Source organism: Mesocricetus auratus, unplaced genomic scaffold, assembly GCF_017639785.1.
Source record: "Mesocricetus auratus isolate SY011 unplaced genomic scaffold, BCM_Maur_2.0 Super-Scaffold_100676, whole genome shotgun sequence".
NCBI lineage: Eukaryota > Metazoa > Chordata > Mammalia > Rodentia > Cricetidae > Mesocricetus > Mesocricetus auratus.
This window is the reverse complement of record NW_024429266.1, coordinates 114,734,258-114,806,346: the sequence shown is the minus strand read 5'-3', so window position 1 is coordinate 114,806,346 and position 72,089 is coordinate 114,734,258. Positions and strand designations below refer to the sequence as shown.

Sequence of the window (72,089 nt, the reverse complement as noted above, 5' to 3'; positions counted from 1 at the left end):
CCATGCTCCTGGTACAAACCTCTCTCGGCTGTGATATAATATCCTTTTGGTGTCGTATTGGATTAAATTGCAGGGTAATATTGAACTCAGAATGAGCTATGGAGCATTCTGATTCAATTTTTAAAATGAAGCTTTGTATAAAAATAGCATTGTTTCCTCCTTAAACGTTTTATTTAAATGTTTGATTACTTTGAAGCCCTCTGGGCAAGGGATTTTCTTTGTGAGAAATTTTTTAAAATATAGTATTTAATTACTGTTGTGAGAATTTCCTGCGTGTGTACATTTTGATAATATCCATTCCCTTTTCTCCCCCTAGCTCCTCCCAGCTCCTCTCCTACCTCTCTCCTGATTGTGGTCCACTGACTTCAATGTGCGCTGCTGATGTATTCACGGGTGTGGGGCTATCCCCCAGAACACGACCCAACCACCAGGAGCCACACCCTTAAAGGAAGCCGACTATAAGGCTGGAGAGTACTCAATACTTAAAAGCACTTGTTGATTTTGCAGAGAAACCAGATTCAGTTCCCAGCACCCCCTTTGGCAGCTCAGAACCTCCTGTAACTCCAGTTCTAGGGGGACCCAACCTGTCTTCCACAGGCTTTCAAATGCACACAATGCTTGTATAGATAATCAAACATGCACACACAGTTTTTAAAGCTTTTTTTTAAAACTATACTCCCCCTTTGCCTTGGAGTCATTAACTATCAATAGCTCTTCATGTAGGAGGCACACTGTTATGCTGTTACAGTTATACCGTACTCAATTGCGCTAATACAGAAATAGCTGGATGTGTAATAACACTGTAATTCATGCTACACAGACATTTTTAGTGACCACCTCTGACAAATAGGTGAGTGTGCTACTTGACCAAACGCCGTGCTGGTTATTCACGGTGTAAGGCAGTAAAGTGCTTAGAGAAGCAGGGCAGGCTGTCTTACAAGAGACCTGTTGAGTTTCAGCTTTCAATAGTGACTCTATCCTGGGGCCTTCGCTGTCTCGGTTCTTCCCTCCTAGAAAAATGAATATGTGGCTTATTTTCTATGTCGAGGGAGCCTGCAGTTGAGAGACTTTGGACTTCTAAAGAGATGTTGAAACTTTTAAAGCGTTTGAATTCTTTAAAGATTGTGGGACTGTGTTTTAAGACATGACAGTAAGATGAGATTTGGGGGATAAACGAAAAGGGAAAGGTTATAGATTTAATAGTGATGTGTTTGTTTGTCAAGTTGGTACGGGGTTAACTGTGCTGTTTAGTGTTGGTCAGTTTGACACAAACTAGAGTCACCTGGGAAGAGGGACCCTTCACTGAGGAGTTGCCTCCCTTGATTGCCATGTGGGCGTGTCTGCGGGGCTTCTTTTCTTTTCTTTTTTTGACTAATGACTGATTTTGGAAGTACTAGCTATGGATGGTCCCACCCTGGCAGATAGCTCTGGGTTATTTAAGAAAGCAAGCTGAGCAATTCATAGGGAGCAGGGCAGTCAACGGTGTTCCTCCATGGTCTCTGTGTCAGTTCTGCCTCCAGGTTCCTGTTCCAGGTCCTGGCTTCCCTCAGCGATGGATTGCGGTGGGGAAATGTAAGTGAAGTAAGCCCTTGTGTTTTATCACAATAGAAAACAAACTAAGTTAGTAATGCTCAGAATGGAGCAGGGACACGTCAGGGTTAGGTCTAGAGAAATATGCAGACCTGGAATGCAGCCAGGAAAACCGGGTGTGGGGCAGAGGTTGAACAAAGCTTCTGGAGTGAGAAGTGAACTCGAACATCTCAACACCCATTTTACAGAAAGGAAACTGAGATGCATGTGATGACTTCCCTGTTTATACAGTGAGGTTAAAAAACTTGGCTCTTCTGGCGACACAGCCTTCGGTTGAGCTCAAGCTTCAGCAGATGAAGACCCCAAGGGCACCAGAGATGCAGGAGAGCCAAGAGAACTCAAAGTGCATAATCTAGAAAGTTCAGACACAGGTCAAGGAGACAGCCATATTTTACGGTTGAAATGGGAGAGGAAATTTGGAATACTGAGACCTTTTAACCCAGAAAGTTTGTACAATAGATGCAAGATAACCACATCGAGCTCAGCGCTGCAGCACGCACTATGGAACCAGAGGCCAGCCTGGACCACCAGGAACCAAGATTAGAGCGGGAGTTGACCCACATCTGCAGAAAGCCCGGCAGAAGATGGCCAATCAATCCTTCCGCTGTGTCAAAAGCAAAGCAAGTTCTGTGCTAGTGGGGCGGGAGGCAGCAAATGTCTTCTGTCCTGTCGAGTTGCCAGACAAAATATATGATTCCTGGTTAAACTCTAATTCCACATGAACACAAACAACATATGTCCTGTGTAACTTTCATAAAGTACTATGTAACACAACAAAATACAAATCACTAGACATCACTTGTGGCATATCTGAAATTCATATTCAACTGGGTGTCTTGTTTTATTTCCTAAGTCCTGCAGGTCTGCTGTCACAGAGTGGTAAGAAACATGATCTCTCCCTGGGGTGGGGAAACTTCAGAGGTATGTTGCAGCCACGAGGAAGCTCTCTGGCATCCCCACCCTCCTGATGGCCCTCACACTAACGTTCCGCTAGAATCTTACCTCCCAGTTGAATACACAGGATGTAGTTTTACAGCAGACTCCATTCTAAAGATGGTTGGAAGTTCAGGCTCTGTGTGTTTACAGAGAAGTACAAGTTCACACAGCGGCTGTGGAGTCTGCAGATGAGAAAGGACTGTTCCCAGCATGGAAGAGCTACAGGCGATCAAAGGCTGAGGGCCCGATACTTCCTGCCTCCAGCAAAGAGCAACTGCCTCACTAGCTAAAGAAAGGGTTAGTAGGTACGGTCCATGTAAACATACACACATACACACACACCACACACACACACACACACAGAGGGGGGGGGAGACTTCTGCAAGAGATTTTGATTAAGTTAATTCGCTCACTGAAGAAGAAAAGTGGCCTGTAAATCCTAAGCTTACAAGGGGGCAGAGCACAGAGCTGGTGCTGCTGCGGAATGGAGCTCCAGCATAATCTTCTTGCTACATGGGCTGTAGCAGAGAACAAAGAGAAGGGAAAACAGACTGTCCAGCCCAGGGCACGTGGAGACTGTCCAGCCCAGGGCACGTGGCTGAATGGACTGTAAGTTACACGAGGGGATATTTGATAACAGCAGCTCTTATGAAGCACGGGCACCAGAAGGCAGAACCGGAGGCACTAATTTGGGGGTGTTTGTGTCATATTGCCGCATCCTGTCCCCACATCATATCACTCAGTGAGAAAACAAAAACAAAAACAAAACCCGAGCACAGTAAAATTGTTAAAAAAAAAAAAAGAGCGTAAATAGGATCTGGGATGCCAGCAAACTTCAGGAAATACATGTGTATACTTGTGTACACCTGGCTGAGAAGCGGGTGAAAGGGTCAGTATCAGACTGTCCAACCACCTACGGTGAGGGCGGGGTTGTGGAAAGACAACTGACTCCTTGGTACTTCTCTGAATTCTTTAACAAGCATGCATTACAGTTATAGAGTTAAAATAGAGCACAGCAAATGAAATATAAATAGTTTTATTACATGTAGGTTAATTTTATCAGACTTTTTTTTCCTTTTGAAAACTCTTTGCTTACTGAGACCTTAATAACTATTTTGGAACGCATGGATTCTCTGTGGAGCCCAAAGACGCTGGAATGCAGAATCTTCCAAGTGTCTGTTGAAGCCTCAGAGGCCCCGTGCCCCTGGCCAGCTAAGCACACACTCTACTGAGGTTGGAGAACTTTTAGAACAGTAAAATCTCAACCCAGAGAAGGAGGAGTGGGCACAAATCCCACTATTAACGAAAAAGTTATTTGCCATTGATAGCTCCTGGGATAGGGCAAGCCAGTTATCTCCAATGGAGTGGCACTGGGTAGGCATAGTAACCACACTCCAGGGCAGACCTCACACTCAGCAACGGTTGGCCAACATGCAGCAGACTCCGTGGTATTTTGTGTGACATTTTTGTGTGTTATTGTTTGGTATTCCTTATCTTTTTGTTTTGAGAGAATGAGAACATGTAGTTGGATAGGCAGGGGGGCGTGGATGATCTGGGAGGACTTGAAGGAGAGGAAAGAATAAGATCAAAATATATTACACAAAAATTAAAAACAATTAAAAATGAAATAAGTAAAAACAAATTTTAAAAAAGCCAGTAGACTACCGAACAAACTCCTTTCTCACTTCATACCCTATACATTTAAAACATGGATCGCATTACATAACTTTACTTGATAATTTTTCTAGGAGTGTATTTTATTTAACCCTGTGGCAGGGAAGCTGCAAAAGCACGATTTTAACTGCTGGGGGAAATGCTAGATGTTGTGACAAAGTGGAGCCCAGTCAATGGTGACAACTGAGAGTTCCCGGAACCCCATTTCCGAAGCACAGGTTCAAGCTTCAGGAAAGTTACTGAGAAATCACACCTGCTGTTCTCACGCTTGCCAGATTGTCAGTCTTATTCTCAGTAAAGACTCCGCTTGCATCATTCATCCAGTCAGGACCCAAAAGTCCAGTCTGGGGTTCCTATTGCCAGTACTGAGCATTATGACTGTCTTAGTTAGGGTTACTGTTGCTCTGATGAAACACCATGACCATAGGCAAGTTGGCTTGCATTCCACATTAAGGTTCATCATAAAAGGAAATCAGGACAGGAACTCAAGCAGGGCAGGAACCTGGAGGCAGGAGCTGATGCAGAGGCCATGGAGGAGAGCTGCTTCCTGGCTTGCTCCCCATGGCTTGCTCAGTTTACTTTCTTATAGAACCCAGGGCCACCAGCCCAGGGATGCCAACACCCACAATGGGCTGGGCCCTCCGCCATCAATCACTAGATAAGAAAATGCCTGCAGCCGGATCTCATGGAGGTGTTTCTCAGCTGAGGCTCCCTCCTCTCAGATGACTTCAGTCTGTGTCAAGTTGACATAAAACTAGCCAGCACACTGCTAATTTAATGTCTAAAAATCACCATAAGATAAGCAAATATTAGCCAAGCGTTGGTGGCACACGCCTTTAATCCCAGCACTCGGGAGGCAGAGGCAGGCAGATGTCTGTGAGTTCCAGGCCAGCCTGGTCTACCAAGCGAGTTCTAGGATAGGCTCCAAAATAATATAGAGAAACCCTGTCTCGAACCCCCCCAAAAAAGATATGCAAATATTGCATTTCAATGAAAAGAAAAAAGAAGAATCAGCCAGATGAGTGGCGTAAATGAAACCAAGAGCAGACAGCTGGTTGCTCAAGGGGACTTACAGAGGTTTACCCTGAACAGAGACAGCCATTGCGGGAGCTGGAAGGGGAGGGACACAAACAGCAGGCAAGAGTGGGGTCAGGTATTGCGGGAGTTTGAATGTAGCTGGCTCTCATAATTTCATAGGGAGTGCCACTATTAGGAGCTGTGGCCTTTTTGGAGTAGGTGTGGTCTTGTTGGAGAAGGTGGGTCACTGTGGAGGCAGGCTTGGAGGCTCATCTATGCTCAAGATACCGCCCAGTGTGCCAGACAGCTTCCAGCTTTCTTCTAAGCAAGATGTACGTGGTACTGTGTCTGCCTGCACAACACCATGCTCCTCACCATGATGGTAATGGACTGAGCCTCTGAACTGTAAGCCAGCCACCTCAGTTCAATGTTCCCTTTGTAAGGGTTGGCATGGTCATGGTGTCTCTTCACTAAGGTAGATATCAAAGAATCTGAAGAAGGCCAGACGGCTTCTGGGGAGCAAATAGTGACACTCAAAATTCAGGAGGATCTGGGCACTGAATCACAAGGTGGTATTGGTGCTGATAGCCTCCATGGTTATCTGATTTGCGTTTTCAGAATATAATTTAGGGGCTGGGAAGCTAGTTCAGTCAATAACGTGCCAGCTGTGCAATCACGACGTCCTGAATCTGGGTCCCTAGCAGCCAGGTAAAAATTGAAGCATGGCAGCATGTATCTGTAACCCCCGCACATGGAAGGCAGAGGCGGGTGGCTCTTTGGAGCTCATGTCATCAGTGTGACTGTCATGGTAGGCTCCAGGTTCATTGAGAGACTCTGACTCACAAAGGGGGGAGTAATTGAGGAAGATATCCACCTCGGGGTGGTCTTCTAAGCATACTGGGTCTCCACCTCAGCTCCTCCATCTTCAGTGTGGCACTCCATGTGGGAGGGTGCGAATGTGCCCTGCTCCCCGTTTCCCCAGGGGACAGCACCATTACAGGGGATACTTCCGAAGTTCCCAGGGAAGGTCAAGAGTGGTATCGTTCCTTGTACTCTAACTTGTGGTAGTTGTCGGGTTGTTATTCCAATCGAGACATGATTCTTGCCATTTCCTAGGTCTGGGTGAGAAAGAATGATAAATGCCTTCAGGATAATAACAGAGGGACGGAGGAGGGAGGACTGCTTGGCTCCAGCCCATCACTTTGTGCTGAACAGGAGGGACTGGACCAAAGAGTTCACAGGCCCAGTGCTCTGCCCGTCATGTCTCCTCGCCGCTCTCCTCCCTGCTCTCAGCTCACGGGCCCAGTGCTCTGCCCCTCGCGACTCCTCGCTCAGTTCACCTGCCCAGTGCTCTGCCCCTCGTGTCTCCTCGCTCTCCTCCCTGCTCGCAGCTCACCGGCCCGGTGCCACACTGCGCTGGCCGATTTTCTTTCCTGCTCCTCTCATCTCTCTTACAAGCCTGAGCACGGAGCGGAGTCCTCAGTGCTTCTGACATCTGATGCTGGCTGTTTATTCTGCTCAGACCTTGAGAGGACAGATAAGAAAGCAGTTGGTTGTGAGTCAAAGTCAGGGACACTGAAAACTTCATAGTGGTATATAGCTAGGTATCTCAGAGAAGATCTGTGACACGGCCATTTTGAACACTAGTTCTATAAATCCAGCACATTGTGATTATCACACCAAAACCCCTTCTCCGTGAAGCCACAGAGCTGCTTGCAAAGACAATGACAACTGAGCTTGGCATAGTTTGGACTCTGTCAGGGACCCAGAGCAATGGCTCCTCCCCGCAGTTGGCAGATATCTAGAGTTCTGAGCACAAGTTGCTACAGAAGTAAACCACTCCACTACTACCCGGGGCTAATCTGTGGTGGAGAGTTTTATGTCAATGCCACACAGGCTGGAGGCATCTGAGAGGAAGAAACTCAGATAAGACAATGCTTCCATAGGATTGGGCTGTGCACAAGCCTGTAGGGCATTTTCTTGATTGGTGATTGGAGGGGAGGGCCCAGTCCATTGTGGGTGGTGCCATCCCTGGGCTGGTGATCCTGGGTTCTATAAGAAAGCAGGCTGAGCACGCCATGATGAGCAAGTCAGCAAACAGCACTCTTCCTCTGCCTCAACTCCTGCCTCCAGGAAGCTGCTCTGTTTGAGTTCCTGTCCTGATTTCCTTCTGTGATGGAGTGTGATATAAAAGCATAGGCCAAATAAACCCTGTCCTCCCCAGCTTTTCAGTCCTGGTGCTTCCTCGTAGCCACAGAAACCCTAACTAAGACAAACCCTTACTGCAGGTCTGGAAAGTAGAGTTCATCAAGAACTACCCTGTCAGCTTCAGCCCCAGGGACTGAATGGTGGCATTTTAGACTAGATCACACACACAAAAAATGACTCAAATATTGTTTTATTTCTGCTTTTTCCCCCTCCAGAGGAATGTTTCAGTATTAACAAAGTAGAGAAATCAGATATTATGCTCTCAACACCAATGTCAAAGATGGACCGACATCTTGTCTACAGGACCAGGAAATATAGTTAATTCAGCTTTAGGATGTCTTTACTTACCACAGAAACTTTTTAGCATGAATATCCTGTCCATGAACTTATGGGTCTCCAATTCAGAGATCCCCCTGCCTCCGAAGTGGGACTAAAGCTGTGGCCACCACACCCAGGCTCTGACAGTTTCTCTTGACTTCTGCTCCTTCCTCCTGCCCCTTCTCCTCTTCCTCTGTGTCCCTTCCCTCTCCCCCTCTCCCCTCCTCTCCCTTCTCATTTCCTCCTGCCTCTGCCTGCCTTCCAACAGCTCTTAGGTGTGAGACACCGCACCTGCTTATTTTCTTAAGAGAGCTCTTCTCAGTGTCTCAAAATGGCTGCCACTGCTCCAGACGGTGCATTGATGGCAACATGAGTGGCAGAAAAGGGAATGCCTCTTTTTTGTCTTATGCTCGCTTTGAAGAGAAAGGAGAGCTCTCCTGGAAACCTTGCTGTCAAGTCTCCATTCTCATTGGTCAGATCGACACCATGCACATACACTTATCTAAACCCATCACTTGCTAATGGGATGGGACCACCATGCTTGGATTAGACCCCTGCTCTGTGGCCGACATATCATCTATGCTACATCATTTAAAACCTTCTAGCAGAGCCGGGCATTGGTGGCACACACCTTTAATCCCAGCACTCGGGAGGCAGAGGCAGGTGGATCTCTGTGAGTTTGAGGCCAGCCTGGTCTACAGAGAGAGTTCCAGAACAGCCTCCAAAGCTACAGAGAAACCCTGTCTCGAAAATAAAAAATAAAAAACCCTTCTAACAGTCATATTTTTAAAACTAAGAAGGTACAGGTGATACTAGTCCTACTAGACATTGTACTGAACCCGATAATTAAGAATAACATTTCAATATAGTGAATGCAGATAGTAGAATGAATTGTTGTTGCCTTTGCATTCCTTCTTCACATGCTGTGCGACCCAGAGCATATTTCACACTTGCAGCACACCTCAATTACAAATAGTCACATTTCAGGTGAGCATTGCCTTCTGTGCTGGCAGTACATGCCGGCCTACAGGCTTGATTGCTCTGTTCTGTGTGTGTGTGGAAGGGGCCCTCAACCTCCATTTTCAGAGGGCAGTAGACAAAATCAAGGTTCTGCCAGCAGAGGAGGACAGTGGCTGCTCCATGACTATTAGCCTTACCTTCCTTCCAGCCTGCATCTCTTCTCATAATAGGGGAAAGGCGCTGTCCACAGCGTCACCAAGAGAAGCATGAGTGATCCCACTTCCTCCCTCGCCCCTAACATTATCATTCTCCAAGTGCCTTCTGTGTTGTCCCCGTGCTCAGGACTTGGGCTCTGTCAGAATCCCACCTGGATCTCGTTATATCTTTGGCTTCTAGGAAGTTCTTCAGTAGCTCTCAGAGAGCTGGGGCTATGGTCCAGACCTTGTGGTTCAGGGCATGGCAGCATCCTCTGCTTCATTCCCTGCATGCTTGGCTCTGGCCAAGGAGAACCATCTTCAGATCTGGGGGTGTTCTCCGATGTCTCCTCCTTCTCTCGCAAGTCTCTTCTCCTTCCTCTCTCTTTCCCATGGCCTTATTCTCGGGAGGCTTCTTGCCCTGCTCACCCAGGGTTGAATTAAATGCATCTCCTCTGGGCACTATGTCCTTAATATCCTCTGCTCTACTGCTCTTGTGCTTGGACTCCCTTTTGTCGGGGGAAGGGGGGATGCTCTGATTCTCGATGGTGAGACACTGAGGGATGTGTAACCCTACAGCCTGACACCAGCGTGTGTGTCAAAGAACAAGCACCTGGCACCATCCTTGCAGAGGAAAGACTCCACCTTAACTAGGTGTCTAAGGCTCGGGTGGATGGATAGATTCTCTTTTCCTTCCAGGCTTTTCTTTGGTTGGAAAGTGGCCTTCTCCAGCTTCCCTGCCTAGTTCCTATGGAGGCCATAACCAAGGAATCATCAAGATGGCTTAACAAGCAGTTCTGCAGCCAGAAGTCCAAAATCAAGAGGTGGCAGGCTGTCTGAAAGCTCTGAGAAGGTTCCGAGACAGTCCTCTCTGCTGTATCTGGCTGTTCAGATGGCCCCCAGTTTGTCAATGCTCCTGCCTGTGTCTTCTTATCTTCCCTCTGCACGCACCTGACCCTGTGTTCAAGTTTCCAATTCATACAAGGACACTGGACTAATTGAATGGAGGCCCTCCAGGCTGTGTCTTCACTTGATCATCTGTAGTTAGATGGCCTAATTTTCAAATAAAGCACAGTTCGCAGGCACTGCATAAGATCTTTGAGTGTGAACTCAATTCAGCCCCCAGCATAACTGAGAGGAAGTGCATCTGTTTCTTTTGCTACAGTATCCTTCCATGCACATTGGTCACCTGTGGCTCTGAGAGGTCCCTCTACATCCTCTCCAGACTGCAGTCAGAGGGCCTGAAAAGGCCTAGAGAGGAATCTACTTCTAAACCCTGCAGGTCATTAGCACAGTACATGTCCGTGTCACAGGATGGAAGGCCCTGGTTTTCATGGGCTGCCAGAGGGAGGCTTCCACGGTCTTGCCATAGCTGTTCACAATTTGGAAGTTCAACTTAGGATAGAGCTGCTTGCTTTTTCTTCTACTCTTCTTCTCTTTCTAGTTATGGGACTGATATATATATATATATATATATATATATATATATATATAGAGAGAGAGAGAGAGAGAGAGAGAGAGTCAGGAATCCCTCCCACTGTGGAGAGGAGAGGATTACTCAACGGTGTGGTCCATTGGGAGGGTCACCACAGGGTCTGTGTGCCTGGATGGGTGTGTGTCTTTATCAGCCTTCCAGCCGCCTCAGAACAGCTGTGCGTCTTTCGGTCTACAGAATTTGCCACAGGAAGGGGTGAGGAGTCATGATCCATTCTCAAGAGCCTCAACAGCCCCAAAGAACATAAGTTTAAAAGAGAGGTGGTTAAGAGCACTTGGTACTCTTTGAGTGGATGTCAGTCAGCTCAAACTGCAGCTCCAGGTGATCCAGCACCCTCTTCTGGCTTCCACAGGACCCACATGCATCACACACACACACACACACACACACACACACACACAATCTTAAAGTTGGAACTAATGGTACATGCCTGTAACCCCCAGCTACTGTTAAGGCAGAAGGATGATAATGCAAGACCTGCTTGTCTGGGCCAGTTTACATGACCATGCAAATGACTGTGACAGTAAGCTTAAAGTGTCAACCAGACACAATGTTAAATCACCCAGAAAGACTCTCAGCAAGGAATCGTCTAGGCCAGGTTGGCCCACGGGCATGCCTGTGGGGGACTGTCTAGACCAGGTTGACCCATGGCACACTGTGGGGACTGTCTAGACCAGGTTGGCCCATGGGCATGCCTGTGGGGGACTGTCTAGACCAGGTTGACCCATGGTCCTGTCTGTGTGGGGACTGTCTAGACCAGGTTGGCCCACAGGCATGTCTGTAGGGAGGTTCTCTAAATCAGGTTGACCCATAGACATGTCTGTGAAGGACTGTTTAGATCAGGTTAGCCCATGGATGATTCTGAGGGGGAATTGTCTTGATTACATTAATTGATGAGGGAAGACCCACCATTCTCTGGGTGCCAATCCTGAACCACAGAAAGGAAGAGAAAGCAAACTTAGTGTAAGCACACACACATTCGCTCTGCTGCAGTGATTTCCCTGCCGTGATGGACTGTGACTCACAAATGTGAGCTAAAATAAACTTTCTCCCCTATGTTGCTTTTGTCAGGATACTTTCTCATAGCAACAGGAAACAAAATTAAGACAGATTAAGTAAAGTAATCAATAAATTACAAAGATAGACGGGATATAGTTTAGTGGTAGAGCACTTTCTGGGGGTGAGGAAAATCCTGGGCTCATTCTTACTACAGAGAAACAGAAAGGGGGAACCTCTTATGAATTTTAGTTTAATATGGTGAGGTATTTGCTGTGTAAGCCTGAGGTTCTGAATTTGGATCCCTTCCATCCATATAAAAAGCCAGGCATGAGAGTTTCTATACTCTCAGAACCAAAGCGGTGAGACAAGAGGATTCTGGAGACTCGCTGGCCAGCAGTTCAGCCAATTGTTGAACTCCAGATTCAGTAAGAGACCCTGCCTCAAAACTAAAAGTGATGGGGGAGATGTCTGTTGTCTACTCTGGTCTCCAGGGCACACACGCATGTGCACATATATACACACATTCCACACAGCAAGCAGCAACATTTGGGGCAAAACCAAATTCATAGAAGAGATAATAGTAATGGCTGATGCAATGACATTTTTGGGTGCTGGCCACATGCTAGGTACTGGTCCCTCTCACCTGGTATTCGGTACCTCTCTCAGTGTCCAGCACTACCCCCGTGGTGAGAACACCATCATGTTCATTCTATACATGTGGATACTGAGGTATACAGAGGCCAATGGAATGGTCCTAGGTGGTAGGCAGGAGGCCCAAATCAGCTCTCTGGATGACACTGGATGGCAGAAGTACATGCATAGTCACTGTCCTGGGTGGCAGCTACTTGGAGGTTGGGACAGGCGGGCAGATTGCCTCTTCCATCCTCTTTTCCTCATCCCTGCCTTCTGAACGATCTGTTCTTCATGGTCAATTTTATGTCCCATCAAATAATAGGAAAAGCAATAAACTCAACTTACAAGACAAAGGGGACTCATCTGTACAGGTGTTTCTGAGCTGGTGGCTCTCAGTGTCCCCCTGGTCACTAGGCAGTCTAAATACCTGTGAACACTGAAGAAGACTTTATTTTATATTTGAAACAGCATGACGCTAAGCAAGAACTGGGAGTCACAATTTCTACAGGAATGCTGTGGAGACAGATTTGGAGAGCCTCTGGCAGTCTGTGATCTCAATCACATAGCATGATTTGTGGATGCTCAGAGCCTGGAGGCAGGAAGCACAGCCAGCCACCCAGTGGGGACGACACTCCAGACGACACCCCAGAAGATCTGTGTTGTCTCAGATGTTAGCTTTCAGACTGTAGATTCTCAGTGAGCAAGAACCAATAATTACAATTCTGCGAAATTTTAGTCTTTTTATCACTATATACATTTTTTTTGGGAGATGAAGTTTGATTATGCATTCCTCAATCTCTTGCCTAAGTGTTAACAATCGTGTGATTCAGGATATACTTTAGAACATGGAGCTTTTGCAAGACAAAACAAAAATTTTATAGTTACTTTTCATTTAATGTAAAATGAGTCTTTTCCTGAATGTGTATTTGTGTACCATGTGCATATCTAGTGCTGGAAGAGGCCAAAAGAAGGCAATGGATTCCCTACAACAGGAGTTACAGATGGTTATTAGGTGCCATGTGGGTGTCTGGTTTTTATATCCTAGTACCAAACACAACTTGAACAATACAACTGTACAACATTGTATTTGCACATTCATCCATCTCAAGAAAGATGGTACTATATTAGCTACTTGTCTCATACGAAACAAAACACGAAACAAAAGCAACTTCAGGAAGGAGGGTGTATCCCAGCTCTAGGTTAGAGGGTAGAGTGCATCATGACAGGGATGTATGGCAGAGGAGGAGGTCACAGTGTCTGCTGTCAGGAAACATAGATCTGGAATGCTTTGCTCAACTTGCATGCTCTTCTGTGTAGCCCAGGGCTCCAGTCCATGGAATGGTACCTCCCTCCTTTAAGGCATGTAGTCTGATCTCATCTGAATCCAGATAATCCTTCACAACCAAGCCCAGAGATATGCCCCTCTCAAGACTCTAAACCCCATCAAGTTGTCATCATAGTCACCTAAAGAGAAAGGTCTTTGACTACTGAGCTTGTATCTTGATATCTAGTCTTCTGAGTTCTTTATATTCTTTGAGTATTAGCCCTCCCTCTGTCAGATGTGGAGATGGTAAAAATCTTTTCCCATTCTGTAGGCTGCCTCTTGGCCTGAATGATGGTGTCCTTTGCTGTGCAGAAGCTTCTCAGTTTCATGACGTCTCTTCCTGTGCCAATGAGTTCAGGCTATTCCTCACTTTCTCTCTATCAGGTTGAGTGTATCTTGTTTGCTTTTTGAGACAGGGTTTCTCCATGTAGGCCTGGAACTATCTGTGTAGACCAGGTTGGCCTTGAACCTGCAGAGATCTACCTGCCTCTGCCTCCTGAGTGCTGGGACTAAAAGTATGTGCCACCACTGCCCTGAAAATATATCTGATTTTATGTTGAGGTGCTTGATCCATTTGGATTTGAGTTTTGTGTATGGATCTATCAATTTTGACCAGCATCATTTATTGAAGATTCTGTCCTCACCAATGCCCCCCAAATCAGGTGTTTTTAGGTATGTGGATTTGTGTTTGTGTCTTCAATTCAATTCTGTTTATTAATAGGTTCATTTTTTGTGCCAAGCCATTCTATTTTTATAGCTCTGTAATACAACTTGAAATTGGGGATGGTGATGCCTCCAGCAGTTCTTTCATTGTTCAGGATTGTTTTAACTATCATTGAGTTTTTGTGTTTCCAGATGAAGCTGAAGATTGTCCTTTCAAGATCTGTGGAGGAATTAATTTGTGTTGGAATTTTGATGGGAATTGCATTGAATCTATAGATTGATTTTGGGAAGGTGGTATTTTTACTACATTAATCCTAATGATCTATGAGCATGGGAGACCTCTTCTGATATGTTCTTCCATTTCTTTTTCAAAGACTTGAAGTTTTTATTGTACAGGTCTTTCACTTGCTTGGTTAGTGTTACCCCAAGATATTTTATATTATTTAAGGCTATTATTGTATGTTTTTTTTTGAGACAGGGTTTCTCTGTATTGTTTTGGAGGCTGTCCTGGAACTCACTCTGTAGACCAGACTGGCCTCGAACTCACAGAGATCCACCTGCCTCTGCCTCCCGAGTGCTGGGATTAAAGGTGTGCACCACCAACGCCCGGCCTATTTAAGGCTATTATGAAAGGTGTTGTTTTCCTGATTTCTTTCTCAGTATGTTTGTTGTCATTTGAATATAGGAAGGCTACTGATATTTGTATTTTTGTATCCAGTTACTTGGCTGATAGTGTTTATCAGCAGTAGTAGTTTCTCAGAGAATTTTTAGGGTCACATGTATACTATGATATTACCTGCAAATACCGACACTTTGACTTCTCCCTTTCTGATTTGTATCCCCTTGATCTCCTTAAGTTGTCTTACCGCTCTAGCTAAGACTTCCAATACTGTATTGAATAGGTGTGGAGAGAGTGGACAACCTTGCCTTGTTCCTGATTTTAGTGAACTTTTTTTGAGTTTCTCTCCATTTAAGTTGTTGTTTACTATGGGCTTGCTATAAACTATCTTTATTATGTATCTTTATTCTCTCCAGGACTGTCTCATTATGGGTGCTGGATTTTCGTTAAAGACCTTCCTGCATCTAATGAGATGATCATATGGTTTTTATCTTTCAGTTTGCTGTATGGTGGATCACATTTACCATTTTACAAATGTTGCATTTGTTGATACTTGCTTTGTGTCTGAGTATGTGTTCAATTTTGGAGAAAGTTCCATAAATTGCAGAGAAGAAGGTATATGTTTTTTGTGTTTGGGTGAAATGTTCTGTAAATATCTGCTAGGTCCATTTGGTTTATAACATCTGTTAGCTCCAGCATTTCTCTGTTTAGTTTTTGTCTAGATGACCTGTCTATAAGTGAGAGTGGGGTATTGAAGTCTCCCCCTATCAGTGTGTGAGGGTCAATATGTAATTTAAGTTGTAGTAGGGTTTCTTTTATGAGCTTGGGTGAGCTTGTATTTGGTGTACAGATGTTAAGAATTGACATGCTCTCTGGGTCCTTTGATTAATATGTAGTGTTCTTCCCTGACTCTTCAAATCAGTTACTGTTTTAGATCTATTTTGTTAAATAGTAAAATGTCTACACCAGATTGCTTCTTAGGTTCATTTAGTTAGAACATATTTTTCCATCTTATTACCCTGAGATGACATCTATCCTTGATGCTAAGGTCTTTTCCTTGGATGTGGCAGAAGTATGGATCCTACTTTTGAATCCATTCTGTTAGTCTGTGTCTTAAGATTTGTATTGCTGTGAAGAAACACTGTGACCACAGCAACTCTGTTTTTGTTGTTGTTGTTGTTGTTTGTTTGTTTGTTTTTTGAGATAGATTTTCTCTGTATAGCTCTGTCTGTCCTGGAACTAGCTCTTGTAGACCAGGCTGGCCTTGAACTCACAGAGATCAGCCTGCCTCACCCCCCACCCCCAGTGCTGGGATTAAAGGTGTGTAACACCACCACCCAGTCCCACAGCAACTCTTTTAAAGGAAAACATTTAATTGGGGCTGGCTTACAATTCAGAGGTTCAGTCCATTATCATCATGGCAGGAAACGAGGCAGACATGGTACTGGAGAAGGAGCTAAGGGTTCTTACATCTTGAACCTCAGGCAACAGGAAGTAGTCTGAGACACTGGGCATGGCTTGAGCATACATGAGACTTTAAAGCCTGCTTCCACAGTCACACACTTCCAACAAGGCCATACCTATTCCAACAAAGTCACACCTCTTAATAGTGTCACTCTCTTTGGGGGCCATTTTCTTTCAAAATACCAGCCTGTGTCTTTTTGTTGGGGGAACTGAGACCATTTTTGTTGAGAGGTATCAATGAACAGTGTTTGTTGATTCTTGCTATTTTGTTGTTGTTGTTGTGTGTGTGTTTCCCCTCTTTTGATTTTCTGGTCTGGGATTATTTATTCCTTGTATTTGCTTGGGTGTGATTGTGATTAACCTCTTCAGGTTGGAGTTTTCCTTCTAGCATCTTTAGTAGGGCTGGATTTGTAGATAGATATTGTTTAAATTTGGTTTTGTCTTGGAATGCTTGTCTTTCTCCATCTATGGTGATTGAAAGTTTTGTGGTTATTGTAGTCTGGGATGGACCAGCATCTGTGGTCTTTTAGAGTTTGTAGACTGTCTCCACTGAGAAGTCAGGTGTCATTCTAATAGGTCTGTCTTCATATTACTTGGTATTTTCCCCTTGCAGCTTTTAATATTCTTTCTTTGTTCTGTATATTTAGTGTTCTGATGATTATGGGCTGAGGGAACTCTTTTCTGGTCCAGTCTATTTGGTATTCTGTATGGGTCTTGTGCTTTGATAGGCATCTCCTTAAGTTTAGGGTGATTTTCTTCTATGATGTTTTTGAAATACTTCCTGTGCCTTTGACCTGGGTTTCTTCTCCTTCCTGTATTCCTATTATTCTTGGATTTGGCCTTTTCATAGTGTCCCAGATTTACTATGTATTTTTTGCCAGGGTTTCTTTTTTTTTTTTTTAGATTTAACTTTTTTTTTGACAAAGGTATCCATTTCCTATATCTTGTCTGAGATTCTCTCTTCCATCTCTTGTATTTTGTTAGTGTGGTCACTGGGGGTTCCAGGTCAAATGTGGTTCTAGGTATTAGGAATTGACACTTAGGAATGGGGATGGGCTTATGTGATGGTGGACTCAGGGGGCCTGTGGGAGGGAGGAAAGCAGGGTGTTCTGCCAGGATCTGCTTGGTTCTCTGGGAATGGAAGCAGGGAGTGAGGAGAGGCCCAAGCAGATCCCCTACAGAGCTGGGGATGAGGCTCGGGAATTTTACTTGGAGAAATGGTGTGGGAGTGGCGATCTGAACTTGCTGGCTGGAGTGGCTGTGGGTCAGCAGGGAGTGCCCTCGGGAGTTGGGCACTGGGATAAAGCAATGCAATGGGGTAAGAAAGTTTAGACAGATCTGTGCAATCCACTGGAAAAGGGGCAGGGAGGGGAGGGAGGCTGCAGCAGGTGATCTGTTAGAGATCTGGGGTTAAGCCTGGGGATTGGTTTGGGAGGAACCGAGGAAGAGTTGAAAATCTGCAGCTAGCCTACCTCCCTCTCTGGCCAGAGTCCACAGTTTATTTCAAAAGTTTTCTTTTCTAACATTTGGATGCTTCCTTCTGCTTTCTAAAGGATTTTTTCGTCTTTATTGCTGAATGCTCTGGGTGGGTTCTGTGTTCACGGTCTCAGTGGAGAGGATGCCTCTCCTGCTCCTCCGTTCTCTCCTCATTAGAATCTGTTCTTTCCTATCTCACAGAGGACACTGATTATAACATTAAAGGGCGTTCTTTGCAGTTTTGTCTTTGTTTGTTTGTGTTCTCTAGGTCCCTTTGTCAGCCTAGTCTTTAGGGCCCCAGGGCCTGGGCTTATCCTAGTGCTTGGTTGTCCTTTTATCTATAAGAGTGAGAGGTTGGACCCTCACTCTATGTTCTGGAAACAGAACAGTGTAGAATAAGGAGATGGTAACCAGCCTTCTTTGGGGACCATGGATATCAGTTGGACAGGCTATTCCCCGTGCTGTTTAGAGCTCTAGTGTAGCTCTCCCCTCCACCTGGCTTTGTACTTCCTGTTGCTGGTGTTCTGAGCCCAAGCAGATGAAGAGGGCTCCTCAGCCCCTAACCCAGAGCTTTCAGTTCATGATCCTGACTCATATGTGTCCAGCCTCGGCAGGTATTGGTGCCGAGAACAACTTTGGGCGCTGTTCCTCAGACGCAGTCCATCTTTCCCCTGAGACAGGGTCTCTCACAGGCCTTGATCACACTAAGCTGGCTGGCTGGCCAGTGAGCCTCGGGGGATCTCCCTGTCTCTACCTCCACAGCACTGGGGTTACAAGTGTGTGTTACAGTACCTGGCTTTTTCACGTGGACTCTGGAGATCCAAACTCAGGTCCTTATGCTCGTGTGACGAGTGCTGTAGCAGCCATGCTGTCTCCACAGCCTTACGCTGTTGTTTCACAAAAGTTTAGGAGAATAGATCATATGTGTGCTCAGTTTCCATGCACCATCCTCCTGTCTCCTTCAAAACTATTTATTTTATGTTATGTGTATGTGCGTGTGCCTGAGCGCATCAGGGGCGTGAAGAGGTCGGAGAGGTCGGAAGAGGTCTCAGATCCCCTAGAGCTAGAGTTACAGACAGTCGTGAGTGGACCCTGACCAAATCTTTGTCTTGGCTCCCTGCCTCCAGAACCATGACAACAAGTATGTTTATAAGCCTCCCAACCCTGTCATGGCAACTCTAGTAAACTATGCTTTTTATAAATCATATTTTGATGGAGGATATATTTCTGAAAGTCACCTCCATTCTTTTTTGAAGAAAAAAATAGAGAATAGATGAATAAAATGCGGCTGAGGTTTGGATTACAGCTAACCAACGTCTCCTAAGTGTGGCTTGTGAATTGTCACTGGGTGCAGCGGGGGAGCAAAGCGATGCATTGTAACTTCCAGGGTCTCTAGAACTCACCTAGGACTTACTTCCCACTGGACCACTTTTTAGTAGTAATTGTTGTAACTGTTGCCATTGTTATTGTAGCTAAGTATGAGCTGTACTTTAAAGTTTACTTTAAAGTATCTGAGTTAGAGAACTGTCACAGCTTTCTAATGGGATCATTGCATTTGACAGATATTTGAATGTGTGCGTCAGGCAGTGCTGAACTAGATTCTTGGCAACAGGAAAGGAAACTTGAGATAACTACGAGTGAGGTGCTCCTCCCCCATCCTCCTCCCCTCTCTCCTCCCTCTCTTGTCCTCCCCTCTCTCCTTCTCCTCCCCTCCTCCTCCCCTTCTCCCTCCTCCTTTTACCTTCTCCTCCCCACCCTCCTCCTCTTCTCAGAATACTAAAAAGCAGCTAAGTCTTCTCACTGGACTTGTTAAGGATTCATCTTTGTCTTGGCCCTGGTTAGAGGCTTTAAGACGCTAACACTGTAGGTGGTTGTTTTCCCTGCTAGCACACCCATATGAAGGAGGTTTTATGTGCTTAATTACTGAGGGTCCTGCTAAAAATTTCCCAAATTAAAGATGTTGTACTGACAACCCTTTTCACTGCCGTGAAATAAATACCCAGCAGTGGCAACTGGAGGGAGGTTTGTGGTTGGTCTTCTTTGGCGCACAGCTTAAGGGAAGATATCGTCCTTTATGATGGGGCAGGAAGGTGGAGGAAAGGCCTGCAAAGCAGGTCGTGGCACTATGTTTGCAGCCTGGTTGTAGAAAGATGGACACCGGTGTTCTGCTGGCTGGCCTGAATTATTTTCCCTTTACATTTGCTTGCCGTCCCCCAGCCCAAAGGATGGTGCCACCCACATTGGGGGGGTGTCTTCCCTCCTCAGCTAAGCCTTGCTGGACATACCTTCACAGACGCCTGGGAGTGGGTCTCATAGGGGACTTCAAATTCAGTTAAGCTGGAAGTGAAGATTAAGTAACACAGATGTCACGTGCGACCTGATGATTTTACGCAGGGGTCATTTTGCAATGGCATCATCCCATAAATTGGGACACTGCCACTAGGCAAATAGCATTTGAGGCTTAAAGCATCCTTACGCAGGACGTGGTCTAATGAAAAGCTGCTCTGTGCAGTGGCTGTCCTCGATGTGGCAGCCTACTTGGCTGCAGGAGGGTGCTCACTGGAAGAGCCGAGTGGGCCGGAAAGTGTTCTGAGCAGAGTACACATTCCAGCCCTCTGCAGACCTATGCAGCTGTGGTAATTTGCATAGGTCTAAGCTATTTATGACTCTGCACATTTGCCCTAAAAGAACCATCTCATTTTCGGGTGGCAGCTGCCCACACGGTTCTGGCTGCTGCTGGGGTTTTCCAGAGGGCCACCACGCTGCCACATCACCTCAGAGCATCTTCTCAAAGTTCTGGGTGCTTCTGCTTCTCTAATATGCTGAGGTTTCATGTTGGCCGATTCACTAACTTAGCAGCTGTTCATGAAGCACCTCTATGGGCCAGATTTTTTCCAAGGCTCTTCAGTGTGAGGACATGTGTGTCACAAGTTCCTACCTCTAGGGGTTTGCAGACTGACGGAGGACCATCACGGTTCAGATTCTTGGCCTCGACAGTGCCACTATTCTCTCATTGCCCTGTTTTCAAACCAGGTTCTTGCCACCTTGTAGGCTTGAGTTTTGTCTTCCCATTCGTTGTTGAACTTAACAGTATTGCATGTGGTCAGGAAACACCCTGTGGTCTGGCTTCTGACCCAGAGGAGCCCTCCAAGGTCAACAGTCACTCACATCTGCTACCTTCCCCCACAAAAGGGGGTGTGGTTTCCTTAGGTTTCTTTTTTTTTTTTTTTTAACTGTGATGGTGGCGGTGGTGTTGGAGTTGTGTGTGTGTGTGTCTCCCAAATACCTGCATATGCCTGAAGGTGGTGCTTGGCCTGGTTTTCCCCAGGTCTTCAATATGACCTGTTCTGTTTCTTTTAATACTTCAAATATGGCTTCAGTCCCCAACTCTCCCTTCTTCATTTAGGCTCCAGAAACCCCAATTAACCCTGACTCTCCTTCTTTCTAGTTCCCAACCCAACAGATTCTAGGTCAGTGCGGACTGTCCCATCTCTGGATCCTTGAGGTGTCTCTCCATCTCTGGACCAGAGGCTTGGTAGGTGGTGTCATGCACGTGGTGCTGTTGACCAGGAGTGTTGTTCTGTTGTAATATAGTTTAGTTTTTTTCATGGAACCCCAGCTAGGCCCTGTGCTCAGAGGTAGTAGGCAGCTCCTTCCTGTTGTATCTGTGAATATTTAGCTTAGATTTTATTCTTTCTTTTTTTTTGCTAGCTGGCTATTGTGCATGGAGTGGCTGGGAGCTTGGCCCTATATTTCTTGTCCCCCCAGCTCTCCTTTGTTTTGAAGGAGGCTGAGTCCAGAGGGTTGCGCTCCCTAGGATCCTGCATCAGCTGGTTTGGGGACAGGTTTGGCCAGAGTAGTAGCTAAACAGGGGCTGTAGGGAGAAGAGAGAACCCTCAGTCTTCTTGTCTTCTCTTGACCTTGACTTTCTTGTCTCCCCTTGATCTTGGCCTTGTTGTCTTAACACCTGTGTCAGTGCCCATAGTTCCAGACCCCAGGCAAAGGTCCCTCTGTCCAGCTTTCACAGCCTCTGGCCACACCCTCAAGTCTCCCTGTCTCTCCACATTTGGATAGCACCTTCCCACTCCTGCTGACTCCTGGGTGGCCTCGACATCTTCCAGCAGCAGCTACATTTTGCTGAGTCCTGAAAACCGTGTTTTGCTTCTTGACTGGAGGAAAACTGAAATGACCCAGGGCTGAACCAAAGCTGCCTTTAATGCCTGGCCTTGGATGAAGCAGTGTCCTGTCACGTCTCAGGAATTCCATGGGTTAGAAATGAGATAATGGTATGTCCACCTCATGCTCCAAAAGTGAGCCCTGGGATGTGAACATCAGCAAGTACTGATTACTGAAGGCCACCTCATCTCCCTTTCCTTCCCCTCCCCACTTCCCCGTCCTTCCCTCTTCCTCCCTCTCCTGCCTTCTGTCCTTTGTTGCATCTTTCTGGATTGATTGACAGGAGGCTGTTTTGATTTCAGATGGATTTCCCGGGTCCAATTCCTTCTCTGTGACTCTTGCATATGCCGCCTCTCTTGTCACCATCAGTAAGCTACACACCTAGATATCTATGAGTTTGTGTGGGAACCAAGGATGCATATGGATGGCAAACTCGACACTCTATATTCTAGACATGCAAGTGAATTTTGAGCATACTCCATCAGTGAAGGCTGAGGTAACCACAGTCACAAGTCATTACAGAGACTATTAAAACCAGCATGGTGGGCTGGAGAGATGGCTCAGAGGTTAAGAGCACTGACTGCTCATGAGTTCAATTCCCAGCAACCACATGGTGGCTCACAACCATCTGTAATGAGATCTGGTGCCCTCTTCTGTTGTGTACATGGAGGCAGGGTGTTGTATTCGTAATAAATAAATAAAACTTTAAAAAAAACCAGCATGGCTCGTGTTCCTCCTGGTGGCTTTCATTTGGACATTGATACTAAAGAAAGTATTTTGTTCACGTTTCTGTCCTGGGTTCTTTAGTGTGTCAGTCTTCTGGGGATGAACTGGATCGTGAAGAGAGAGACAAAAGGAGACAGTATGACTTCCTCAAAGATCATATTTTGGAAATAACTCAGAGACCACCCCCAACCCCATTTTTCAATGTCATTTGAACTGCTTGATGTCAGCAGGAGATCCAACTTATGGGCCACTCCCCACCATGATGACTATCTTCCTCCAAAACACCACATTGCGCTGTGGGGTGTTACATTGCATCACTTGAGGAGGAGAGAAGGAATGAAGCAGAGGTTGCATAGTGCGTCTTTCTCCCCAGATGTGACAGTTGCTACCCCCCCCCCAGGAATGAACGTCTATTCTCTATTTCATGGCGATTTCTACGCCAGTCTTTGGGGGGGAAAGTGCAACAAGAGAAAAGACGAGGGAATGAGGCTTTGTGACTGCTGATTTCTCTGTAGGCACAGGGGTCAATGCACACTGTATTTGTCAGAAGTATGCACACTATGGATACCTGCCCATTGCAAGAGTTGCCCATGTGTCTGCCAAAATAAGCACGGTTCTGCCCTGTATTGTATCTTTTGACAGTATGAAGAGATGCCAATTTTTTTTTTTTGGTTTTTTACGAGACAGGGTTTCTCTGTATTGTTTTGGAGGCTGTCGGTCCATCCTGGCCTCGAACTCACAGAGATCTGCCTGCCTCTGCCTCCCGAGTGCTGGGATTAAAGGCTTGCGCCACCACCACCCGACAAGATGCCAATTTTTAAAACTGAGTTTTAAATGTTACAATCACACTCTTTGGCCTGTCCTTCCTGTCTCTTCAGTGAGGAGCACTTCTCAGGTAGCCATTCTTGAGCGGTAAGGGCTTGGGAGCAGGCACTACCTCCGTTGTGTTAAGGGGGGGAGAGGGTTTATGGAAAGGGACTGTGGAGCTCAGAAGGTGCGCCCCGCACCCCAGAGCCATTCACAATGATCAGAGCAGGGATTTCCGTGGCCGTTTTGCATACACAACTTTCATGCCTAATTTTCAGGGCTTCTGCACTTGGGCTCCATATGTTCCCTCAGAGTGCTCTTAGCTTCCAGCTGGAATGCGCTCAGAAACGACCTGTGACATTTTCACATTTGCAAACGGAAAGTGCCAGCACCCATGCCAGTGCGTCCCCAGATTCTGCACCTTTCCTGTGCTGTCACTTTCTGCTCTCTTGCCATTTCTCAGGGTAGGTTGAAAGGGGCCCCTGAGGTGATCCCAACGGGTCCCAGTGAGTGAAGAGAGCCAATGAAAAGACAGAGGCCAATTGTTGTAAAAGGTCAAGGCTGCTTTCCTCTGCTGACATAGGGATCAGTGAACCGGTATCACAGCAATGGAAACGAAAGAACACAAAAGCCTCCATCCCACAGCCTGGGCAGGCTTGCAGCCCGTCCTGATGCTGGAGGGGCAGGACTAGGGGCTGGAGGATGTGTTTGCTTTGGCCAAGGGAGACGTTTTCAAAACAGGCTAAAAATAGGGAGAGCAGGAAGGCACCCATGCCTTTATCAAAGGAAAGTATGCCAGTTACTAACAGCGAGGCTGCGTTCTCACGGACTAATGCAGGTTAATGGAAACGTTGCTCCTTCAGGCTTGGTGAGACTCAGGCAGCTGCAGTGACTGTGTGCCTGGAGTGGGGGAACTGTCTAAGAAGGATGGCTTCCGGGATTGATGAGCTCTGCCCAGAATGTTCTGGACTCACACCATGAGACCTCCTACTTCAGATGCAGACCTAGCCCAGCCTCTAAGTGTGCAGCTGAGAAGCAACTGAGAGAGAGATCCCCTCTCGTCACAAAGGGGGACCCTCCTGTGACCAAGCAGACATAGCCCACCATTTTTGGAAGAACCGGCTGTGCAAGTCTTGCCTCTTCCTTTAGAGAAGTCAGGGAAGAGACATTTACACCGAGCTAGCATATTGGAGCCAAATTACAGGCATAATTGAAAACATTTGTAAAATAAACAGACTCTCTCTACATATATTTATATAGACAGCTCTCTTGACATTTGAGTTTGAAACTGAAAATGATATGTACATGAGGATCAGGGAAAAGAGATCCTCTAGTTTTACTTTGGGGTGGCTTTCATTTTCCATCAATAAAACAATCTGTGTTTTTGTAGTTTACGCTGTGTACCCTTCACAGTGTTGGGACATTGCTTTTCAAGAAGAGAGCTTATTAGTAAAAATTAATATTAATTATTTTATTATTATTAAGTATACAATCTGGCTCCGTGTGTTCTATACTGGCTCTAAGACTAGGTAGGAGCAGCGTGTCCTTGGCTAGGTCACTAAACCTTTTTTAACTTCAATTTCCTGCTCTGAAACCCAAGACAATTGGCATGGATGAGTGAGTATCAAACTGTCATCCTTGACTCATTAGAAATCACAAAGACAACTCAGTGAATTCCAGTCAACATCAAAAAGAACAGAATAAAAATGTTGTGGTGCATATTGTGTATGTGACGCGTTACTTCCGAAAGCTTTTGTTTCAGACATGCATATACAGGTATGTCCATATATATGACTGTCATGTGAAAATTCACCTCAGCTCTGGAGCGAAGTTTAAAAAGTTTGAAAACACTGCAGGAGATTATATCCGGGGTCCCTTCTAGTTCAGAGCCTGGTTCCCTGAGGCAGCACTCCTCGCCATACATTAGTATCTATGAACAAAGTGCTCAGAGCAGGGTTGAGAAGAAAGTAAAAGGGCCTTCACACTACCATGAGGAAGAGCTCAGGTACAGGCTGGGTACCCTCCCAGGAGGGAGTGTGGGCTCTATTGCCTATTCCGCCAAGGCCAGGGAAGAGGGTCTCCAAGACCTCTAGACTGCTCTTTCAGAGGACTGCTGAGACACTTGTAGCAATCGTCTCTTTCCTTTCTTCCTCTCTTTCCTCCACTGTCTCCCTCCACAAGGGTATGAAGCAGAGACAAACAACACGTGCTCTCCTCGGTGGTCTCTGTCTCTGTCTCTCTGTCTCTGTCTCTGTCTCTCTCCTCTCTCTCTCTCTCTCTCTCTCTCTCTCTCTCTCTCTCGCACACACACACACACACACACACACACACACACACACACACACACACACACACGGAGAGAGAAAGCATCGCTGTGCTTTCCCCCCTGAGCCCCCGGGATGAATCACCATCATCATCAATCAACCAGCCGTCTTTAAACTTAGGCGATCGATGACTGGCTGGCAACCTGTAGATCACGCACTTGGAGAGCAAAACACATACTTCTCGCACAGATTGTTGACCTGGTTCCTCTGCTCTGGAAGAGATTTAGTCCTGAAGGAAAACATTCACCACCGTTTTACAGGATACATCTTGCAACTAGACTAAGCAACACATTTTCTGAGTGCCAGATTCGTCTTTTGTTTCATGCTATGGGTATGGGCCTGCAAGGAGGGGAGACAAGTGTCCTTCTTGCCCTAAGTTTCTTTCTAAATGGAATAAAAAGATGTCCTTAGTGTCATCTCATCTTTCCCGACTCGCCAACATGAAATGGTATCTTTCTCTGATTGGCACATGGGCCATATGAGCTAGCAGTGGCTCCAAGGATAAACTATTGTTGGCAAAACCCCGTGGCTGGGCTAGAGGAAAACTTGTCCAAAGTGGTTCCTGGAGGAGGAGAGTGGTGGCTGTCTTGCCTGGAGAAAGTCCAGGTTCCAAGTGAGAGGGGCAAAGGCTGAGTGTCTGGAACATCCCCAGCTCTGCATCAGTTTGACAGGGTTTTCATTTCTTTTGGGGGGGGGGTGAGGTAGGGTAAACCTCACAATCAAATTTCATGCAGGAGCAGAAATAAGCCAGAGGGCTGCGTCTGCTGATGTGCCTCCCACTATCTGATAGTCAGAACTCCAGAAGGTTACCTCTACTCTTGGTGCTCTAAAGCAAGACTGAGTGGCACTAGCAAGTCAGACACTCCCCTCTGAGCTTCAGAGTGTAAGGAAATGGCATTAGGACACATGAACTGTTGGGACAGGTTAAATGAAGGTAAACTCAGGGTCCAGCTCCTTGTCCCTGTCCCTGTTCTTGTACTGTTTGAGGGAAACAAACTTTCTTCTCATTTAGCTCTTAGAAAGTATCATCGGATTTGTTACTCCACATTGAAAATGTTACTGCCTAAAAGAAGGAATGTGTGCTATGGTGAAGGTGAGCCTTGTCCAGAATGATAATCAAATTAAGAGGTACGTGAAGTCACTGGTGGTTGGGGCACATCGTACAAAGAAATGAGAACCCGGAGTTTGATGACCTAACTTAGCCTTAAATAAGATGGTTCTATATATAGAAAATCTCCACAAAGAATGTCAGGCTGCAGTATATATTTAAAGGCAAAAGTAGGTTCTTTTTCCCCCCTTACTACACTGGTGGTCAGGATCAGTATGTTCCCAACAGTCCCAGGGTTTCCTGGGGAGTTCTCCAAACCTTTAAACAATCTCAGTTTCACCAAAAGCAACAACAACAACAAAAACACAAGACAAAAACAAATCGTAAAAGCCGATACATGCAAGCTTGTTCTTCATTCCCTTCATTTTACCTTCCAGTGTTGCACACAGTGCCTCCACAGTGCATGTCCGTGGTGCTATCTTGAGGGTGTATCAGTGAAGAAATCCTGTCTTCAGGGAGCCCATGGCCTGGGAACAGCGGCGACCATAAGACACAGAACGCACGGCGAGTCAGACGTCGGCTGGCAAGCTGTGAGGCAAGGGGTTCGATGAGTTCTGAGTGCTGGTTGGGTGTGTCATTTCATGCACTTTCAAAAGTGGTGTCCGTATTATTTCAAAGTTAAAGATGAGGGGATTGAGAGGGCTCAGTGGTTAAGAGCACTTGATGCTCTTCCAGAGGACCCGAGTTCAGATCCTAACACCCACATTAGGAGAGTTCCAGCCTGTGAGCTCTAATTTCAGGTGGATCTGATACCCTATTCTGCCATCCACAAGCACTGTGCTCATGTGCAAAAGCTCACACTCACACAAGTAATTAAAAATGAAGATAGTTTTAAATTAAAGGAGGAAAATAAGTGTATGTATGAGGAGTGAGTGATGAGGGTCCAGGAAATGAACCTGGTCGAAACCTGACCTCCAGAGGAGGCTAGAAATGGAACCCAGACAGCAGGTGGGCTGGAAAACAGGGCAGAGCACCCCAATATGCTCTCCTTATGAAGGCCTGGTCTCTTCGGTTTCTAGAGGTTCAGGTCAGCTTCCGATGTGCCCTGGAAGAGAAAACTGCAAGAGAAACAGGTTTTCCTCAAGTTAGGAGGAGGGACAGAGGGGACTCAAGTCATAGACTTCAGTGCCAGGCAGGGGACCATTATGCACAACTGTCCCCAGTGACTACGAAGACCCAGCATCTGGAGCCCTGGTTTCAAGAGTACAGTCTCCCTTGCCTGGTCAAGCAGACTCCCAGGGTCAGAACCAAACCTGGCATAAAAAAAGAATGATTCTAGCAGACAAGTCCTGGACGGATGGAAGGTTGTCAAAGATGGTGAGGAAGTATGTGTGGTCCCTGGCAGGTGGAAGGCAACTCTCTCAGGACCTCTGAGGGCCCCCGTAGACTTCTACAGAGTGTTAGTAGGCTGGGCTGTAGAATGCTAACACGATTAGTACCGGAGGAGTCTCATAAGCAATGGTTATGGAATTGTGTGGAGAAAGCGAAATCGCCTGAGAGGGTCAAGGAATTTCCGTGTGGTTTGTAAACAGAAGGTACATCCGATCAACATGTTTTCTCTGGTGAATGGTTTTTCTCGTCACACTATATATGCCCTCTGTGTACAGATCTGAAAGTCACATGGTCCTCCCTCCCAGCTCCGAGCATCGACTTCCTATAGCCGGGTACAATAATCTTCCCTGAACAAGCAGTTTAGAGCACTCTGTTTTGTATAGAACCTTCTGGAAAAACCCTTCCCTGTGGTAGGGCTGCTTCAGAAGAGTCAGCAAACAAGCAGGTCTGAGTTACTTCAGGAATAAACTTCCTTATGCTCTGTTCCTCTATTACACTGAACAAACACACAAGATAAGACAGGCTCACTGGGTTCAGTTACTCCCACGTGGGACTCCACTTACTGACCCCTTCCTCCCCTTAAACTGCACAGGCCATGGCTATCCTTTGGGGTGTAACTTTGATTCTTGGCCCTGTATAGGAAAGGCCATTAGCTCAGGGAGAGACCTCAAGGGGGACTAGGGATGAATGTAGATAATTCTCTTGCTTTAAGAAGGTGTACAGGCTGCTTAACACAAGCTAGAGTTATCAGGAAGGAGGGAGCCTCAGTTGAGGAAATGCCTCCATGAGATCGAGCCATAAGGCATTTCCTTCCTTCCTTCCTTCCTTCCTTCCTTCCTTCCTTCCTTCCTTCCTTCCTTCTTTTTCTTTCTTTTTTTTTTTTTTTTTTTTTGGTTTTTTGGTTTGTGTAGCTTTGGAGTCTGTCCTGGAACTTACTCTGTAGACCAGGCTGCCCTCAAACTCAGAGATCCAACTGCCTCTGCCTCCTCAGTGTTGGGATTAAAGGTGCATGCCAACGACACCCATCAATGTAAGGCATTTTTTCTTAATTAGGGATTGATGGGGGAGAGCCCACTCCATGACAGGCAGTGCCAACCCTGGGCTGGTGGTCCCAGGTTCTATAAGAAAGCAGGCTGAACAAGTCAGGGGAAGCAAGTCAGTAAGCAGCACCCTCTATGGCTTCTGCTTCAGCTCCTGCCTCCAGGATCCTGTCTTGTTTGAGCTCCTGTCCTGACTTCCTTCGTTAATGAACAACAATACGGAAGTGTAAGCCAAATAAACCCTTTCCCTCCTAGATTGCTTTATCATCATGGAGTTTCATCGCAGCAATAGAAATCCTAAGACAGAAATGACACCTATGTAAGCTTGTCTTCTCCCTTTGAGGGAACATTGTCTCTAATGTCATCCATATTCAACTTTTACAATTTTCTTGGTTGAAGCCTAAAAATGACCTTTGCTCGACCGTTGGGAAAGAATCCCCATAAAGCTCTGTTCTGTTGGATAAGGGTTTTCTATTGTCATGTTTCCCTGTCTCCTCCATTCATATTGGATCTACTGTACTGAGTTTTATCTGAAGCTTATAAACCCATTTCAAATAGAATTTGAGCTTATGATTTGACCTCATTATCAGCCTGCATGGTTCTAATCCTTGTAGAGAAAACCTGTCAACAGGCTTCCACGGCTCTCATATATATGACTATATATGTCCGTATTTCATTCTAGTTTCGATCTGTACATTGTCCTTACGGTGTCTAACTGCCACTTTAGCCCCTTTCATTGTGTGGTCTTGAATTTTCGCTATTAGTCTACCTCTGTAGCATGACTGTAACACAACTCTTAAAACAGAATGAGGCCATAATGAATTGCTGTTTTGTAGGTCAAAAGGGTCAAATATCAATGATTTGATGTGGTTTTACGTAGTTTAATACCCACTTATTCAGCAAAGTCTTTAGTGCATGAACTGAGTATTAAGCCAATTTCCATGGGGGATTAAGAAATAAGAGTGACATAGATGCTCTTTGGCATGTGGAGTGTATGCCAAAGCATAGGCACAGATAGAAAGCGATGTACCCTTCGGGAGGGGAAAGCAGCTGCCTGGATGGAAGGTGGGACCATGTTTTAAAATGGTAGTTCACATTGCTGTAGTCTCCTGAAGTCCAGAAGCCCTCTACATAACTCTACCATGAATAACCTTTGGTTTCTCACTGCCCGTTAAAGCAAGGCCAGGCTTTAAACTAGCCTTCACCCATCTAATGCTATTCCTAGTTCCTTGTGCCTATAGTGCGTCCCCATCTATTTCTGCTATTCCTTCCTCCAAGAGGGTTCCATTTCAGAATCAGATGAATGCACTGAGTCCTGTTTTCTGGGTTTAAGCCTAACTGTGTAGGTTCTGGCAAGTTGGTAAATCGCTAAGAGTGCCTCAACTTACCTGCCAGTCAAAGAAACAGGATTTGTGCTCCATCATAGAGAAGTTGCCTTCATTTGGATGTTGAGTGACCCTCCAAAGCCTCCGTTGTTGGATTGTGATCCACAGTGGTAATTCCGGGATCTTTAGGAGGTGGGGCCTAGAGAGACAACAGTAGGTTATTATAAGCACGCATTCTTAAAGGATTTGGGGATACTGGCTCCTTCCTAGCTGTGCTTTTGCTTCATAACCCTGATTTGAGCAATTTCTTTCACTATGCACTCGCTGTAATTGCCATCTCGTACTCCTCCAGAGAGCCAAAAGCCATGAGTCTACCCAGCCATGGGCTAGCACCTCTACAGCCAAGTGTCCAAATCTCTACTCTTTATACGCCAAACATCTTAGTTTATGACTAACACAAGTGTGTATGTGTATTTATTACTTAACGAATGTCATGTTTTACTACAATTTCTGTACATTCAATATCATTCATCTTCAAAGGCTCCGAGCAAGGTTCTGTGCTTCCTCCAGAGGAACTAAGGCAAGTACTCCCTCCTTCCTTTGGTGTACGTTAGTTACTTAGCTACTATTGCTGTGATAGGACACTATGACCAAGGCAACACATGAAAGAAAGAATTTATTTGATGCTCATGGTTTCAGAGGGTTAGAGTCCATGGTTATCTTAGTGAGGAGCTTGGTAGCAGACAGGCAGACATGGTGCTGGAATGGTAGCTGAGAGCTTACATCTCGAGACACAACTGCAAGGTAGAAAAGAGCTAAGTGGGAATGATCAAAGTCTTCAGTCTTAGTCCCCAGCCCATGGAGTGGTACCTCCCTCATTTAGGGTGGGTCTTCCTTCTTTAACTAGCCTAATCTAGACATGCCCAGAGGTTCCTTTCTATGGTGATTCTAAGTCTTGATATACTGAAAATCAAGATTAATCGTCACTGCATTTCAATACAGAGGCACGATTGGGTGACACATTGAGGACATGACTGAACTCAGTCTCCAGCTCCTCTCCCTTGTCTGGAGGTGGATTTATATCACCGTGCTCAAAGCCTCAACCCCCCAGTCACATGGTTGGTCCTTCCATGGTGACCAGTCTCCTCCATTCTAAGCCACCTCATTTAGCTACTCAAGTGTGGTCAAGTAGCCCACTTGGCCACTGTGATGTGGAAGTGTAAGCTGAAATAATCCCTCTCCTTCCCAAGTTGCTTATTATTGTAAGCCCCTCCAGGCTCTGCCCCTGAGGGCCTCCTACCTCCAGGGTCTGCCCACAGAACGCTCTAATGGACCCAGCCCCTCCAGGAACAGGTAGCGGGAGCTCTCCTCTACAGAATAAAAAATCCAAATTCAGGACTTGAAAACTCACCAATCCCCACCCTGGAAAACTTCATCCTATAAAGTTCCACCCCCCAAGAAACCCTATATAAACCCTGTCTTCTGCTCAGCTCTTGGCTGCTTCTTGATAAAGCAGAGGCAGCCACCCTCCTTCATTTTTCCCTCCCGATAAAAGCATCTGTCACATTCCATCTCCACCAATAAATACTAATAGCTGGACGCCAGTAACTGCTGATACCGGTAAGACCACTCTCCTCCCTCCTCCCCCTTCACTGCCCCCTTCTCTCCCTTGCTCCCATAAATGTACTTGTGGAACAAAATACAGTGGACACTTAGGTGCATAAGTGTTCCACCCAGCTTTAGAATTTGAGCGCAACCAGTAGCATCTGCCTTTGGCCTCCCTCCTCACCCTCTTCTCCCCACATCCTACCACCAACCACTTTCCTAGACGCCCTCATTACTACCTTCCTGCTTTGCTTTCTCTTTATGAAGGCCTCGAATGCACGTTTAGTTTTGCTCGTGCCTAAGCTCTATACAGATGGCAAAGCGTCTGCGGTCTCTGGGGACTTGTTCCCTGTCCTCCCCCATCCTGTTTCTAAGCTCCAATCTTGATGGCGTGAGGAGCTGGCATGAGGGGCTGTCGTTCATGCTCCACTGTCACTTAATGCCCTTGTTGCATGTCATCCATGGCTAGTTTTGTTGTCAGACTCGTGCATTTTTTTGTTGACCTGGTGAGAATTTGATTCAAGTCCTTTTTTTTTTTTTTTTGAGACAGGATACAGGGTTGCAAATAGAAATAAATTTGATATTTAGTTAACCTTAAAATAAGGAGATTATCCTTAATGTCCTATCTGAGCCCAACATAATCAGAAGGGAAGAGGAAATGACATGGAAGATTCAATCCCATTGCCAGCTAAAAACCAAAGAAGTGTGATCAGACTCTAACTGGCCAGAATTTTCTCCAGGAGTTCTCTGAAAGAAACACAACCCTGCAGATCTTTCTGAACCCTGCAGGGTTTAGCTCACCAATGGCTACAAAGCCACATTAATGGCTCTCGTGGAGATGGCAAGAGGATCTTGGGTTGGAGAGATGATTCTTGATTATCCAGGTGGTGATATCCCCATCCTTTTTTCCCATCGAAACCCACTTTGGACTTCTTAGCACCAGAGCTTGTTAGTGCAACTTCAAGTCTGTGAGTTCCTGCATTGCTCTCCAACGGCAACAGGAGACCAACAAACACATTTAGAGCTGATACAGGGCTAGCTAGTGGTGAAGATGGGATTACAACCCAAGCCAGAGCCCACATCCTTGGCCACTGGGACACTGGACCTGGACAGACAGAGATTCCAGGAGCACGCGCACATCAATAACTGCAAACATCTCCTTAGCCAGCACCTTTATGAAATAGCTGAACCCTGCCGAAGGCAATGCCATTACCGTATTTTATGTAATAGGTTCCACATTGTTGTTTCCAGTGTTTTAACTTGCAGTGATGAACTTCTTTTTAAGTAATATTATTTCTTTGGGGAAAACTCTTAGAATGTGAAAAGCTGGGTCAAAAAAAGTGTATCTTAGAAAATGGCCAAATTACCCTTCAAAAGGGTGGCAATGAAATGTAATTTAAATCAAAGACAACTAGAGTTGGAACAATTCACCTTCTGCTTGGAAAATATTCTTGGTATTAATCCATTTTCTTATCTACGATCCACACTTAACATAATTGTGCTTTTGTGTATAGCTATATCATCCTTTCTTTTGTAGATTGTAGTTGTTGGAGGGGTATTCAGAAGTCACTGACTCTAACCTTTTAAGTTACAGGAAAGAGTGGGGGGCTTATCTAGTGGAAGAGCCTAGAGGACCCTCTTACCTCACTCAGGTCCAGTAGCCTGTCCCCATCAGCTGCTAAGATCATGAAGATAGTGCCCAGGCAACAACACTTATTGATCTGCTTTCCCCTTTGAAACTATGTGAAAAATCTGTTGTCTCTTTGAGCAGAGGTACATTATGGGACAGAAGGCTAGAAGCTTCCAGATAGGCAGTACTAAGACAAACTCAAAGCATGTCCTAGAGCAAGTCTATTTTCTTTTGCTCATTGTGAAATGTGGTAAACTGATGGCTAAGAATCACTTCACATCGCTTAATGTTTATGTAAGAGTTCTCATATAAAAGGTAATACAACATTTGCAGTCATCACCTTTACCTATTTTTTTTTTCTAACTTGGTTCCTGTGCTACTCAGGAGCTTGGCATCTGATGCACACAAGCATAGGCCAACCCCCTCCCTGTCCGTGAGGCAAACAATGAAATAGGGAAGCACACTGCCGTTCTGTGACTGACCTCAATCGCTGAGGGTGGACCCCCCGCACATTACATCAGCTGGTCGGCTCCATTACACTGCTCTGCGCTGTGCTTGAGCTACTGAAATATTGATTTTTTTTTTTTACAGAGCGGCGCGCACACACTGAAAAATCAATATTCCAGTGCACACAACAGAACCTGCGGCAGAGCCTGGACCAACTCCGAGGCCCACGAGCACTGCTGGCAGGCCTTGGCAGAGCAGGGGGTGGGGGGCTGGAGGAGACAATGCCTGGGGCGAACCCCCCTCCCACCCCCACCCCACCCCCGCAAACCCGGAAGGGTCAGACAAACACGCAAGTGTGCAAGTGGAAAGATCCCCGAGGATAAACAGTTGGAAGGAGCAAGGATTTATCTTCCCATAGGGGGAAAGGGGGTGAAGGGACGAGTAAATAAAGAAGACAGGAAGGGAAGAATTTCCCAGGTAAGAATCTTCCCATGAAAACGTTATCTTTCATTTTCTGTATCATCCAGCCAGATTTAAGATGGGAAAAAGAGATGATATAGACGCTTAATCGCAAAGAGAAACCAGGCCTGTTCTGAGAAGTATCTATATTTTAACAGCTGCAGCTCATTTTCTTTGGTAGCCACAGGCTGTGGGTTTCACAATAACCTGGGCTCTGTCTTTGCGTTGACATTGCCGGCTTCTTATTGGGGAGGGGGCAGGGAAGGAAGACATCTAGTCATGTGGTCTCTCGTCTATCCCCTTTCTTCTACAAAAGCCTGCTTCCTCCATGCTTGCTTGGGGGAACCAAGTACAGATTGTTTCCTTTTGCCCCCAGGATATGGGCAGTTTTGAGCACCTTGATTTATGTCTCCTTCCGGATGCAGGAGACCTCGACTCCAGCCAGGTTCCAGGTCCAGGAGGGGTCAGAGTGCAGACACACCGACCTTTGAGTTAGTCCCTGTAGACGTTAAAAAACAAACTGGTATTTTTTGAAGCTTTTAGGTAGCTCCTGGCCTCCTTTGACTTAGAGATGGGTAGTGGGAACTAATTAAAAGGGGTGGCTTTTTAACTTTGATGAATACTCGATTGAGCTTTGTCCTAGAATTCTCTCACCGAGAATCTTGCTGTCAGTTCTTGTAACACTCAGCCCCGGAGGAGGCAAAGTGCCCCACTCGAGGTTTCTTTTTCCCATTTCTCTTAGGAGGCAACCCCCACCCATCAGAGACCCAGGCCCAAGCTCTGGCCCAGCCTGGAAGAGGTTGCAAGCAAAACTGCGTTCAGCGTCTTCTAGCACGAGGGAGGGAAGGACACCACGTCTAGCCAGACTACCCCTGGGGGTTGAATCCAGAGGCCGGGCGGGGCCGGACTTGGAGCCAGGTGGCCACCTGGAGCGGCGCGCCCCGCCCGGATCCGGCCCCGCCCCTGCCCCGCCCCTCTGCCTGCAGGCCCCGCCCCCTCCCACCCGAAGCTCCGGGCTCAACTCTATTTGCATAAGGAGGCGGTTCCCCGTCCCGCCCGGCGTGCACGTGACTCCGGGAAGGCGGAGGGAACCTGCTGACTTGACACGAGCCGTTTTGCGGCTCCCCTTGGCGCGGAATAGCAAGAGCAGCCGTGACCTCCGACCCCGCCCGCCGGCAGCCAATAAGAGCGCAGGTCGTCTCCAAACCCAAAATTTCCACGTCGGCAAAAGTCAAGATGGAAGGGAGCGGAGCGGAGCGCCCACTGGGAGCTGGTCGCAGCGGCCCGGGATGCGGAGGGCCGGGCTGCGGCGCGCGGGGGCCCTTTGGGAAGGCGGCCAGGCCAGACAGGCCGAGGCAACCCCCGGCCTCAGCTCTGGAGCTCTCTGGACCTGGCTCTGTCGGCCGCGCTCACCGGTCGGGCAGGATGGGGACTGCGCTCCGCGGACCTGTTGCACGCGCGCAACAGCTGCTTGCGCGCAGTGCGTGGGGAGGCGTGCGGGACTCCGCACGGTGGTCCGGGGTGGGTGGGCGGGCTAGGGACACCGGGCCTGTGTCGTGGGCTCCGTGCAGATCTGCTGCGGAGGCTCTGCCCAAGCGAACCGAGGGAAACTGGGAGAGTGGGTGGCACCGAGGGGCCAGGGCTGCGTGGACGCGGGTTCCTGGGACTGTGCGCGGGCAGCTGGATAACCGGAGTAGCGTGGTGAGAATGGCTGGGGGAAGGGGAGGCCTCCAAGAGCCTGGCTTTCCCGGGACGTCCCATCTGCGGAGCATTGCTCCAGCTCGTGTTCTCTGGCTTTGACTCCAGCTCCAGGAATTCGTCCTCTTGCAATCCTCCCCGCCCCCACTAACTTTCCAGATGGGAAGGTAAAAAGTTACGACAACTTAGATGGAGTGAGTTAGCTTCTTGCCAAAGTTTAGTAACAGGCCCTGAGGAGGTGGAGGCTGGATCGGGTATGTGTGGTGGGTTGGGGTGGGTAGGAAGGAGGGGGCATTGTGTGATTCCAGCGGTTTGCAGTGACATTGCCACCAGAGTCTGTTAGGACACCGTTTCTGCTGGGCTTTTTTATTCTTGATGACCGCGGCAGTAATTTTCCACAATTAACGATCCGTTCCACTATTGGTCTCATCCTGAGCTAAATTGCCTATAATGAGTTATTCTTTGCCTTCGCTGGGGGTGGGGTGGTGGGTGGCGGGGAGCACACCTGCAGGACGAAACTTCTAGAGGAAGACAGCCGGTTTGGTCTTTTGAGGCAAAGTTCTGAGACACTTCGACTCTGAGTATGATAGAAGTCAGTGCACTACAGAACTTTGTCTCTAGAGGCTGTGGTCGCCGCCTCCCCGCGAGGGCCCTGGACGCCAAGCTGGTGGCCCTGTTGGCCACGTCGTTGCACCTTTCCTTTGGGGGAGGGGCAGGCCAGAGGGGACCACAGAGCCCTGAGAAGAACTTGACTAACCGCCTTGAAGCCAATGGGTTAGATCTCATAAAGGGAGTATTCACCTCCCCCCACACTTTCTTCTTACCTTGGTGGACTTCTGATTTTATCCCCCCCCCCCCGGTATTTTAAAAATACTAAAACAATCTGGCTTCACTTATTGAGCAAAGAGAGGAGGACCACACGTTTATTGATGGGTGTGTTGGTGTGTTCAAGCTGTACCCTTAAAGAAGGAAATGCATTTGTGCCAAAGCCACAGATACTCAAATGTCCTGTTAGATAAACCAGCCTGCAAGGACCCGGTTTGGGGATTCAGTTTCAGTTCTGAGTCTGATTTAGGCCTGATTCACTTTTCTTTTCTTTCCTTTTTTTTTTAAGTGGGTTTTGTTAATGGAAAAGAAGTACGTTTTCTAAGAAAGCATTTTGACAGTCATTTATGAGGATAGTGTTTATACTTTGGGGTTGTGAGGTACTTTACATGGAGAGACTGCTCTCCTGGACCCTAATGGAATGTGGGTTGTGGTTGGCAAGTTGCAGTTAATCGGCTGCTCTGTGCAGGGGGCAGTGACTGGCATTGAACTGTGTCTTGTTCTGTGGTCATTGCCCTAGTTTGAATTGATGAGCATTTGGCTGGAGAGCTGGTGGAGTCCAGGAATTACAAAACCTTTATTAACAAAGTCACTCATCTGACACATGCATTCTGGGTGCCAGGCTGTGACACCTGGGATGAGCAAGAAGGCACGAAGCCTCCTTTGGTGATCCCGGGCAAGTAAATTCCTAAAGGACCGCCAGGCACAGTTTGTAGAATGCTTCATAAGCCTTGGGGTTACATGTTCTGTGTCTCTGGGAAGCCTTGATTTTAAAAAACAAAAGTTCACCACCGATATCGCAGTTTAGCGCTGAGGTAATGGAGGGAGAGGGAAAGTATTGGAGCCTCCTGGAGGGACTTTGCAGTTGGTTTTCTCTCGTGTGTGGCCCCCAGAGCCCAGGTGTTCTTCTGAGACCATCACCCATTCTCCTCCTTTCCCATCTGTCGTTGAGCTTCGTCTCTTAGCCTTTCTACCCAAAAGGTAGCTAATTCTATATTTGCAGTTAAATAAAGTAATCCAAACTCAGGTTCTTTTTGTTTTCATTCAAGATACAAGGTATGCTTCCTGGTAAGGAGGATTTTCTTTCCTGGCTTTTGTGATAGAAAGTGTCTACAAGATACTGTGTAACCAACTTTGTAAGAGAATGCCCGTGGCCTTTGGAGGGTGTGGGTGAAGTGGTTGGCTGGGACTGTGGTCATCCGGTCAGGACTTGAAGTAAGAGCAAGGGTTGAGTTCCCCCACTGAATCCATCTGGTTATAAAAATGATTTGGTTAAAAGTCTTGCTTTGTCTCCTGCCTGTGGCCATGAGTTAATTAAAAGACCAGCCAGATAGGAAGGCTTGTGTCTTACGCTGGTGGCGTAGGGCCCAGGAGTAGGGCCCAGCAGGCTGGATGTGCCATCAAGTTGACATTTTTTTCGTAGACCTTAGTCATTGAGTGACCAGAACCTTGATACCGACTGAACATCAGGTGTTAGGGGCTGGGGGTACAGCTGCATGCAAAATCAGCTCAGATCTCCATCCTGGAGTTCATTCCCATGTTCAAGGTGGACAGTGCCACCAGCATCCAGAAGGTTGGTAAGCATGGCAGGGATGAGCTGAAAGGCAATGCTGGGAAGGCCATTTGTTATTTTAACCCAGCTTGCTGAGCCAAAGGGCACTGCCACCAGCAACCCAGTTTACATAGCCCAGGCTCCATTACCAGAAAATGAACTGAATGAAAGGTACAGCTGAATTATGCCATTGAACACCAGTAACCTTTCATTATTTTTAAAACATTTTTAACCTCAAATGCAAAGGTTGGGAACTATGGGCATGGTTCTAGGAGATATCTGGAGCAAGGATCTAGGGCACTATGCCACTGGGCCACAGGTTCTTGGTTGATTAAGTCTAGGATTTTGGGTACTTTTGGAGTCCAAAATAATTGATTCTAAAAGCTCATGTACTCAGATACTCCTTGGGGACTTCTAAACTTACTTTAATGGCCTATCTGTGGGAATATGCACATGATTATCAATGCCCTGGGAGGCCAGAGACATGGGTTTCCCCTGGAGCTGGAATTACAAGCAGCTGTGAATTGCCCAACATGGGTGATGGGGACTGAACTTGGGTCTTCTGCAAGTGCAGCATACACTTTTAGCCTCGAACCATCTCTCTAGCCCCTCAGAAAGTCTTTAAATCACTGGAAACGGAGTGGACACTCTTCTCGGGCTGTCCAGGAGCTGGCCACAGGTGTGCCGCCATTAGGTCCATGTGTGGAGTTCTGGAAGCACCAACTTGCTTAGCTCCTCATTAGGAGACCTAAGGTGTCCTTGATGGACAGTACATAGAGTAATTACAGGGGCTTCCTTGGGGTGATCACTACAGACACAGGTTGAAGTCTTAAAAATGCAAAGGCTACAAGTAGGGGGAAATGACAGAACTTTGGTCACACTGCTGTAGGTGACAGATAAGAACTAGAAACCCACATGGCCCGATGCAGGAAGACAGTGTCCCTTCAGCAGACCTCTGGTAATCCTGGTGAGGATTCCCATGAATATGAGCCACAAGTTCATTAGCTGGACGCTAGGGAAATTAGCAGAGGCTTCGCCTGAGGAAAAAGCCACCACCAAGATGGCCTCTTTACTCTGCTCCTTAGCCTTTCTCTTCTTGCTAGTTCACAGGAAAATAAGCCAATGTGATTACACAGCGATTGAACCCCAGCACACAGTTGTACAGTACTTAATTTGTGGTGAGTATTAGAAGCATTCATATGCCAAATCCTTGTAGCTGTTCATTCCCGTGTCACAGGTAGGGAAGCTGAGGAATAAACATGAAGTAATTTAACCCAGGCTGAAAGTCTGGCAGAAGTTAGGCACAAACCATGTGTTGGTTTTAATGTCAATTTGCCATAGATTGGAATCACGAGTAGGGAGCCTCACCTAAGGAATTGTCCTGGTTGCTTTAGTGTGAGAACTAAAACTTCGGTTTTGATTTGTTTCTCTGTTGCTGTGATAAAACATCGATCACAAGCAACTTGGGGGATGAAAGTGCTTGTTTGACTTACAAGTCACGGTCTGTCGTCAATGGAAGCCAAGGCAGGAGCTGAAGGAGAGACCATGGAGGCGTGTCCCTCCTGCCTTGCTTGGTTCATTCTACAGCCCAGACCCACCTGCTTAGGGATGGCATTGTCCACTGTGGTCTGGGCCGTCCTACACAAGTCAGCAATCAGGAGAATACTGCCCACCCCCAACATGCCCTCAGACCAACCTGAGGGAGGCAGTCCCTCTGCTGAGGCTCTTTTTTCCCAGGTGTGTCAAATCGACAGACAAGACAGATCAGCCACCACACCCAGCATTCAGGGGGGCTCTTGTCTGTTCCGAATAGTTGTGTTGTAGAGCAGCAGTCTTCAACCTGGGGGTCCCCCCATCAGATATTTACATTATGATTCATAACAGCAAAATCACAGTTATGTATTAGCAATGGGAATAATTTTATGGTTGGGGGTCATCACGGCATGAGGAGCTGTGTTAAAGGGTCTCAGCTTTAGAAAGGTTGTGAACCACTGCAAGCAGTGGGTATTGTTTCCAGATCTGACAATAGTGCTATAAAGCCTGGGAGTCTGGATGTAAAATTAACGGTGCCGAGTCCCGGGTATTTGCTCCATGCAGATGTCTTGTTTTCCAAGGTGGGGATAGCACTGCTTTGGAGCTTGTTGTGCTGTTTTGGGCGGATTGCCCACATTGCCACTGGGCAGAATTGAATGTTAGAGAGAGAGAATAGCAATTTCTTCAACAGGTGTCCTGGTTAATATGAAAAAGTAATAGAAGTAGGAAATAAACTGCATTAATGTGTTCATTCAACATCCTCTGAGCTCTTAACAGGCATCGGAAACCTTGGGTGTGCCATTTCAGGGAAGGTACAGACACAGAATGCTGCTCCGTCAATTCGAAATGTCCAGCGAGGCTTCCCGAAGGAAATGATGATGGAGCTGAACCCTAAACACCTGGAGAGGGAAGGAAGGGCTCTCTAGTTACTGGAAGAGCCCAGTGCAGACTCATGGAGCTATGCACCAGTGTGGTGTGCTTAGGAATTAGCAAGCCTTTACATGTGGCATGTGGGAGCAACAGGAAGCAAAGCTCTGGAGATGGGTTGGAGAAAACTATGAGCGCCTTGTGTGTTACATTTAAAAGTTTGAACTGGTCCTGAAAGCCACGGGGAGCAATGAAAGATCTTAAACACAGAAAACGCCCACCAACCCTGCTTTTGTAGAAACATTCTGGCGTCATGAGAGGGAGCAGTGTTTGGAAGCAGAATCCCAGTTAGGAAGCCCTTAGAGAAGCATTGGGCGGACACGATGGCAGCCAGAGGTGTGCGTAGGAGGAGAGCAGGAAGACCTACCTGGCATGGCCACATAGAAGAACACCCAAGGAAACTTGCTGGTGAGGCCTTTCCGTATGCGTTCCTGGTAATACTAGCCCAAAAGAGACACTGTCACTCAAGCACACTGTGGATAAAATGTCCAAACCTTAACTTTGCTTGACTGTAATCATCAGTTAATTCTGGAAGTGTGATATTAGAAATGTTTCTTTACCCCTTGGTTGGCATATTAGAGATAATACTTAGTTGGTGAAATCTAAAGAATAGCCTATTGCCAAAGCGTATCGAAGACACAGGATATAAAAAGTATCTGAGCTGCGGGTGGAGGCTAGGGTAGGTGGAGGCTGGGGAGGGTTTTAGTAAGGAATAGTCCAAAGCAATGGTTCTGAACCTCCCTTTAATCCAGTTCCTCATGCTGGGTGACCTCCAACCATAAAATCATTTTCGTTGCTATGTTGTAATTAATTTTGCTACTGTTGTGAATTGTAATATAAATATCTGTGTTTTCAGGTGGTCTTAGGTGACCCCTGGGGGTCATTGGACCCCCAGGCTGAGAACTGCTGGTCTAAAGGATGAGGGTGGCCTCACAGACCAGGGTAAGGCTGAACCAGGGAGGAAGCGTGGGCAGCTGGTACCACTCAGCTCTCCAGTGGGGAGAGGAGGTTCCATGGGAATGGAGGCTGTAGGAGATGGCTGTCCACCTCCTACTGGTGGAAGTGACAGCCTTTGGTGGGGCATGCAGCCACAGTCAGCCTGGGAGGGGGGGAGCTGGGGAGTGCACACTTAGTGCTCCTCCAGGCTCCTCCAGCACAGCTGGAGACTAGGGGCAGTTAGCACACCTGAACAGCCCTTGGTGGCCAGTGTGAACAGTGATCTGAAGGCCATAGGGGGAATTGTCATGTCAGTTTTATTGTCTTGATTACCAAGTGAAACATAAAGAGAATTATAAGATCAATCAACTGGGGTTTTATTAAAAGCTCAGGTGTCTGCATCTAGATTTCTTTTTTTTTTTGCCACATAGTATAATCATCATCTGTGTCATCAGAGGCATAAATTACAGGTTCAGTAATTAAAGAACATTTTTGTATTTATGTGTAGAAGTGTTATGTATATATGTATGTATATATACTACATGCATACCTGTTGCTTTTGGAAGAGGGTTCAGTTCCTCTGGAACTGAAGTTATAGATGTTTATGAGCCAAATGAACGAAACCTTGGTCCTTTGCCAGAGCAGCAAGTGCTCTTAGCCGCTGAGTCATCTCTCCTGCCCAAGTGCAGTCCAGTCTTGTCTCTGCCGTCAAGTCGCTGACACCCGCACGGGTTTGATGCTAAGACTTTTTTCTCCATTTCCTTAAGGTAATTTTACACTACATAATACATGCCGTTTTCGGGAAGGATTCAGATGCCTGAGTGCCTTCACAGTGTTGGCCATGTAATTAGCACTATCACCCACCTCCAGAAACGTATTCTTATTATGTCAAATTGCAGGTCTGTCCATGTTTAACAATAACACCTGAAGACAATGAGGTTTCGTTGCCCACACAAGGAGGGACCAACGGAGTGAATTTCTGTGAGCATAAGACTTATCAGACATTGGTTTTTAAGAGGCATCTGAATGAATCATTTCAAAGAAGCATTCCAAACCAGTGGCCCATGGATGAGTTTCTGATGGGTCCAAAACTTGCTCTCTTCTTTTCTCAGAGAGACCACACAGCACCTAAGACAACTGTAATCCTTAGGCTGAAAGTGACGGGCTTTGAGCAACATTGCCCCCTGACCCCAGTGTGCCCTAAAATGCGATCAGTTCTTGCCTGCAATGTGATATGAGGAAGGCTGAGAAGCATGCTCTGGCAGATGTCTGTCTTCAGCCTGGATGGACTTCTGAGTTCATGTTTAATTCAGTATCATCTGCGTGCATCAGTAGACGGGTACCTGATGGAGAGCTGCACCAAATAAGCCTCACCTTCCATGGCAAGAAAGCCCCCATTCCAGATGATGGAAGGTATAACCAGGACTTTGAAACTCCTCTGCATCATGATAGAAGGAGAAACAGGCTAGTTTGTGGTTCCTTGCACAATAAAATCTGTACATTGCCTTTGAACCAGCAATTCATCTTGTGTTTGTTAGCATGCTCTTGACACTAATATAAGCCTAATTTAGCTCAATTACCTGAAAGAAAACCACTTCTAAGAGGACCAGAGGTAGGGAGGCTCCAGGGTTAGTTAGGTCGGCTGCTTGGTGCTTTGCAGTTCTGAGTTCATTCTGTTCCTCCTCTCCCATTCTCGGCTTCTTTGCCTGGCTATCTTACTAGATTTTCTGGTGGCCAAAGGCAGATGCAACACTCTGCATGATGGATTTGCAGGATGTCCCTGTGTGCCTTGCTTTTATTTATTTTTTTCTAAGACCACCGACCACTCTCTGCTATTTCCCACAGAGCAGAATTGCACTGGATGCCCAGGCATTAACCAATCATCGTAGTGGGAATGGAATCATTCTAGTTGACCTAAACCAATCAAGACTCGAGTCTGAGGCCTGGGGCTTTGAGTGAACAAAAACTGAGTTTGTTCTATTAGTACTAGCAAAGAAGAGCTGGAGAGATGCCTCTTGGGAAGTGAATAGCAGGGTCTGCTGAAGGGCCACTAAGGGAGCAGACTCACAAAACTGCAGCTCCGTGGAGACTGACACTCTTCGATGTGTCATCTTCAAACGCAAAACTTTATAATTAAGATGTCCATTGATCAAGGGAGAGTTAAAATCTGACTCAGCCACTCAGTGAAAAGTGAAAGGGACACAAGAGCAGTCAACACGGACGATGAAGGAAGTGTCTCCAATGAAGAGAATGCCATAGAACGACAAACCGGTCTGATCCACTTGCATCTCTGGTGTGCAGTCAGGGGCATGTGGGCTTAAAACAAACTTTTAAGTAGACTTTTCTAGCTGGTGCGAGGGGATTAGAGCTTTGACTCTTATGATGGTTTGAATGAGAATGGTCCCATAGGCTCCTATGTTTGATGACTTGGTCCCCAGTTGATAGAACTACTTGGGAATGACTATGACATGTGGCCTTTGCTGGACAAGGCATGTTAGGCTTCAGAAGATTTAGACCATTCTGAGTGTCTGTCTGTCTCCCCCCATTCCCTCTGTGATGTGGGATGTCCTTCTGTATACTGCAAATGTGTTGACTTTATTGATTGATGAATAAAGCTGATTTGGCCTGTGGCAGGGCAGACTATAGCTAGGTGGGAAATCCAAGCAGAGCTGTAGAGAGAAAGAAGGTGGAGTCGGAAGAGAAGCCGCCAGCCACCAATGGAGCAAGATTAGAAAATGGGGCAACACCACGACTATGTGGCAGTACATAGATTAATAGAAATGGGTTAATTTAAATGTAAGGGCTAGCTAGTAATAAGCCTGAGCCATCAGCCAAACGTTAAACATTCATACTAAGCCTCTGAGTGATTATTTTATAAGCGGCTGTGGGACTGATGGGCGGGACAGAGAAATGCCCAGTTACACCTTTGCCACAAGGTTGTGGATCAGGATGTGAGCTCACAGCTGTACCTCCACTCTGACATCATGGACTCTCACCCTCTGAAACCAGAAGCCAAATTAAGAACTTTCTTTTATACCTTGCTTTGGTCAGGTGTTTTTACAACAGCAATAGAAAAGTAACTAAGATGACTCAAGTGTTATATGTTTTTTATTGTGGTTTAAAAATGATATTTCTCTTGGTGACTGGAGAGGTGGTTCTGTGGTTAAGAAGGCTTTTATTTTTCCAGAGGACCCGGTTGGGTTCCTAATATCTACATGGCACAGCTCACAACCTGCTGTAACTCCAGCTCTAGAGATCTGATGTCTCCTCCTACTTCCACAGCATTGGCACACTTGTGACACATATACACACACACACACACACACACTTGTTTTTACTCTTAAAAATACTTAAAATTAAAAATGCTTTAAGATACTTTTTAAAAAAAATTCACTCTTGTGATTAGAAAATAAGTTTGCCATATGAGTAGCTGTCAAATAGAAAATAACACAGTGACATTACATTAGCAATAGCTCACCGGAACACATCTCCCATGTTCTATGTATAAAGAAGCGTGTTCCAACGTTACTATCTTTACCCACATCAGGCACAGTAATCTTTAGTGTTAACAGTTTGGCCTCTGGAGTTGAACTCCCTGAAGTGGTAGCTAACTACATGTGGTATTTAAATTTAAGTTCATCAAAGGTTAAATAAGATTTGAAAATCACTTCCTTAGTCACATTATAGTATTCAACAGGTCTGGTGCAGTGCCAAACACCTATAACCCCAGTTTCTTTGGAGGTTGACAGGAGGATCACGTGAGTGTAGGAGCTTTAAGTCAGCCTGGGTGACACAGAAAGATGTCCTTTAAAAAGCAAAAAGACTGCATGCATGCATGAATGGACGAGTGAAAAAAATGCCCAGCACACATGGTTTGAGGCTACCTTGTTGGAAAGCGTGGTTTCCATCACAGAGAAGCCCAGTGGACACTTTGTGGCAGGTCACTGCCTTGTGTCCAGGCGCAGGGTTAGTCTTTTCATAGCTACATGGCTTGTGCAGACATTTTACCTCTTTGCACTCAGCTTCCCAGCCACTAAAGTGCTCAGGATGGTTGTGTGTAGCTCACAGACTTGCCCGGCAGATTACATTTGCTTAGTGCCTTTCTTGCACTCGGTGAGTTTTCAATAAAGTTACTTATTACATCGCCATTAGGAACCGCTATGGTGTGGATATGGTTTCTCCTTCAAAGGCTTATGTCCTGGAAGCCTGGTCTCTGATGGTGACAGGAATGTAAGAGATGGAGGCTAGTAGAAGGTGATTAGGTCACACGGCCCTACCCCCAGAGTGGGTTAATGTCAAGAGACTGAGTTAGTTTTCTCCGAAGTGGAACCCTTTTGGAGGGAGGGAGTTAGGTCTGTCCTCTCTTGCACACAGGCCCCTGATACAAGCCTGGGTCCTTCCCTCGTTCTGCCATGTTGGCATGTCACCAGATGCTGAGCAGATGCTAGCACCATGTTCCGGCACTTTCTTACCTCTAGAACTGTAAGCCAAAACGAACCTCTCTTACCTATGACTTATCCGGTCTTTGGCATTTTGCTACAGTAATGGGAAGTGGGCTCACACAGGAACTTCTTCGCTTCACTGACTCAGCACTTGGTGCAGGGTGCAGACATTAGGCCATCATTCTGTGGTTGAGTGGGGTTTCCCTGTCACCCGAGAAGCGCCGGGAGCCACGGCCAGTTCTCTTTCCAGGGCTTACTGTTCCTGGGTGTCTAGTCTGTCAGAGGCCTTCCCTGGTGCCCTGGCTGGTCCTTCTCAGTGCCTTGGAACAGAGCCATTGCTTCACAAAGGCCTGTGAGCTTTCAAATTCATATTCTCGTCCATTCCCACGGTCTCCTCTTTCCTGCACTCTCTCCTTTGTCCACACCTCTTTCAGTGGCAAGAGGTCCGGAGAGAAGACAACAGTGGAATTTGCTAGTAGCCAGGTACCGCATTTTCTGTGGTGTTTGAACCCTCCTGGTTTCTACTTGTGGAATAGTACCTCTGAAGAAAGTCACTTGTGACCCAATTAAGGAAGGGAGCCCTTGCCAGAGGACCAAACAGGAAGAGGTAGTTATCTTGAGAGGCTTCTAATCAGTTAAAAGTTACCCTGTGTCTCCCCGGCAGGTTGGTTTGCAGGACACTTGGGTATGGGAGGCCTCATGGGAAAGTATGAGGGACTGGGGAGCTCAGGGGAAGAGGCTAGGGGCTGTTTACACTCAGGTTGGGAAGGGCTGGCGTCTCTCATAGACTTCCGAGGGGAGCTGGGTCTTCAGCTGTGGAAGCGGCAGCGGCTAGAAGGCCCGCAGACTCCCTTCCCCGACAGCGGCACCACAGGCTATCAGATAGGTGTGCTCTGTCCTCCAGGCGAGGGGGACCTCCCACAGCTGAGGGGCCTTGCTTTGTGCTTCTTTCTGAACCCCACTCCCAGTTGCCTGCAGTTTTCCAGTGAGTTGACATCTGTGCAATTTTCATGAGCTGTGGAAAACTTGTAGACTCTATTCAGTCTTCCAAAGTCAGTCTCTCCCCATCTCTTCCCCTCCCTCCTCCCGTGTCTCTGGGGGGTGGGGGGGGGAGGAAAAACAACTGATAGAGCCCTTTGAAAGGCCACCGGGAACTGGTTTGTTAGGGTGCTGTGCTGCTGTGGCCGGGGATCAGAGAGAAAAGCGAGGCTCACTCTCTGCCTTAAGCCTCTGACGTGAGCAGCTGATAAGGTTTAACTGGACGGCTGGGAACTGGAAGCTGAGTTCAGCCAAGTTGTTTGGTTGTAGAGGAACGAAAATCATTGGAGGCCCAGGTCTGTACAATAGGTTCCTGAGAATTTACCTTAGAAAGGTATGTTTGAGAAGAAGTCTGGAGCATAGTAGGAGGCTTCTTGCCTGTATTTCTTTCTCCCCAAGCCTAATGGTGAGGTTTCCTTTCTTACCTGAAAGAGGATTTATTGAAAGGAAGGGGCTGGGGAAGGAGCTCAGTATTATAGATAGCACTTGGCTGTGTGTGTGTGTGTGTGTGTGTGTGTGTGAGAGAGAGAGAGAGAGGGGGGGAGGGAGGGAGGGAGGGGGAGAGACAGAGAGGAGAGAGAAGGGGGAAGGAGGAAGGGAAGGAGGGAGGAAAGGAGGGGGAGGGAAGGGGAGAGGGAGAGGGATAGAGGCAGAGACAGAGACAGAGAGCTCACAATGCCTAGAATGTTTGCCACGCAGCCTCCATGTTAAGCCTCCCACTTGGCAGATCTATTTGTGTGATTTGGTTCTCACACCCAGCACTGCCCCAGGCACATAGTGGCCATTCCACGACCACAGATATTTGAAACTCTTGAGTGAGTTTGTGGGTCCTTCTATCTCTGACTCTTTCTCTCTGCATCTTGACTTTGAGAGTTAATATGATTTCTGTGTTCACCACCGCTGTTGGCTTGCAGCTCAGATGGCCACGCCCTTCCAGGCATCTGCTTTCTAAGCTCCTCTGTGGAGGGGGTTAAGCACTCGTGTCTCACCCAGCATTTTTGTGTAGGTTGATTCTGGTTTGGGAAGTGTCCGGCCCAGAATGATGACAATGAAAGAATCTCTTCTTCCTGAAGCCAGGGCTTCTCCCCTGAACAACTGTGATCTAGGCAGACTACTCAGACTAGGGCTAAGGTTGAGGCTTAGCCTAGGGCAAGGCTAACCTGAGGCACAGGAAGGCTTTGTAAAGGAACCTGCTGTTTGTCCTCAACTTTCCTGTAAACTCCCACAGCAGACTAAATCAGAATCTTCTGGACTTGGTTTTGTTCTGTTGTTTTGTTTTATAAATGATTTATTTTTATTCTATGTGCGTTGATGTTTTGCCAGCATATGTGTCTGGGTGAGGGTGTCAGATCCCTGGAGCTGGAGTTACAGGCAATTGTGCGCTGCCGGGAGTTGAACCAGGTTCTCTGGAAGAGAGTGGCCAGCGCTGTAACCGCTGAGCCATCTGGTTTTTTCTTCTTTCTACACTTTACCCACTCCTCCTCTTTGCCTTGCAGAGGAGTCAATGCCCTCTGCCGTCCCACGGCTTTCTAAAGTGCCTTACCCAGGGACTAAAAACCTTGATGACATCATAGGGACGGTTCGCCTGACCACACACACTGAATGGCTTCTCATGCCAGGCACAGTTCTGGGAGATGAGACACACAGTCTCTCATCTTGGGACTTCCATCTCCTCAACACTCTTGCCTTATGACCAAGTAGCAAAAAGGTGTTAGACGAGATACTTCTTTTTTTAATTAAGACCCTACAGTTTACAGAGCAGTGATGGTGCATTCTGATGGTGGAGGTCCTTCTGTATGCTGTGAATATGTGTTTCTCTCATTGGTTGATTAATAAGGCTGTTTTGACCAATGGACAGGCAGGATGTTGCTGGACAGGAAGGATAGGCAGGGCTACCAGATGAGGAGAATGCTGGGAAGAATGCAGGGAGTGAGTCACGAGGGAGATGCCATGTAGCTACTGGGAGGATAGGATGCCTGGGCACTTTCCAGTGAGCTCAGACTACATGGAGATACATAGATTAATAGAAATGGGTTAACAATTAAGAGAGACCTAGTCAACAAGAAGCCTGAGCCATCTGCCAAACAGTTCATAATTAATATAAGCCTCTGTGTGTTTATTTGGGACTACATGGCTACAGGACCGGAAGGGACAGAAACCTCTGTCAACAAATGGTGTCCAAACATTTGGTGTGAATTTCCACATAAAACTTGACAAAAGCTTAAAAAGATTTTAAAAAGGTACTGAACACACAGAAACAGAGCTTCAGTGGGCTTCCTAGTCTCCAAGTCTCGTGCAGGTCATGGAGCAGAGACACTGTCAAAATTGAGGTTGAGCACAGAATGGCAGATTCCTGCCTCAGTACACAGAGGCCATCTCCAAACACTGCATTCTGCATGGCAGATTTAGTTTGTACTCATACAGATAAAAAAGGTTTATGAGCAGCATGCTACAAGCTGCTTGATGGTGACACAGACCAGAGTCGAGTCGGTGAGCACAGCTCCCAGATGTAGTGGTAAACGTACCCGGGTAAAGTTGAAAAGCCTAACTGGTTGGAGTCAGTTGCTGCTTTACTCCTGGTCACACTGATTAGCAGATTAAAGACTCATATGGTCAGAAAAAGATAGAGATATACAGTAAAGACTAATTCAGATGAAGAAAAATCTATAAACAATATACAGTGGGTTTAAAAATATACGTAAGCTTGGGAGAGAAAAGAAAAAGGATAGAGAAAGTCCTTAAAAAGAGAAATAGAGTAGCTGGGAGGTGGTGACACATGCCTTTAATCCCAGTACTCCAGAGGCAGAGGCAGGCAGATCTCTGTAATTTCAAGGCCAGCCTGGTCTACAGAGTGAGTTCTAGGACAGCCAAAATACACAGAGAAACCCTGTCTCAAAAAACCCAAAAGAAAAATAAGTAAATAAAAATAAAACAAATAGAATGATAATAATAGTAATAAAGATCATGTAAAGATGGAAAATACACAGAAAGTCTAGATAATGTATGTTATTGTGTTGTCTTTGAATTATTTGATTTCTGAGGAAGGAGCAATAGTTGCTAAAAGACATTTGGTTATAAATGTTGCTGGATTACTCTAACCTAAATATTTTGAAAATGCCTTGACTTCATCAAGTCTAAGGACATGTTACTTTGGAAAAGCTTTTGTTTCCACAGAAAATAAAAAAACTATGGATTCCTTCCAGACTAATATGGTTTAATCAAGCAAGACCCCCAAGCAGTGGCCCAGGTGATCCTATGTCTAGAACAGCTGAGATGATGCAGCTCCACAGACCACTACAGCCAGGATTTGGCCAGGGTTCTGAGTTTTCTCAGAATCCCCTTGGGATTGACAATACCCCTTAACAGCAGGAAGCAGTTTGGAGAGAACAATGCCCAAATTCCCAAATATTGTTTCTAAATGTTTGTTTTCATTAAATGGGGTTGGTTACAAATGGCTAATGATCACAGTTGAACTCTTTCTAAAGAAAAAAGGAAATATCACTTGAAAATGAATACTTTACATTGGTATGGATTTTGGTTTATTGATACAAATTTAAGGTCAGTTTTGTTATATGTATACTTCTACTCTTGTTTAGATATTGTGTTTATATAGCTCTCTTAAAATATATTATATAATTAAAAACAGATTATAGATAGTCACCTATAACTGTCAAAACTTATAGTTATGATAGTTAGGTTCTCTAAATATACAGAGGTATATTTCAAATGGATACAGGTATCCTTCAAAGCCTTTCAAAGACCTACAGAATAAGGCATTTAAAATGGTTTATTAGGGTTTTTCATGACAATGAAACACAGCTGCTCCTGGCAACACCAATTACATAAGAGAGGAAGATGGGCATTGAAGAAACACTGTTAAGTGATGTAGGAGGAAGTCTGATGCCGCCATTAAACATGTGACTTACTAAGTCTATGCCGCCATTAAACATGTGACTTACTAGAGGCGCATACAGATGAGGTAATAAAAGGGCGGTTTACCACACCGCTAACCACACCCACTTTAGGCAGGACTAAAGACGTATACGGCTGGATGTAAAGACGTATACGTACGTAGGCGGAACTACGTCACTAGCCAGGCCCACTTTTGGGCATGGCTAGGGGCGTTACGGGGGAAGGCATAAAAGACAGCGCACAGGAAGTCTCGCTCTCTTTTCCTGGAGTTCGGCTTCCGGTCCAGTCGCTAGCTGAGATCTGCTGGGCTTCTCTGGGTTTGGTAACTTGTGAGTAATTTTCTATATAAAATACTTAGCCTTATTTTCAGTAATTGTGTGTCGCGTATCGTTACAGCATCCGTTGAAGCCAACAAAGTGAAGCCTTTTCCTTGTCAGCCGCTTTGGTTTTTCCCCACCAGTCGCCTGGGCTCTGCCACATTGTAGTCCCCAAATAACAGAGATGCTGTATTAATTATGAAGCTGTTGGCAGTTTGCTTGGTTTCTTACTGGCTATCTCTGACTTAAGTATTTACTCCATAATTGTTAATCTAAGTATTTCTCTTACCGGAGAAAGGTTCCGGACTTCTTACCCCTATGGCAGCTACATCATGGATCCCTGTGTTTCTCCTTCCCAGAATCCTCCTTTACTCCTAGTCCCACCTATCTTGCTTCCCTATTGGCCAACAGTGCTTTATTGACATATACACAGGACTTCCCCATCAAAACTCCTTATGGAGATTGCCTTCAACATGACAGGGATAGCCATTTGGACAAGAAAACTGATCTTGCCTGGACTGCTTGACAGCACGCTGTGCAAAGTAGACAAGCAGGTTACAAAGAAAAGTGACTGATGAATTTGCCAAGGGATGGGATGGTCCTTCAAATTTCCTACATCATCAAAAAAGTCTGCCAGACACTATGACCTACAGGCTGAAGATGGATGTTCTTTCCATTAGAGAGGAACTTTGGATGACTGTCCAGGCAGTGAGATGTCTCTGTCAATTCTAGAGTTTATATATTACCTTCTGAGGTCTTTGATGGAGTTGAAGACAGATAGTTATGGTTATGGTTTTCCTTAGTTATTATAAAAGATAAGTTACATATAAAATTTTAGACTCACAAAGATGGGATAGATGATAGAATATCTTCTGTAAATTGTGCCAAATGTAAATGAGCTAAATATTGTAACTATAATTCATTATATATAATTTTATTATGTTAAGCTTAAAGCCCTCCTTATTTTGACAGAAAAGAGGGGATGGTGGGGGATGTCCTTCTGTATGCTGTGAATATATGTTTCTCTTATTTGCTGATGAATAAAGCAGGATGTAGCCAGACAGTAAGGATAGGCAGGGCTATCAGACAAGGAGAATGCTGGGAAGAAGAATGCAGGGAGTGAGTCATGAGGGAGACACCATGTAGCTACTGGGAGGATAGGATTCCTGGGGACTCTCCAGTAAACTAAGACTACATGGAGACACATAGATTAATAAATATGAGTTAATAATTAAGAGAGAGCTAGCCAATAAGAAGTCCGAACCATCAGCCAAATAGCTTATAATTAATATAAGTCTCTGTATGTTTATTTGGGGCTAAACAGCTGTAGGACTGGGTGGAACAGAAACTTCCATCAATAGCACACCTTCAATCCCAGCACTCCAGAGGAAGAAGCAGGCAGATCTCTGTGAGTTGGAGGCCAGCCTGGTCTACAGAGAGAGTTACAGGACAGCTAGGACTCTTGGAAAACCAAAAAGAAAATCTTCCTTCCTTCCTTCCTTTCTTCCTTCCTTCCTTTTGTTCTTCCTTCCTTCCTTCTTCCCTTCCTTCCTTCCTTTCTTTGAGCTAGGTTTTCATCATATAGTCCAGGCTAGCCTCGAACTTGCTTTTCTTCTGCCTCAGCTTTTGGAGCACTGAGAGTACAGGCATGTGTTACTATGCCTGGCTAAATTTTTTCCTTCTGTCTATATTTTAAATTTGAATCATCACAGGGTTTGCTTGGGGTTCATGATGAGCCTCGACATAGCTGTTGGTCCTCCTTGTCTGATCCTATTGAACATTTGTTGAGCTATTCCAATTGACCTGTGTAGATCCAAGTGTTTCCACAAGCGCTCAGTGGTTTGGTCATGTGTGGGATCCTGGCTACTTGAACCATGCCTCAACCCAGGCATTATATCAAGCTGAGTGACTGGAATAATGACTTTGGGCCATCTGCTCAGTTAGGTACCATGGGTTTTTGACCCAGGACTCTTTGTACATGTTCTTTGTATGGATAAGGGAAGAGGGAGAGGAATATAAAGAGTTCTCTTGTGTGTTTTAATTAATTATTTACCAGGCATATATTTTCTAAAATTTGTGTTTTGTTCTGTCTGTCCAACTGTACACTTAGAAAAATTTAATAAGGACTCAATCTAGAGAAAAATGCTTAATGAATCACGATAATGGGAAATTAAAACAAATCTAAATCACAATTCACGTTTACATTTTGACTGCAGAAAAGGATGATAGGATAATAAAAAAAAGCCTCAATGTAAATGTTACATCATCAAATAATTTCAAGAAAAAAAGGAAAAATTATAGATTCTAATGATTCAATAAGAGCTTGTTCATATATTTTTAGATGGTTAATTGTTGGTATCAAATCACTGGGACATTTAAATTTTGTTTGGCCCATATTTTAATGAATGTCACTATTTTAAATTTCTGTATTTTCAGTTACCAGAAATTATATCCTTTGCAACTAAGGAAGACTGTTGCGTATCTACTTAAATATGTGCTGGGGAGATAGTTTCTCAAGGTTTGTGTGGTGGAAAGGGGCAGCTGTGCAAAATTTGAGAGGGAGGTGGCAGGTGGAGTGGCAGAATAAACCCCGACGGTGTTGTCTGATTATAACTGGTGTTTGTCTGGGACCTCCCAGAGATTCTTCCTAGCAGGTAGGAAAAGGAGTGTAAAGATTCCTCAGAACATTGACTCACTCTCTGGTGGTATGTGTGACCTCCCATTGCACTCCTGGGTGTGTCAAGGAGATGAGGCCGGTCTCTGAAGAGGTGTATAAACTCCCTCCTTTGCTGTGGCCCAATTCACAAAAGCCATGCTGTGGTCCCAACTTACAGGTCATCAGCAGTGAGTGGCTGAAGAAAGTATGGCTATGCACAGGGAATATACTATTCAGGCATAATAATGCGTGCTGTCATGTGCACGAGCATGAATGGAACCAGAGATCACTGTGAGGAATGACACAAGCCGGACATAGGAAGAGAAGTGCCGTGGGATTACACTAATATGTGAAACCTAAAAGATGTGGCTTCGTAGCAGTTGGCAATGGAAGGGTGCTGGCCGGATTTGGAGAGGAGCAGTGCGAGTGGTAAGTGGGAGAGACTGGCTGCTGCCTCTGAGTCACTGAGCTAGGAGCAGACAGCTCTGGTGAGCCATTGTATAGACTCGACACCATTTACTGAGCAACCCCAAAAAGCTAAAATGGAGTTTAAATGCTCTTACCACACAGAAGTGGTAAATGATGAGATACACATGTCTAACTGTTATGGGTATACCTAAAACAATAAAAACTGACAATGGTCCAGCATATGTCTCCAGTAAATTGGAACAATTCTTCAAATATTATAATATAAAACATGTAACTGGCATACCTTACAATCCCACTTCTGACACCAAATTGTTGGCTTCAACGGACGCTGTAACGATACGCGACACACAATTACTGAAAGTAACGCTAAGTATTTTATGTAGAAAATTACTCACAAGTTACCAAACCCAGAGAAGCCCAGCAGATCTCAGCTAGCTACTGGACCGGAAGCCGAACTCCAGGAAAAGAGAGCGAGACTTCCTGTGCGCTGTCTTTTATGCCTTCCCCCGTAACGCCCCTAGCCATGCCCAAAAGTGGGCTTGGCTAGTGACGTAGTTCCGCCTACGTACGTATACGTCTTTAGTCCTGCCTAAAGTGGGTGTGGTTAGTGGTGTAGTAAACCGCCCTTTTATTACCTCATCTGTATGCGCCTCTAGTAAGTCACATGTTTAATGGCGGCATAGACTTAGTAAGTCACATGTTTAATGGCGGCATCAGACTTCCTCCTACATCTAACTGGATCTCAATATTCCATGGTGTCTGTGTACCAAAACAGTAGTTTTAAGATAGATTTTTAAAGTGTCTAGCTGTAGGTGGCCAGCATACAAATACGGATAACTAAGTGCACTTGCTTGGGACAGTAGTTCTAGAGGCCAAAGCGCTTTTGACACATACTTCAGACACAGTTACAGGTTGGTGAGCAGCTCCGCTGCAATACTTACAAACAACCTTGGGCCCTCCTCATTAGAGAGCTGTGGCGCTCCTGAAGGGACCTTGCCTGAACACGGTGCAGGTTCAGGAGACCTTACTCTAGGAATGGCATATTGTAGACAGCCCCGTGGTTTGTGTAGCACAGCAACCCTGCTGTGGTTCATGCAGGAGAAACTTACTGAGCGCAGACTGTGTGTCAAGCACTGAGGTGAAGACTTCGGCACAGAGGAAGCCTGCAGTACCCTGCTATCAGTCATGAAAACGTAACGCTGCTGCGGCCTATCGACACTTCTGGTGTCAGCTCCCACCCTAGTTCCTGTCCGTATCACTACCCATACCGCACATGTCCTACTCAAAGGAGCCTCTGGAAAGAGTAACACTCTAGAAGAGTAAAAGAAGATGCCCAACCTGTCATATACCTAAATCCATTTACTCTCACAATAATGTAATACTGCTTTTATTGTGTAGACTAGGTAACTGAGACACGGTGAAGTTAAACAGTTTTTTCAGTGACACATAGCTATTGTGGGACATTTGAGCAAGCTGTGTAATGGTACGTCACTGTTTTACCTCGCCTGCCCCAAGACAGCTGATTGGGTTAATGAAGAGATGAATGGCCAATAGCTAGGCAGGAGAAGGTAAGTGGAACTTCCTGGCAGAGAGAGGAACTCGGGATGAGTCTAGGTGTGCGAGGGAGATACCAGCAAGACATGGAGGGAGTTGGACATACAGAATGGAGGAGAGGTAAAGAGGCATGTGGCAAAATGCAGGTTAATTAAGTTATAAGAGCTAGTTGGGAACAAGCCTAAGCTAAAGGTCAAGTTTTCATAATTAATAATAAGTCTCCATGTCATTATTTGGGAAAATCCAACAAGAAAGTCCTACTACACATAGCTATTAAACAGTAGAGTCAGGAGTCAATCCCAGGCAGCCACACACACACACCACCACACACAAGACAGGGTCTCACTATCTAACTGGCTAGTCTGGAATTTCCAATGATTCAGCTGCCTCTGCCTTCTGAGTGTTGGGATTAAAGGCATGTGCCACCATTCCTGTCTTAACTCCAGTCCTAGGGTTTCTATTGCTGTGATAGAATACCATGACCAAAAGCAGCTTGAGGAGGAGAGGGCTTGTTTTATCTCACAGTTCCACATCATAGTCCATCACTAAGGGAAGTAAAAATAGGAACTCAAACAGGGCTGGAACCTGGCGGCAGGAGCTGATGCAGAGGCCATGGAGGGGTGCTGCTTACTGACTTGCTCCCCATGGCTTGCTCAGCCTGCTTTCTTGTAGAACCCAGGATCACCAGCCCAGGGAAGGTACCACCCACAATGGGCTGGGCCCTCTCAAATCAATTACTAATTATGAAAATTGAGGTTTGGCCATATGCTTGCCTATAGGCCTATCTTATCCATGTGGTCTCCTCTTCTCAGATAAGTCTAGCTGTGTGAAGAAGACAAAAAGCTAGCAGCACACCTTCCCATCAGCAAATCGAACCTCAGTATCCTGGGTGATGGGTGGAGACACTCACCACTATACTAAAGAGGACTTGGCTCTCTTCTTAATTATAATACAAGCAATCAAGTTAATAGCATACTTAATCTGAATCAGGCTTCATGTTAGACACTTTACCCGGATCATCTCGATTAATTTTCACAAGGGGGCCTTCTGGGCCACCTTTACTCTGTCACTGCATTGGCATCAGAAGCTACAACAGCATCCTAACAGGTGAGTGACTTCAAACCACCTTTACCCGAAGACATCTGGGCTAGTGGTAGAGTATGTTCTCAGTGTACACAAGGTGCTGGGTTCAATGTCTAGTACGAGAAGTAAAACCCACAGAGTTGTATAATTGCATAGCCAAAAACATCACTGCAGCTCGTACCAAAAGTAAACAAAACATGCGGTGTTGTTATCGTTGTATAGCCAAAAACATCATTACAACTGGTACCAAAAGTAAATAAAACTCACAGAGCGGTTATTATTGTATAGACCAAAACATCACTACAGCTGGTACCAAAAGTAAGTAAGTAAAACCCTCAGTGTTGTTATCATTGTATAGACTAATACCTCACTACAGCTGTTTTAGGATGTAAGGTGTAAGGAATTCACATAGAACCTGAACTATCTATCTATCTATCTATCTATCTATCTATCTATCTATGCATCTATCTATGTATCTATCTATCATCTATCTATCTATTGGTTTTATTAACATTATTTGCATCTGGAAATAACGTCAAAGGGTTGAAATATCAAGGAAGAACCTGCATCCATCGAGGATGCTGCTGGACCCTTAGGTCACATCGCTATGTAATTGGGATACTATTAGGATTCATGGGGCCATCTTAGAATTCTCTGTGGACAATTGCCTTGTAGCAATATCTTATTTACATATATTATGCCTTGTATTCAGATTATTCAGTTTTTCTCCTCTCCTTCCCCTTTTCTTCTCCCCTCATCCTTCTCATCTCCTCCCCATTCTTTCTGTGTTAGGGATGGAATCCAGGTCCCAAGCAGGCCAGGCAAACACTCTGCAGCTGAGTGGTGCCCCTTGCTTTATTTTACAGTTTGAAATTATAGAGAGAGCCATTAACTTAAGACATCAGTGTCCACAGCTATTTAAATTTTTTTTGTTTTATCATTATTTGATATATTTTTGTTTGTTTGTTTAAGACAGAATTTCTCTGTGTAACAGCCCTGGCTGTCCTGGAACTTACTTTGTTGATCAGGCTGGCTTCAAATGTACAAAGATCTGCCTACTTCTGCCTCCTGAGTGCTGGGATTAAAGGCCTGCACCATCACCACCTGGCTATTTGATATCTTAACAAGAGGTCACACAAATCGATGCGGTGATGTCATGACCATGGTGTGTTTAAGGTAGGGCCACCATCTAACTACACTGTAAACTAAGACTGGGTCCATATGGCTATCATTTGACTTTGAAACATTTGGTATGAAATGGTGGCTTTTGACCTGGTTATTTTACGTATCAGCACTCACAAATACACGGGTGTGCCTCCTAACAACCATTTCTGGTGCCAGAACTGTGGCCAAGTAGTGCATAGCCCAGTTTACAGTTGAGATTCTAGCTAGAAATACCTGTCAACTGCTACTCCAGGGCAGAGAGACAGCAAGCACAGGCTTGCATGCCTGCTGCAGGGCCTTTGTTTTGTTTTGTAGCTGGTTACTGAGGGCTTGTTACTGGCAGATACAATTGGTATTAGTTCTTCAAAGAAGAGTAAGATGTGGTTCCTGTCCTGCAGAAACCAGAGCCTGGCAAGATGGATTAATGTGTGAATGAATCATTGCAGCACATGGGAACATGGCTGGGCGGCGATATGGAAGCAGTGCTCTTCTGGTATCAGAAGTCAGGGCTGAGAAAAGCTTTACAGACATGGGTCTCAAATAATGACAGAAACCCTCAAGAATCCCTAAAAGTCAGAGAAGAATATTCTGGATAACTTGGTGTGCACAAATGCATGAAGTCACTGAGATCTGTGGCAGATTTGAGATTTTTTAAATTTAAATTAGAAACAAGCTTCTTTTACATGTCAGTCCCAGTTCTCTCTCCCTCCCCTCCTCCTCTGCCCCCCACCGACTCCCTATCCCATTCCCTTTCTTATCCCCAGGGAGGGTGAGGGGGATTTTCAAAGTCTGTCACATCATTTAGAGCAGGGTCTAGACCCTCCCCCATGTGTCCAGGCTGAGAGAATATCCCTCCACGTGGAGTGGGCCCCCAAAGTCCATTCGTGTACTAGGGATAAATAGTGATCCAGTATTAGAGGCTACATAGATTAACCAGACCTCCAAACTAACATCCACATTCAGGGGATCTGGGACAGTCCTATGGTGGTTTCCCAGCTATCAGTCTGGGGTCCATGAACTCCCCCTTGTTCAGGCCTGCTGTTTCTGTGGGTTTCTCCAGCCTGGTCTTGACACCTTTGCTCATCACTCCTCCCTCTCTGCAACTGGATTCCAGAGCTCAGCTCAGTGTTTAGCTGTGGGTGTCTGCTTCTGCTTCCATCAGCTACTAGATGAAGGCTCTAGGATGGCATATAAGGTAGTCATCAATCTCATTATTGGAGAAGGGCATTTAAGGCAGTCACTCTGCTATTGCTTAGATTGTAAGTTGGGGGTCAATCTTGTAGATAGCTGGGCATTTCCCTAGTGCCAGATTTCTCTTTAAACCTATAATGTCTCCCTCTATTATGGTATCTCTTTTCTTGCTCTCCTCTTTTCTTCCCCTGACTCAATCTTCTTGCTCTCTCATGTCCTCCCCTACCCTCCTCTTCTCCCCTTCTCTTTCTCCTGACTCCCTCCCCTCCCTTCATGCTCCCAATTAGCTCAGGAGATCTTGTTCTTTTCCTCTTCTCTGGGGGACCATACATGTCTCTCTTAGGCTCCTCCTTGTTTCCTAGCTTCTCTGCCAGTGCGGATTGTAGGTTGGTAATACTCTACTCTGTCTAAAATCTATATATGAGTGAGTACATACCATGTTTGTCTTTTTGTGACTCAGGATGGTTTATTCTAGTCCCATCCATTAGCCTGCAAATTTCAAGATTCCATTGTTTTTTTTTTCAGCTGAGTAATACTCCATTGTGTAAATGTACCACATTTCATCCATTCTTCAGTTGAGGGGAATCTAGGTTGCTTCCAGGTTCTGGCTATTACGAATAATGCTGCTATGAACATGGCTGAACAGGTGTTCTTGTTTTATGAATGTGCGTCTTTTGGGTATATGCCTAAGAGTGGAATTGCTGGATCTTGTGGTAGCCTGATTCCCATTTTCCTGAGGAACTGCCATACTGATTTCCAAAGTGGCTGTACAAGTTTGCTCTCCCACCAGTAGATCTTATGTAGTTGTGGTCATATGGACTTGTATATATCACGGTGAGGTCAGGGGGGATAAAGGGAGAGGGACAGTCAGGGACCACACATCATGGAGGGCCTGCTGCAATGTGTTTGTCCCTTGGGCTTTATGGTGAAAGCCAGGAGGAGTCCTATAGGGCTCTAGGCAGCAAAAGATATAGTCAGATGAGCATTAAGGAAAAGGCTCCTGCTCCAGAAAAGGACATGATCTGAAAGGGGTGTGGGAGGGTAATAGGTGGAGGGAGAGGCAGCAAGTTAGGAGGATGGTAGACCAGATGGCAGAACCCCTCTCTGAAATTGCTCGAGAGATTAGTGTAGTAGAATAGACCAGATTTAAGTCTTGACCTGACATTGAAGAAAAAGAAAAGTAAAAGTTTATTGTGGCAGATTTCAGACTTGAAAAGTATCTAGCCTACTGCTTTTGGAATTGGTGGCATAAAAGAAAATGTAGACGGTGACAGAAGCTCAAAGCACAGTGTCTGATGGGGACCTAAAATTCTCTCCAAAACCTAATCCTAAGAGTCTTTTATTTTGCCGGGCGTTGGTGGCACACGCCTTTAATCCCAGCACTTGGGAGGCAGAGGCAGGTGGATCTCTGTGAGTTCGAGGCCAGCCTGTTCTACAAGAGCTAGTTCCAGGACAGCCTCCAAAGCCACAGAGAAACCCTGTCTCGAAAAACCAAAAAATAAAAAATAAAAAAAAAGAGTCTTTTATTTTAGCTAAGTAACAATGGCATTTTTTTTCATGGTTGTTTGTATCTGTATAGAACAGTGTGGCTACTTTCTGGCCAGTTAGATAAAACTTAAGTAGTATGTGATAACTCCAGGCACTGTCTTTTAAAGGCAACTACTTATACATCTACTCCTTTTTATGTTTTGTTCTTCCTCAATCCTGGCACTTGGAAATGCAGTTCCCTGTATCTTGGAACAGGAGGAACAAAGGAAAATTATTGGCTACTTCAGCCTGCACTCAAAGGAGCATGGATGCCTCGAGGCCTTAGTGGAGCTGTACAGCATGTCTGTTCTCAACTACCTGTGTCTAGACTTCATGCCAAAAAAAAAAAAAAGACAAAGATTTATGTCATCAAGCTATTGTTTTCAGACACAGAGCTTAATGGAATGCTCATTAATTGACAACTTTGCTTTGGGCTCGGCACATACTTTATTTTGGGAACTTCTCAGCCTTACCACTCAAATGAATGGTTTTAAGTTATTCCTTGAAAAGCCTTAGTAAATTCCATGATGTCCCGGAGAAGACTCTTGGACAGGTGAAGCGAGGGCCGTGGAGAAGCAACTTCCTGTAAGACTCTAGAGACTTACGGTTGGTGTATTGATGAACCCTGTGCTTTCGCTGCTCTGCTGTTTTGGGGCGCTTGTTGACTGCAGCTTCTCTTCTCGCTGCTGGGACAGACCATGTGACAGAATGTAACGGGGGGCAGGGGGAGAAGTTTCCTTTGGCTCACATTTCAGGAGGTCAGGAGGTTGGGGAGAGCTCAGAGTCTGGAGTGGCTCGGCCTGTGGCAGCTGGAGCCAGCAGTGCAATTATTCACATCATGCTGGCTCAGGACGCAGAGTGCTCACCCAGACTCAAAGTCCTACCCCTAGTGGCTTATGTTTACACTAGGTCCCATTCTCAAAGGCTCCGTGTGTCCCAGAACAGCACCGACAGCTGGTGGAACAGGTGTCCATGCCCATGAGCCTGTGGGGACATTTAAGACTCAAGTCATAATACTAACTATAGATAGACGGTCTCTCCAACAGCTGACTAACTTCTACACACAGCAAACAACTCATCCCAAGTGCACCTTTCATATGTAACCAACCAATCAGGAGCCTCAATTCCAACCACCTCTCTATTGACCTCTTGTACTGTGGACCTCTGTTTCCTGTCCTAATCACCACCTAAATACCAGACAGCTGGGTCCAGCTCTGTTCTCCAGAGCTCACAAAGATTATTTCAGTGGGCCAATCCTGAACCTTTCTGTCCTGCCCACTTCTTCCTGTGAAAAACGCAAGTCCATGTTTTTCCTTTACCCCTGCCGGTTCCTAACCAACCCTTGTGTTTCCCAAGCAACCCTACACAGTGTGCCATGTCTTCTATTCCTAAAGATATGTAACATACTTTTTTTAAAAAAAGACTTCTATTACGACAGTCATGTCCACATTTTTTATTGTGTTCAACTGAAGAAAATCCCAGGTGATTTTAAACCAGTGTTTGCCTCTGTATTCCTAGCTCAAAGACAACTCTTCAGAAGGAATGCTCATAAATTGGGCATTGTGGTATATACCAGTAATTCCAGAACTCAGAGGGAGGTTGTGGATTTGATGATAGCTTGAACAATACAGCAAAGCTCCTGTTGAGGAGAAGAAGGAAGAAGAGGGATGATGGCAAAGTAATTTAGAATGGAGAAAGATGCAAGAGGAAGCAGATTCAATACAATGGTACTCATTGATATTCATAGCGTTTAATCTACTGAAGCGACGGCTAGCACTTCTGATCATTAACTGTGTAGAATCAACACCCAACTGGTTGTTAATAAAGTTATGTTATGTCATCCTTGGAATAGGTACATAATTCAGAGCTTTGTGCTGGTTGGTTTTTGTCAACTTGACACAAACTTAGGTGTATCTGGGAAGAGGGACTTGTAACTGAGAAAATGCCTCTGTAAGACTGGTCTGGGTGATGGAGAGATGGCTACTGGCTGGAGAGATGACTGAGCAGTGAAGAGCACCAACTGCTCGTTTAGAGGACCCAGTTCAATTCCCAGCACCCATATGGCAACTCACAACTGTCTGTAACTCTGAGATCTGACGGCCTCATATAGACATGCGTGAGGGCAAAACGTTAATGCACATAAAATAAAAATAAATAAAAATTAAAGAAAAAGATTGGTCTGTAGACAAATGTACCAGTTTTATGTCAAGCTGACACAAGCTAGAGTCATCAGAGAGAAGGCAGCCTCAGCTGAGAAAATGCCTGCAGCAGATAAGCAAGTCTGTAGAGAGCATTTTCTTAACTAGCGATTGATAGGGGAGGACCCAGCCCATTGTGGGTGGTGCCATCCCTGGGCTGATGGTCCTGGGCTCTATAAGAAAGCAGGCTGAGCAAGCCATGAGGGGCAAGCCATTAAGTAGCAATCTTCAACGGCCCCTGCATCAGCTCCTGTGTTCAGATTCCTGCCCTGCTAAGTTCCTGTCCCGCTTGAGTTTCTGGGGTGACTTCCTTTGATGATGAGCAGCGATGTGGAAGCAAAAGCAAAATAAATTCTTTCCTCCTCAGTTTGCTTTTGGTTATGATGTTTCACCACAGCAACAGTAACCCTAACTAAGGCCCTCACTCACATATGAACGTTAGCTGTGAAGTCATACAGCCACAGAGTTTAGGTAGAGAGTAAGGGACTAGGGGGAGGAATGGATCTCCTTCAGAAGGGACAATAGACTAGATACTTAAGGATGAACTAGAATGAGAGAATCAAACAGAAAAAAGGGAGGGAAAAGAGGGACTACAGGGAGGGACAGCTAAAACTAAGAACCATTTGAGGGGTCATATGGAAACCTAATACAGTAAAAGCTTCCTAAAATATATTCATATATAGAGGCAATCTAAATGAAATCAAATAACAGGGGAGACAGAGCCCCAGCTGGACATCTCTCATCACCAAATGAAGCTTCCAGTACCAGGAATGGGCTGCACTGAGTTACTGGAGTCCCATGGGAAACCCCAATCAACCCAGGTTACAGCTATTGGTGGCTCTCCTGCTGCTGAAGACAACACCTACACAACTCATTGAAAACAGAAGTTGAGCTGGTGCTTTAGAGCCTTCATCCCTATGTGCTAGTATTCATGGTACTGGAAGCTATTGTGCACACTGCCAAAGGAGAAAGGTAAACAACCACCCAGCTACAAACCTTTTGATCTAAAATGGTGGTTTACTTGCCAGATATGCTGCTGTAATAGTTGCACAAAGCTTATAGGAGTAATCAACCAATATCTGATTTGAATTAAGGCCCACTCAGTGAGATGGAACCCATTCCCAACACTACTCAGGAGGCCAAGAACTTGAGACTAGATAGGCCAGATACCTAGGGGAAAGCCAAAAGAGCATAGCAATAAAGTGACTCATCATTATATTCTACTATACTCATAGATCATTGCCTTGCTCAACCATCATCAAAGAAACCTCATCTTGCAGTAGATGGGAACAAATACAGAGACCCACAGCCAGATACCCTGCAGAGGACCTTGTAATACTCAGCCCTAAATGGGATGTCTCTATCAAATCCTTTCCCTTGGGGCAGAAAGAGTGTAACAGTTAGAAGGGGCAGAAGACACCAAGGAATCAAGGCCTTTTCGACACAACAGGGCTGGCACCCATAGTCTAAGAGAGACTATGTTGGCATACACGGGTCTGTACCAGGCTGAGTCTTAGAGCTGAAAGGAGAAGTGGTTAAGCCCAGTCCCTAAGCAAGAAACTGTCTCCAATCGATAGCCACTTGCAAATGAAAAATTAGTTTTTTCCAAAGGATTCTCACAAGGAAACAAAAAAGAAATCACTCTTAAGGATAGATAGGTCCTATGCCAAACGGAGGATGGCCAACACAAAATGCATTACTGTATGGCATCTTTGGGGGCTCTTTGTCTCATGATCTTGTCAGGGCACCTTTTTTTGCGTTATCTTGCTCTATTGTATTTTATCATCATCATTATTATTATTTAGATGCCTGTTTGTTTTCTAATGAGACAGAAAGGGTGTAGATCCAGATGGGAGGGGAGGTTGGGAGGAACTGGGAATGGAAAATGGGATCAGAATATATTGTCTGAAACAATATAAGAGAAAGTTGGCTTCTAGGCAGGCCTGTGGTGTACTGTCTTGATTAATGGTTGATGTGAGTGGGTGGGTGGCCCAGGAAGTATGAAAAGCTCAGACTGAGAGTCCTGAAGAACAAGCGAGTGAGCAGCGTTCCTTCATGGCCTTTTCTTCACTTCCCACCTCCAGGTTCTGGCCTTGAGTTCCCGGCCCGACTCCCCAGTAATGGAGTGTTGCCCTTCAGGCGGAAGGTGAAATAGACCCTTCCCTCCCCAAGTTGCTTTTGGTCATGGTGCTCATCACAGCAGAACCTAACTAAGACAAGTGTTGCGTCCTTCCTCTGAAAACTCGTAGCAATTCATATTTGTGTAGCATTTATCATGCACATGATATACTTTTACACAGGTAAAATTACATGCTTAATAAGTAAAACGTTTGCCTCTATACACTTGCAGTTAAGAAAACTGTTAGAATTAATACAGTACCCTGGGTGGTTATAACCAAGAGCCCTTTACTTGGAGGAGACACCTGGCCCACCACCTTCCTTGTTACCAACTGTTTTTGGAGAAGCAATTGTCCATTGAGAACCACAGTGTGTCAGTTGAAGGGGAGAGGTAAGTGACTCCTGGGGCCTACTCAGCTCAAGTATGGCTAGAGTTCAGCTAGACAACGGGTACAGAGGTTTGCGTTGCACAAAAGGTAAGGATGAGGGATCATTTCCCCCGTAGGACCACCGTGTGCCCCTTCAGAGTGAACAAGCCCTTTGTGGTGGTTTGAATGAGATCGTCCCCCACAGGCTCATGTGTTTGAACACTTGGTCTCCAGTTGGCGGTGCTGCTTGGGGGCTGTGGAACTTCTAGGGTGAGGAGCCTTGCTGGAGGAAGCGTCACTGAAGCGGGGCTTTGAGAATTTATAGCCTCACCCCACTTCCAATCCATTTTCTCAGCCTCCCGCTCTGGCCACCTGCCCCCATGCGTCCCCATCACTGTGCATTCTGCCTTCAGAACTGAGAGCCACAACAATTCTCTCTTCTATAAGTTGTTTTGGCTGTGGGGGTTTATCACAGCAACAAAAACAGATTACACGCACTCGGCATATTTAAGATATGGTTTGGGGATGGCGAGATGGCTCAGTGCCTCACAAGCCTGATTACTGAACCTGAGTTCAATCCCTAAAATCCACGGTAGAAGGAAATAACTGACTCCTGAAAGTTGTCCTCTGACCTCCACATGTTCTGTGGTATACATTCGCATGCACACGTACACACACATACACACACACACACACACACACACACAGACACGTAAAGAAATAAAAATGGTTTGAATTTTAAAACACACATTTCATAGGTAGTGTGGGGAGGAGGTAGGACCTGAGCCCATGGAATGTAGAGGCTTAGTTTTCAGTTTGTTTGTGTCTTAACTTCCATAGTCTCTTGACTCCTAAGTTGAGACTTTCTTTGAAGTGTCATGGAGGATAGAAAAGGTGGTCTGATGGCCAGCTAGTACAGGATTAATGGAATGGATGAAGTTCTAGCATTTCTTAATTCAGGGTAAATGCTAGCAGCCTTTACAAGGCTGGGTCTGCCTTTGACAGGGCAGTGTGTTGTTTTCTGGGCATATAATATGCAGTATTTCATCTTCTCTTCAAAACAATTCAATGAAGTGGGAGGCAAGGATGTTGTCATCTTAGTTTTACTGATCAGAATCCAAAGCCACAGAGACCAGAAGGGGTTGAGCTGGGACCAGACTGAGCCTTACTGTCTCAATCCCTGCTACCTCCTATGACCCTGAGAGAATCCACCCTAAATACATTTGAGTTTAGAATGAATCTGCAAACTCCCGTTTTTCATTTTGACTCTCATATTTTATATAACATTCACATGTCTGCAACAAAGTTTTCCTTCCTTCATTGGTGTGTTGTAATCAGCCTTGAATTGAGGATTTACTGATTCCTGGATCTCATTTGTAACTGCAGATCTTGGTAGTGGAAAAAATTCAGTCTTGAAGCCCTAAGGAAAAATAATAAGAGTTGTATTGCAGTCTTGCCAAATCTGCATTAGCTCATTCATGCCAAGTAGGAAAAGATGTGGTGGTAAATACTTACGTAGAATGGGAATTTTAAGACCCTTTGGAAATAACTCAGAGTTTTATATTAATCAAGTCCTCTTTATTAGTACATGACAAATGTTTTGAGAATTATAAACAGGAGCTAGAGAGATGGCTCTGTCAGTAAAGTCATTTTTGGAACTTGGGAACTTGAGTTTATATTCCCCAAACTCCTGTTTAAAAAAAAAAAACTGGGGCCGGGCGGTGGTGGCACACGCCTTTAATCCCAGCACTCAAGAGACAGAGGCAGGCGGATCTCTGTGAGTTCGAGGCTGGGCTGGACCAACAGCCTCCAAAACAGTACAGAGAAACCCTGTCTCGTAAAAACCAAACCAAACCAAAACAAAACAAACCAAAACAAAACAAAACAAAAAACAAGAAACTGGGTATGGTGGCACATCCAGGACCTGAAATTGAAGGTAGAGAGGTGGCTGCCTGGAGCATGTTGTCCAGCTAGCCTGGTCTACTTTGCATAGTTCTAGGAAGAGACACGATAAGTGACTCCGTCTCGAACAGCAAGGTCAAAGGCACCTGAGAGAACGTGAGGCTGTTCTCTGTCTGACCTCCAAAGGCACATGTACATACATACTTGTATACACACATACACATGTACAGCCCTGCCTTCAAACACATCCACACCCATGCACACATACATGTGGACACATATACACAAAGAATCATAAGATAATCCAACTAACATAAAACATGTCTTATAAAGAAAGAATAAAAGAAGACAGGTGTCTTAGTCACTGTACTGTTGCTGTGAGGAAGACACCGTAGCCAAGGCAACCCTTATAAAAGGTGTCATTTGGTTGAGGGTTCACCTATAGTTTCAGAGGGCCAATCCATTATCATGGAGAGAAGCATGGCAACATGCAGGCAGGTCCAGAGCAGTAGCTGAGAGCTACATCCTGATCCACATGTAGGGAACCTGGGCCTTGTGTGGGTTTTTGAGACCTCAAAGCCCTTCCCGCAACAACACACTTCCTCCAACAAGGTCACACCGCCCAGTCCTAATCCTTTCAAAGAGCTCCACTCCCTATATGACCCTATGGGACTATTCTCATTCAAACCATCACAACAGGTATGGTATTTCCCAACAAACAGACCATTTAGGATATACACTTTGGACGCCCACTTTCTCTAGAATGAAGCAATATTCTCCACCCAGACAGGATTCTCCCCTGAGGAATGGACTGAACCAAAGACAAGAACAGGTGAAAACAATCACCCGTGGCCATGGAGAGCCTTCCGTGGCTCTTCTTTTGTGGCCAGAAGTGATGCCCTCCTGTCAAGTGCCTAACACGAGAAAGAGTGCTGTGTGCTACTGACTAAGCACCCGGGAAAGAAATGATGATATTAATGATGAGCACCAGAGTCTTAGAACCAGATGGCATCCCATAACCTCCCTCATTCATCAGATGCCTTCAGAGTCCACAGTTAGGTGTCTCATGAAACCTTCCTCCTGAACAAACTTTGTTCAGAGTTATTGCATCTAATAGCTTCAGAATTTGTGGCTATCTCTCTTCAGCCTCTATTGTTTAAAAGAATTACGAATATTCTTAGGTTTTTTTGAAGCAATGTATTGGCTCCTCAACCACCTCTAAGTGCAAGATGGAAAACAAAGCGAAGTATACTGTGTGATGATTGCATATGCTACAACAATGTGGTGGGTAGGTCACCCTGAGTTCTCACCCACCTTCTCACCTTGTGAGCTTACATTAATTACTTGGATATTTGAGGCACATTCTCCTCATCTTAAACAGTAATAAGCATGCCTGCTTTGCCAGGTTGTTGAATAGTTCATGAGGTAAAGTATGTATGTGCATACTGGGTTCTTGGCGCACAGAAGGCACTGCCAATGCAAACATTAAAAGTCTCTACATGAGCCCTTCATCCTTGATTTAAAGTGGTAGTACTGCCATATTTGTTGAATATTTAATGTGATTTGGCCAGAACTTACAAAGTACTCCTTCCTAGGGTAGGGGTGATTGTTGGCTAGGTTTATGTCAACTTGACACAAATTATAGTCATCTGAGAGGAGGAAACCTCAATTGTAGCAACTAACCTGTAAGCGATTAGGTGGGGGTATTTCCTTGATTAATGATTGGTGTAGGTGGGACACCGCTGGATAAGTGGACCTGGGTTGTAGAAGAAAGCAGGCTGAGCAAGTCAATAAGCAGCATCCCTTCATGGCCTCTGCATCAGCTCCTGCCTCCAGGCTCTTCCCCTGCATGAGTTCCTGTCCTGGCTTCATTCAGTGATGGACTATGATGTGGAGGTGTAAACCAAATAAACTCTTTCCTCCCTGACTTGGTTTTGGTCATGGTGTTTTGTCGCAACAATAGTAACCCTAACTAAGATGCGGTATAAAAGAGTTAGCTCCTGTACTATCTTCATTTACTGGTCTACCTGCCTCAGAGTTGGTGAGGATACAAGACTACATTTGGTTTTCAGGGTTAGGCATGCAAGCATCCATTAGTCACACCTGCTGTGGAACTGGGCTATGTTAGTGCCGGTAAGTGTGTAGGCATTTCCTTTGCTTATCTTTGTCTCTTTAGCACCAGAGAGACTTGAAGATACTGGATTCTTCCACCACGGGACTACATGCAACTTCTCTGGAGGTGATGTCTTTTGGAAAGGCCGCATGCTTAAGTGAGAATGAGGAAGGGCAGAGAGCTGAAAACCTGTTCTTCCTGGCTTCACGCTTCTGCCACTCCACCCCACCAACCTAACGCTTCAGCCTCCCTGAGATGTCCCTTGTCCCCTAGGACAGGCCTTGTCCTTTCACCAGCACAGGCCTTGGCACATGCTCTACTTACTTCTGGGAATTCTAGTTCCCATCTTTTCTCACTTGGCAGATTCATTCAGCCTTCAAAGTTTAAGTCAAGTGTACGTTCTTAATATAAAGAGGCCCCAAGCAAAAGCTCTTGGATATAATCAGAGACACACTGGTAAACAGTCACTTGTAAATTTTCCTGAAGACACAATCTTGGCACAAGTACTCCATTGCTCACCTCTGGTGTTGGTGAGACCATGTTTTGGCTCCTTCATGTTTTAAATGGGTGCAACCCCAATTAAGTATTAAAACAAGAAGAAAATTTTAATACTTGGAGTGTATATTTTGAATCATGATGACTGAGTGTTATGGCAACTAAGATCAGTGAGTTTTGTGCTTCAAAAAATTGTGGTAAAATAAATACAAAAATTTGCATTTTACCACCAAGTGTGTATTTTAGCTCCATTAAAAGTATATTCACAGTCCTGTGCATGTCTCACCACAGCCAACCTCAGGAACGCTTTCCGTATCTGTAAGGCAATCATTTCCAGTTGACTCCCTTTTGCCCATGGCAACCTCCATTTGACTTTCTGCCTGTGAACTTGAGTCCCATCTTGCTTCTCTCTCTCTCTCTCTCTCTCTCTCTCTCTCTCTCTCTCTCTCTCTCTCTCTCTCTCTCTCTCTCTCTCTCTCTCTCTCTCTCTCTCTTTCTCTCTCTTCCTCCCTCTCTCCCTCTCTCCTGTCCCCAGAGGCTACTCTCCCCTCTCCCCTCCGGCCTTTTCCCATTCACCCCTCCAATAAAAAGCCCTTCCACCCAAGCAATATTGTATGGCGTCTTTCTCTTAAGCACTGCTTTTTAAAAATTACAGCACGTGAGACTAGCTGAATTCACCCGAGTCAAAGCGAGTCAGGCTGGCCTCCCTTTTTGTGAGGTGCTCTTTGTGTTCACCGTAGCTTGCTCACCTGTTGACAGCCACCGGTTGCTTCTACCCTGTGAGGCTAATCTTCATTATCAACTGGATAGTCACCTGAGAGACATTTCCAGGGGCTGTCTTCAGGGAGGTTTCCTTGAGGGGGTCATACCCGCCTGTACATGGGCTGTGCGCCCAAATGGAGTGAAAGGTAAGGTGAGCAGGAAATCTGGTGGACTCTAGCACTGTCCCTGTTCGGAACCGTAAACACAATGTGACCAGTTGCCCCACACCCCCACGGTCATATCCGGAGACACTCTTTCTGCCACGCCTTCCCCACCCTCAGACTGAGAGCCAATACGAACCCTTCTTTCTTTAAACTCCTTTTGTCAGGTTTTGTTGCCGGCAGCAGGAAAAGTAGTAATACACAACCCATGGCTTCTTTTAATCATGAGGCGTTAACGTGGGTCTGTAAATATCTCCTTGATAATTGCTTTTCATTCTTTCACGTGTATCCTCAGAAATGGAGTCAAGGCTTACATAATAATTCTATTGGGGTTTTTGATGAACCTCCAAATATTGCATAGCGGCTGCACAATTGCACACTCCAGCAACAGTGCAGCTTACTGGTTCTGGTTTCTTGTGACCTTGTTAAGGCTAGTTACTTTCTGTTTGCTTTTAATAGCAGCTGTCTCCGGGTGCGAGAGTTGATGTCTTACTATACTTTGGACTTACATTTCCCTAACGATTAATTCTTAATTCATTAGGGCTACTATGACATAAGCTGCTGGCTTGAGAGCATCACAAGTTGTTTCTTATTTATGGGGTTGGGAACCCTCATAGCAAGCTCCTGCATGCTCATCTT

The 72,089-nt window shown here is 45.7% G+C and overlaps 2 long non-coding RNA genes across 2 annotated transcripts; one reads left to right on the top strand and one right to left on the bottom strand.

Annotated features, from left to right (window-relative positions):
• Positions 1-22,478: 22,478 nt before the first annotated feature.
• LOC121136620 lies at positions 22,479-30,608 on the bottom strand. Its single transcript, XR_005873662.1, has 3 exons — positions 30,472-30,608; positions 27,082-27,239; positions 22,479-22,576 (listed from the first exon to the last, which is right to left on the bottom strand). It is a non-coding gene; the product is annotated as an uncharacterized LOC121136620 (long non-coding RNA).
• Positions 30,609-36,769: 6,161 nt separating this feature from the next.
• On the top strand, positions 36,770-44,869 carry LOC121137028. The gene is made up of 2 exons (XR_005874237.1): positions 36,770-42,787; positions 42,920-44,869. It is a non-coding gene; the product is annotated as an uncharacterized LOC121137028 (long non-coding RNA).
• The last annotated feature ends 27,220 nt before the right edge of the window (positions 44,870-72,089 follow it).